Below are 72,089 nucleotides of genomic sequence, written 5' to 3'. Positions count from 1 at the left end.
CTTTTCTTGAGAGCTTTTGAGGCCTTCTTGTATTTTTCCAACTTGCTATGTTCCTTGCAAAACAAATTATCTTTCTTCTTGCAACACAAACATTAGTATTTATACTTCAAGGTTTTGTGATCATCAAAATCAATCTTTAAATCAATCTTTGGGTCATCAGTCTCCCCCTTTTTGATGATGACAAAACTTGGAGTATATGCAATATAAAATATACTGTGTTCTAGAAGTAATGCATAGCTAAGTTGTTTGAAGTAGAAAATATATATCTTTAAAATATACTTCATGATAATGCTTTAGATTTAATCAACTTAACATAATCAACACATAAAGCATTATGAGCACATACTTAGATATTTCTCCCCCTTTTTGATAACATCAAAAAGGTTGTAAGATAATGAAACATTAAGCACAAAGATAATGGTACTCAAATATTTCTTTTCCTTATAGTATTTCAGTTAATGCATGTCAAATTATTGCAAGAATATGAATCATATAACTCAAGGCAATAATGTCAGAATAAGATTAATTAGCATAGATCAGAGCCAATTAAGATAATTTCATAGGAGAATACATCGAATGTGATTCCAAGGATAGTTTTCAAATCAAGTGTAGGTGGAATCTTTCTTAAGTTAATTCAAGAAGTACCACAAATGATATTCAAGGAAAGCACGAATGGAAATCTAACCTCTCTTCAATAATAAGTATGAAAGCTTGTTCATTTAAGATCTTTTGCCCAATATATTAAGTATTTTAGCAACATGAGAGCAATTTAACTAATTTTCAGAGTATAAGAACAAATTTTTTTAAAAAAATATATATATATAACATCATGTTGGATCATTAATTTTTAATGGCTTCAAAGTTCTTTCATGATAAAAAAAATATTGTGGCATACATATCAAAATATGAATTCATGAAATTTATGATATATCTTAGAGCATACATAAAATGCAAAGCTTTGAAAGTTCTTTTAGAGTTCTTTTAAAGGCTTTCTTTTATTCCTTAAAAAAATGAGCACAATTTGATACATAAAAATATGAATTGGCACAAAATTGAAGTTCTAAAGAACAAGCCAATAAGAACTCATTAGTGAATTCCAAAAATAGGTTTTCTAAGAGATACTCAAGAAAATTCAACACATTATTCTCTCCCTTTTTCATTAAATTAGAGGCTCTTAAGATCAACTTTTTTAAATTGCAATTTGGTTCATGACTTATGCATAAGATATATTAACCAAATAACAAGCCTCAAGGTGTATCATAAAGATTTTCAGATTTAAATTTCAGATGATACATATTGGAGAGTATTAGGATCACTTTTCATTTAGTATTCTTTCTCTCTCCTTTAGTTATAGATTTATGCGATTAAGTTCCATAAAATCTCTCCTTCTGAGATTTTCTTTCTCCCCCTCAATTGATCATTCCATTTAAGAGTTTAGAATTTGAAGATAATGTTCAATAAAATTGTCAATCTCGAAAATATATTTTCTATAAGTTTCAGCTTATTTTCATAGGACTCAAGGTTTGAGATAAGACAACCTTTATAGAACTCATCTCAAGGTATAAACTTATTATATAATTAAAGCAAGTCTTGCAATATAACGAGGTTCATCAACATCAATCCATAACGTATAGAAGATATTTATCAAATGGACATGATATTTTGCATTTAGATTGAATATCCAAAGCTTCCTCTCAAAAAAATGCATTCTTCTTTAATCATTCTTTTCTTTGTTGAATTTCAGATTTTGATAATAAGCGTGAATAGAACTGAAATTCTATGATATCAAAAATGTAGAGTGATCTAGAATTATTCAAAATTTGTAGCAATTACTCTTTCTAATCCTTCAAGAATAAGTTATGCTTTCTCTAAATCTTTGAGAAAATGTATAGAAATATTAATCAGAAAATGATTCATTTGAAGCTCAATTTCTTTCAAAAGCATTTATATTTTCTTTCTTTTAAGAATCATTTGAGTGATTCTCCTGAATGACGCGATCATTGAAGTATATAACTAAGGTTACAAAGATGTAACGATATAAGCATTTTTAAGCTAAGTTTAAACTTTTATACAAAATCAGATTCTGAATTTTCATAAGAATTTTCAAGAAGGCTTTCAAAATTATAATTTGAGATATGTATCTTCTACATTGTAGCTTATCTTAAATCACTAAGATTGAAAACACATATTTCAATAACATTTGAGCACTTTCAGAATCTTTGTATTTAATATTGAGTTTCGATACAAAATGGAGGATATTTTAACAAATATTAGGACATTATGTATCAAAGTTAGGCAAGTCGAAAGATAGATCAAGATCAATTCATTTTGCCTAAATAGAAATATCCTTCTCTTCTTCTTTTTGTAAATCTATTTAACTTTCAAAGATAATCGTGAATGATAAAACTGAAATTTCTTTTTAATATTACTTATAAAAAAAAAAACTTTATGTAGTATTTCAAACATTCAAGCATTGGAACACAAGTTAGTTTGAAGCAAGGGTGAAGCAAAGACTTGTGAGCAAAGTTAAGACATATTTCAATCAACTTATCCAAGCATGGAGCATTACAAAATATTGAGAACCCATAATTCAAAACATCATGCCCCATGCAAATATATTATGTGTTTAGTCATGCATTAAAATATTAAGAACAAGCATGTCAAGGATCAAAATCAATTCTTTTCAAATAAACTCCCCTATTTAAATATAATCTTCCACTAATTTCATCCTTAAGGTGTGTTTCCAAGTGATTAAAACTTGACTTGATTCTTCTTATATACTTTCATTTACTTTGTCATTCATTTTCTCATTTTTTTTTGAATTTCTTTTCTTAACCAATTAATGAACATTTTGATATTATTTTTCGTTTTTACTTTCTTATGTTCTATACTCTATTTGCTCCCTATCCGGTGGAGTTGGAAGGGGCACGAGGTACTACCACTAGCCTCCCTCTTGTGCCATCCCTAATATACCCTACACCGAATAGTTGGGTCAAATAGTGCCGGGTACTACCACTAGCCTCCCCATTGGCACCATCCCTATGATAAGCAATATAGAAAGGTTAAAATGTTCACTTCAAACTTTTTCTGTTTAAGTGTAATTAATTACGAATTTTATTCCTTCCAAAAGAATGCTCACACAAGTCTCACAAATGTGCCGAATATATTATGCTTGTTTTGCTTTTCCTTAAGATTGGAGTATTTGCCTTTACTTAGATTTTACTTCTCTTGAATAATATCCATTTTCTTTTCTTTATCTCTCTCTCTTTTTGTTATTCTCAAGTAATTTACATGAAAGAGTAGAATAAAGAAATAATCTTATGTATCATATAGATGTATATCATGCAAACAACATTTTCATTATGCTCAAGAATTCATAACTTTTCACAAGTTATTTTAAATCAAAATTTTAAGCATAAACTTGTGTATTTCATGGTTATGACATAGGCAAAGATATATTTTAGTTTGGGCAAATCATGAAATAATTTCTAAAAGCATAAGTCAATTAATGCATATATAGACATGATATCTAGAAGTTAATATTTAAAGATTTTAATCATGCCATAATAAGATTTAAGTTATTGACTTTGCTTAGCTAATTTATGAGAGAGGTATCTAAAATTACCGATTCATTCTGCATTCTTCAAGTCAGATACCTACTAGATTTCTTATGTATGAACTTTTGGCTGAAGAAGGTCCTCTCTCTTGTTTGCATGTGAATGTTTATTGTATCTTACGTGGAAATATCCTTCAAGTTGAAATCTCTCATTTTCTTGCTCAAGGATCCTGCATTATTAACAAAATTCTTTTCTTTCTTGAAGGAAAGTCATTAGTTTCTTCAAGATACAAAATATTCATATAGCATATTTCTTAACTAGGTGACTCAATCATAAGATATGACAACAATTGAATGTTGAGTCACTTTACTCAAGAGATTGCCTAAATATAAGCAAACACATGTCACTTGAACTAAAGAGATAGTTTCATTAACCAAGATGGTTCAAGGACAAGCATGTGAAGCAATAGGAAGATTCATCAAGGTTAAATCAAATTTTTATTTTCAGAATCAATTTAGCTTAGATTCTATTTGCTTAAGATAATTATCAATAAGATATGCTAGCTAAGTTTTAATCAATTTATCTTAAACAGTTGTTTCTATCAAAATTCAGATTATGATTCATTTGTTATCAATAAAATATGATTCATTAGAGTTAGATTGAAGTCTTGCACAAGTGCACATAATGAGCATACAATCTGGTCTGCTAGCTGTATGATAAAATAATGCTTCAATACAGCTTTAAAACAATAGATCTACTTTGCTCATCCTTTTCAAATTCTACAAGATGGGGTCATAGACATACCTTCTTCATGCCAAACTTCTATAAGAGTTTTCTTGTGGACTAACTTTGGTCAATGAAGATCTCCTTTCTTGTTTGTCTTAATTTGGAGTTCAAGAAAAAAATGTTAATTCATTCATTATACATATTTCAAACTCACTTTGCATGAGCTTAGTAAAATCTCCATATAAATCTTCATTAGTAGAACCAAAAATGATGCCATCAATGTATGCTTTGAGCAAGCAAGATATCATAAATTCTTCTTTTTAATGTATAGATTTATCATTATTACTTTTTATCAAAAAGTTACTCAAGCTTTTATATATCATGCTTTTGATGCTTGTTCCAAATCACATATTGCTTTATCATATTTGTAATGAGTGTTTTTAAATAAGGTGGTTATTTTACATAGATCTTTTCTAATGAAATAACCACATAGGAGTGCATTCTACACATTCATTTGACAAAATATAAAGCTCATAAAGCAAGCAAATGATACTGGTGATCTTTACTTCTAATCATGCAAGAATTTCATCAAGATCTATTTCATCTTTTCTTGATTTAGTCTTTTAGTAGTCATCATTTTTTCTTCATTAAGTGCATTTCTGAAGAATTCAATTTGGTTCTAATTATTAACAAGTTTTCATATTTCATCAGTAAGATTTCAAATTCTATCTCTTTAAAAAAAAATGATTTAGTTTAACTTGACCAATTATAATCTTGTTCATTCTTAAGTGTTTTAGTTTCAGATTGTTATATGTATGCAAAAAGATTAATCATATACATGTCAAATAATCTGATTTTAGTGTCTTCATGAAAGATCATTAGTCTCATAAAGAATAAAATGAATTGATATTTCTACAACTAGAATCTTTTCATTGAATATTCTATATGCATTGCTTGATGAATGATATCCAAGGATAGAAATATCTTTATCAGATTTGGCATTATTTTCATAAAAACATATCAAACATAATATGTACGACTGAAAAATATGAAAGATATGCAATAGTTTATTTTCTATTTTTCAGAAGATCAAAAGTAGTTTTCATCAAAAATAGATTTAATAGAAACCATATGTATGATAAGCAATGATGATAGCTTTTAACAAAAAAATCATTTAAGTAGATGACTATCATACAACATTGCCTTTTTCATTTCTTCAAGGATTCTATTAATCCTATTTTACTTATGGTGTTCTTGGTGCAAAAACAATTGTATTCAATATTATTTTCTGTGCACAACTTAATACAAAATTGGTTTTCAAAACTATGCCATGATACTTCTTTGTTTTCATAGTTTGCAAACCTTTTTCATTTGAACCCTTTTCGTGAGTTTGTGCCAAAATATTTCAATTTGAGTGCCAAGAACAAAACTAATGTTAGCTTTTGAAAACTTTAGTGATGGAAACAACATCTTTAGATTTAGAAATTGATTTTTGTTTATTTCCTTAGTTAACATGCATAGCAAACTTTGACTTTTCAGAAGATAATCTAAGTAAGCCAATGGCAAGATCTTTTGAGATTAAGTACTTACTAGCATGAGTTGATTTTATATGCCAAAGATGGTTTCTTTAATCTTGGTATTCATAGTGCATATATTCAAAGGCATACCAAGTACACATTTTCATATCTATGATCAATAAACAATAATGCCATGGATAAAAACTCTCAATCAAGCATATAGAGAATTCATAGAGTTATTCTTAATAAATTGATTAATCATTTAGCAACTTATCCAATAGTGAGTAAAGCATACTATAAAATGAAGTGATTTGATTATATTTTCAAAAGTATTTTCTATATCACAAAATTGATCAATACTTGCAATTCATATTTTAATCAAATACTAAAGCAAAAATAATGATGAGATGTAAGGGTTACTAATTATTATTATTTTTTAATTACTTTTCATAAGTATATTCTAAGTTTCATTTTTTTTTGACGTGTGTCTTGAACACCCATTTGTATGAAAGTTCTATTTGTTCCATGGGTATCTTGGCACACCTACATCTACATCCTCATATTTTTATTTTGGGTATCCAAGTTTGCTTGGGTCCTTGAGAGTTAGGACATATGGTTCCTTTTGGAACCCAAATCTGTTTAATAGTAATAACTTTACAATTTGATTTAATTGTGTTAGAACGATAGGTAAAGTTGTTATGCCCATTCTTTTCATGTTTGAAATAAGTTATCTTATTTAATGGTTTGCATGATGCATTGATAACCTTTTTCTCTAGAGATTTATTGTTAACCAAAGGAGTTAACCCAAGTTTGGATTTATCAAAAACAACATGTTGATTTTCAAACATCATTTTTAATCTTTCTGAACTTACAGTGAACTTGTTAATAAGAGATTTTAGTTGGTCAACTTCTTCACTCAAGTTTTGGTTTGTTTTTGATTAAGCTATGATTTTTCTGAATCAATTCTTCTGAAATTAACCTTAAGCTTTTATTTTCATAATTTAGTTTGTCTTGTATTTCAGCAATAGAATTTCTTTCTTTTGAAATTTCCAAATTTAGCTTTTTAAGATTTTTATTTTTCATAGCTAATTTTCTACATGCACCATACAAATCATGAAAAGCATTTAAAAGTTCATCATAAGAAAATTCTTCTTGAAAATCATTTGACGTAAAAGTAGATTCAGATTTTACCTTATCTTCTTGTGCCATAAAGCAAAAGTTAGTTACCTCTTGTAGTTCTTTGGAGCTAATATCATCATTGTTGCTCCTAGCTTTCATTTTCTTGCTTGACTCTTCCTTGGTCAAGGCTTTCTTCCTTTTTATCTCTTTCTTTCTTTCTTCTTGCTTCCTCTTTTTCTTTGTCTTTAGGAAGCTTTTGAATTTTTTTGTTGTTCTTTCTTCCTCGAGTCGACTCGGGTTTACTTGGAGTCGACTCGACTGACTTGAGAGTCGACTCGAGATCTTCGGGAGACGTCTCGTTCTCAGAGGCCTAAAGGATGATTCTCTGTCTTTTGAACTGTTCTGCCTCGGAGTCGACTCGGGCCTTATTGGAGTCGACTCGGCTAACTTGAGAGTCGACTCTGAAATACTTGGAGTCGACTCGTTCACAGGATCTCCAAGACTGAGTCTCTGCCTTTTAGACTGTTTTTCTCTAGGAGTCAACTCGAGCAAACTGGGAGTCGACTCGGCTAATGTGGAAGATTCTGCAGTCTCATTGTTAGTATGCAATTGAAGCACATGTGAGCTAATCTGACATTTATCATAAATATTTCTTAAAGTATCCCAGATTTCTTTAGCAGATAAGCATGCAGAAATCTTATGAAATATAGATTCATGGATAGCACAATATAGAATGTTCATAGCATTAGCATTCAATTGTGCTAAATTTTTTTCATTGACATTTTGAGAAAGTGTGTGAGGTCCATTTATAATGATATTCCATATTTTATAGTTTTGTGATTGAACAAAAATTTTCATTCTAGCTTTCCATTGAATATAGTAAGTTCCATCAAACAGTGGAGGTCTGTTTATGGAAAGTCCCTCGGCAAATAATATGTTAAGTGGGGTTGTCATAGTCTTTAGCTCTAGTCGGTTAAGACTATAATTAATAGAAGAGCACCTGCTCTGATACCACTTGTTGCCCAAGGTGACAACCCAAGAGGGGGGGTGAATTGGGTTTTCTAAAAATTATGTTCCCTAATTTTTACTTTGAATAGAATGCAACGGAATGATAAGATGTTATTTACTTAAGCTCTAGGCAATTACAAGTAAAGCAGTGGAAAATTAAGCTAGAGCAATTATACTATGGCTTTAGTGTGCAATTGATCTAAAATTAACTTATAGTTGTATGATCAATTTTAATCTATGTGTATGGTAAGAATGGAGTGGAAGCTAAGCAAATTCTAAATAATCACTTGTAACTCTATAGAAAACAAAGCTAGAGATATTACACAATCAAGCATGAATGTAAGGCATGAAATACAAGAGATAAGACATCACAAACACAAAGATGTATAGTGGTTCGGTGCACCCCAGCACCTACATCCACTTTCCAAGACCTCATGGGAATTTCACTATAATCCCTCAGATTATAGTCGGTTGTTTTACAAGCTCACAACCCAACTTGTTGTTTTGCGAGATCACAACGAACTCGGTCGGTTTTCACAGGCTCACCGACTAGAACCAACTGATTGTTTTCACGGGCTCACAATCCAACCCAGTTGGTTTTCCCAAAGGCTCACCAACCACAACCTTACAACGATTGTTTTCCGGGTTCACAATCAACCCAGTTGGTTTTCCCAAAGGCTCACCAACCACAACCTTACAACGTTGGTTTTTTCCTTTGGCTCACCAACAAACCTTAACCCCTTGATTCAATCCCTTGATTGAATCAAGTTACAAGATATTAGAGCAAGAGTTTAAATCAAATACAAGCTTCTCAAATAAGCAAATATAGCAAATATAACCAAGTAAAGTAAAGAGAAGAAGCCCTCAAACAAATTTGTAGATGAAGGAACTCGGCTTCTTCTTTACTTGACCCTCTTCTGATTTTGCACGAAGTAGAGGATCACCGAGGCAGCACACAGTTGGTGAGGAAGCTTTGGGATTCACTTGGATGCTCTTCTTCTCTCTCTTTTACTTTGAATGGCCCTTTTGTGCTTTTGGGAGATTTCTCTTGTAATCTCTTTGAAATCTCTTCCCTAAATGTTCTCTCCCACTTCCATACCTTCTCCCCTAGCTCTCCTCTTGATTTTATAGCTTTAGATGGCGTGGAAACAAAAATCTAGCCGTTAGAGACAAAAATAGAGCCGTTGGAGTTGAGAAAAACTAGCTGTTATGCATCCCAGTCGTAGTGGAGTCGTCTCGCCCGTCCAGGAGTCGGCTCGGCTGAAGTAAGAGACGTCTTACATGATTCTGGAGTCGGCTCTGGCTCAGAATTCCTCCGACAGATTATCGGTCGATTTCGTTGGAGTCGACTCGCGCGGTTCAGAAGTCGTCTCGCATCTTTGTCCATCGAAAACGAGTTCTCTGTCTTGTCTGAGAGAGTCGACTCGTAATAGTTGGGAATCGACTCGCGCTTCGTCCGAAGGACGGGAGACGCCTCACGCTTGACTCGAGTCGACTCACGCTTTGCGACCTGAAATACCACTTTCTGTCTCTCTGAGAGAGTCATCTCGAAGCGATTGGGAGTCGTCTCATGCTTTGTGGAGATGGCTCGAGGGTGTGCCGAAATGCCATGCTTATGCCGGAGTCGACTCGTACTTCCTAGGAGTCGACTTGAGGACTGTTCTTTTGAATTTTCTTTTGAATTTTCTTTTGAATTTGCTCCTCCAACTTGAATCCTTTGAACTTGAACCTTGGGCCAATGAAGTGTGGCTTTCTTCCAACTTTTCTTGAGCGCTTTTGAGGCCTTCTTGTATTTTTCCAACTTGCTATGTTCCTTACAAAACAAATTATCTTTATTCTCGCAACACAAACATTAGTAATTATACTTCAAGATTTTGTGATCATCAAAATTAATCTTTAGGTCAGCAGAGGGGAAGACAAGACACTTGCAGGCATCAGTGAAAATAGAAATCAATGAATTCACTACAAGTGCTCAGTGGATCAGTGAACAGATTATGGGAATGCTTAAAGAAGTTTGAGATGAATTGAGATGCCTGACAGAATCACTTACTCCTTCGGCCTCTACTCTTTTTGGGACGATCGGTCGCTTCATGCAGGAGTTGAGAGCCAATCTAACTCATCAACCTGGTCCATCTTGTCCACCTCATCCTCCACCAGGGTTTAGATCCAGAAGATCCACTATCTATCGCCTTATCATGGCTCACCCTCATCATCATCTTCATCCACTTCCTCAAATGAGTCTAGGATTTAGGAATCTTCCTTATCCTCTCATTTTGTACAGATTTTTAAGTTAATTTGAACTGAAACTAACTCCCATACTCCATACCTATAGTTTGAATGAATCATACTTGTATTTAAACATTTTTACTTAATGAAAATTTACAATTTAAATTCAAGTGGTATGTGTTTATCTATGGCAAGTTTCTTTACTAGATGGATATCTATAGGTTAAGTTCAAGTGGCATGTGTTTATCTATCCATTTTTATGATATGCTTCAATGTTGCAATTCTATTTAATAAATGGATATTTTAGCTTGAATGTTTAAATGTTTCTCTATTTTTATCTTGTAAATTATTCTTCTCTTAAGTACCCTCATTATTGATAATGAAAAATGGGGGGAGAAATAAGTTCAAATGGAAGAAGAGTAAAAAGGGGGAGAAAAATTAAAACAAAAGAAGAATTGATGAAACATATCAATTAAAAGAGGAATCAATGGAAAACAAAAGTAAAGTCATAAGTATAAAGACATAGCATATGAACTACAATGGAAGCAAAGCAAAATGGCAATTTGAAATCCTCTTTTAAAGACATTCTTGTGGTTAAAGTAATTTTGATTTTGATGATGCAAAACAATTGAGTAAAAAGATGATTAATCTATTGCTTTGAGTTTGATTGATTGATTTCAGAAAACCAAGAAAAAAGTCTTTAGTAACTCTCAAATGAAGATCATCTATCTGAAGTTCTACACCAAGAAATACAACTCCAAAAGGGTCGTGAAACAATCTTTCGAAGCTCACATGCAAATACAAAAAATTTCGTTCTGAGCTATCTCAAAAGTCGACCTTAAGTTTGCAATGAGTCGACCTCGGCACACTCTTACTGGCTGATATGCTTTCACAAACTGATTCTAGCAGATTGCGAGTCGACCCTACAATAGTTACAGAAGATAGACAAAAAGCTATAAAATTCAACGTATTAGCGAGTCAACTCATAAAGTACAAGAGCCGACTCCCATCTAACAAGAGTCGACCTTAGAGACAAGCAAGTCGACCTCTGAATGGCCATAAAAAAAAGATAAAAAGCTAAAAAAATTATTATATTGGTGAGTCGACCCATTAGAAACATGAGCCGACTCTAGTCAAATAAGAGTCGACCTCAGAAATAAGTGAGTCGACCCATGAATAGTTACAATGAAAAAATAGAGAGCAGTAAAACTCAATCTATTGAAGAGTTGACCCCGAACAACAAGTTGACTCCTGTCATCAGACAAGTTAACTCTTAAACTAAGAAAGCCAACTCCGCAATGGTCAAAGAAGAAAGACAGAGTGCAGCAAAAGCAACAGCAAGCTCGAGACGACTCCTGAAGATTATGAGTTGACTCCTGTAGTTCACGAGTCAACGCATGAAAATATCGAGTCGACCCCTCTGTGCCTGACAATAGTAATAGCCAGTTTTTCTATATGTCAAAATAGCTATTTTTATTTCATAACAGCCCTTTTAACCTGTCTAATAGCTAGTAGAGTATTCTAACTACTTCCAAATGGCATAAATACGTGGGAACACCAAGAGAACAAAAGAATGCACAAATAGCACAAATAGAAGAACAAAAAGAGAGCTTCAAAGAGAAAATTATTCAAGCGCATTCATTTAGAGCTGAAAGATCATATCTTCTACAACTGAGAGTTAGTAAAGTGCATTCAAGATCAATCAAAGCCAACCAACAGAGCCAGGCTCCATTTATTCCTTTGTATTTATTATTCAAGAGCTGTACTTTATTGTGCTTATACTTTATTCTTTCTATACTAGTAACAAGCTTTAGAGACTAAAACTTAGGAGAAGTTCTATTCAGACCTTGAATTGAATTATATATGTTTTGATTGATTGCCTTGAAAATCAACAGGGTTGATTATGATCTCAGATAAATGTAGGATTTTGTTGATTGCATGTAAAAATCAACTGGATTTATTGTGAGCCTGGATAAAACAATCGCTTGTTGATTCTGGAGATAGGCTCGATGTAGGTTTTGGTTGATTGCCTGTGAAAATCAACTGGATTGTGAGCCCGTATAAAGCAACTGGACTGTATTCCTAGAAAGATTATTGTAAACATTTTTAAAAATGATGTCTTGGGAAGTGGACATAGGTGCTGGGCTGGCACCAAACTACTATAAATTTTGTGTGTTTGTGTTGTTTGATCTGCTTGCATTAATTTTCTGCATATTTACTTAGTACTCATTTGTTAAAATTAATATTCATCTATCAAGTTTTATTCCACTGCATTACATTTAAGTTTCGAAAAGCCCAATTCATCCTCCACCCCCCATCTTGGGCTGTATAGCTGGGCAATAAGCTAGTGCTGGCTCCAAGGCATATCTGGATCCAAACTCCTTATACAACTTGTGTTATTAAGCATCCAAAACTACAAGCCTCACGCATTGCTCCACCTCTATTTTCAAGGTGTTTCAACACTTCCCCACAACATCATGGGGACTTGAACATGTACTTGAGAGACAAGAAGCCGACTAACCATAATAACAAAATTTTTCCAATTATTTTTGACTTTTCTCTTGACCAAAGGATTGGTAAACTATATTTTTCATTCTATGTCCCAAGAAATTGTTTATTCTTTTATTACATAAATTTATATTTAAATTTTTTTCATCTCTCTGTGCGTCGCATGGATATCATACTTGTTCCCTTTTAAAAGATAATATGGTATGTCTTAACGCAAAACAATTCATAAAGTTGAATATAATAATTTAGGTGGGCTTTCACCCTTCTTTCTCCTCAAAAAAAAAAAAACTATTCAAGCATCATATATTACTAGCTTTACTATGCTATGCCAGATTCCACAATTGCATCTCTTATTTTTGCATGATTATATCATAAAAATGAAAGTTGATACAATCTTTTGACCTTGCTCTTCATAAAGTTCCTCCTCACTCTCACGAAACTAAAATTCAGTTTTACAATTAGCCAGGTCTTTCTCTTTTTACCGATGTGGATGTCATTTAAGGTTGATAAAAACTACAACAACCCAATACATCATCCCAAAAAAAATAACCGAAAGGTATTACTTGGGTTCCTTTGTCACCCAATGCATAGCCGAGTTGAGTGACTAAACATATGCCCATATGGATCTTCAAATCTAAGTAGATCTTGCATACTTATACAGAAGAAAAAAAAACCCAAATAATATCTTTTGACTAGCTTTTTCTAAATAAGATTCTTGGTTATTACAAATATAGATCCAAAGAGAGATCACTAAACTCAAGCAGCACATGAGCATCAGCTTGGCATCTTTACAACTTTATCATCAGGAGACAGCTACAACTTGCCCTATCTTATCATTACTTGCATCAAATGATGTTTCTTTTTTTCTCTCATTTATGTTTTCCCTAGCTTGTGGTTTTGCTTCTAAAACACCATATGATACATGCTGCCATCCAGTGAATTTTATTGCAATGTATATAATAAAGTTTCAGGATTTTCAGATCAACCGACCATCCTTCAAATCAGCTCCTAACTCTGAGCTTAACCTTCTGAAAGAAAAATATTTTGTTCACTTGTCCATCTATAACCTATACTTCTTGCTTCCTTGTAGCATAAGCTCTAAATTTTACAATTCATAAGATACAATTAACTCACCAACATTCTTGTAGTTCACAATCAACAATGAAAATGTATAAAATATTAATATTATAACAAACTTGTCATAAGATTAAGAAACAGAACTCTTTAGCTGCGCAAAGCTGTCTTGACAATCAATGCACATGGTTAATAGAATGTTGATAGCCACCAATAAAAAGCCGATAACAAATTTTGATGGATTATATTTGATAAAAATCATACCATCGACTTCCTCCAGATAAGACATGGAGTGCATGACAAGCAACCCATTTTGCCAAAAAACAATTACACTCCACATGGTTTTGGCGCTGGTATCATCTGCCAGTTTCCTTGGGAATAGCAGCCTGGATTCGTTCTGGTCGAATCCAGTATAGGTCTTCTCTTTCTTTTCATGCAAAAATTCATATATTATTTTGCTTTCGGCATTAAGCTCTCAACTGGTGAAACACAAAAGCTTCCAGTAATATACTCAGCGAGACCACAAACATTGCACACATAACCTTCTGTTTTACGGTACTCTTTATCAGACATCACTGCGATTCATACAGCGATCAGAGTCTGCCTGCTATCAACAACTGCTGGCAGTGCGAATCAAAAAGGAAAACCAAGGGAAGAATTGATATGATAAAATGTACATGATCAACAGTTCTACTACTCTAAATGACAACCAAGACAAATTGCCTTCTAATGTTTCTCATTAGATAAATCTAAATACTGGCCAGGATGCAACAGCGGTGATACAATTACAGAGGAAAAAAAGAAAAAAAGAAAAAACAACCAAACTAAGCCCTATAAATACAATCTACAGCTGAAATTCAATTCTCTTGGTTATGTACCAGGAAGGGAAAAATTTGATGGGGCCCTCCATTGAAGGCTTATGAGATCGAACTGAAACACTCTACAGGATCTGATTCTTCTAGCATGGATGCTGCTTGGAAGCAGTCCGCTGCATCAACCAGCCTCCCCTCGTCTCTATGAACCAATCCCAAGTAATACCAGGCAAGTCGACTCGTGGATTCAAGTCTTAGAGCATCTGAGAGGAAGCTTCTGGCCACAGGCAAAGATTTCAAGCCTTTCTTAGAGAGAAGGGAACCAACCGACACCTTGCAGGGCACATGGTCCAGCTCCATTGAAAGGGCATTGCTGTAAGCAGCCAATGCATCTTTAGTCTCTCCACGGACCTCATACATAGAACCTGGTAAATCACAGGTACAAAGACTGTCAATCTCTTCCCAGTTTTAATGATGTCAGCTGTTTATTTTGATACAAACCCAACAAAAAGAATCTGGTAGGACTATAATCTGAGCCTATAACATCGCACCAGGAATAACTTGTATGTGAATTCAATGCTTGGACACATGCAAGTAACATTGAAAGTTGATCAAACCTTACAAAAACTTAAAATCCCACAAGAAAAATAAGCAAAAAATAAAGAGAGAAGATAACATATGTGGAGGCCAAAAGTCAACCTTCGATCTTGGTGCTTAACTTTTCCTCTTTAAAAGAACTCTTTCTTTTGTTGAAGTCAAACTTAATGAAGCTAGAAGATATCATAAAGGAAGGAAAAGGACTTGACACTGAGAATTCAAGACTTAGTTAGATTGCATTAGCGACAACTGTGTTAGATTCAAATGAATATGTACTTGTTTTTTATTTTTAGGAGTAACATCCCAAATCTGAATTACCATTGTTTTTCTATTTGAATTATACTTCTAAAATAATCCATGAAGCACAGTTGCAGAAGTCAGTTGAAGCCAACAACAAGATACAGCTTAAAATACTGACTTCCTAGCAGGATTAGCTTATCTTCAGGAAACAATAGTTACTGGTTGTAGTACTTCCATACATTGATAGGTTTCTTGCCAACGAATGAACACCTATTGTAATAAAAGAAGGCTAAAAATTTTTCAACATCAAAAAAAAGGGTTGACCATCCTATATTGTTGCAGTGAAGTTGTTAAAAGAAAAATCTACATCAAGAAAAAAGAAATCGGCAATCTAAGAATCTCGTAATGAAGCATTTCTGTAAGTATGCATGCACACATAGACCTCATTACAGGGTTCTTAGATTGCCAGGTACCTTATTGATTTAGGAATTATATGTGGGCATTACGTGCATGCAAGGATGCAGAGCATAGATTGCCAACTCCTCTGTTTAATGTAGAAAAATTATTTAACAATTCACTTCATAACAAGAATTTTAGATTTCCTCCTCCTATTTGATGTAGATAATTTTTTTAACCTTCTTTATGCCAAATTACATCCATTTCAGGAAGGAACGAACCTGCCTTTGCACAAGATGAACATAAATAACCAATATGATAAATTGTTAGCTGTGGATAAATCAAAAGCTTTCTATTAGTTCAGCGGTACCAAAAAACCAGTAAACTATAACAGAGACTATTGCATAGATGAAAAGTCTGGTCTCTACCTTCTGTATGCAGTACAGCAGCAGAGTATGGTTTCAGTGCCCTAGCCTTCTCCAAGCATATCTCAGCATCTTTCCAATGGGAAAGGCTAGAGTATAGATTCGCAAGACCTTGCCACACTTCGAACTCACTGACCTTATCATCCTCAACCTGATGGAACATCAACATAGAGATTAAGAACTAAAGAGAGAACTTTTCCAAGTAACAAGCAAAGCTTCCTTCCATGACTGATGGTCATTTTGGTCCTAAAGCACCCTCTTGAAAGTTGGAAAATAACTAGGGATACTGAAAACAAAACATGCAAATAAAATCTCCAATATGGTGACACCAGTCACCTATAATCAAAAATGATCAATATGTCACATGCATATAGGAGCTTGGCACTATGTGCATGCATGCTCAAACACATGTGAGCACATGTACATACACCGTAACAGGGATTCTCATAGACATAAGTTTACTATCTCTCATCATACATTTCCCTTACAATTGTTAGGTAGAAGCTTCGATTTAACCAAATAGAAGACCACTGGTTTTATTGTAAATTAGCTCATTCAAGCAAAAGGATAATCGTTTGTATCAAAGTTTGTCGTACCATCTTGAATCACCTGGTTCAGAACGTACCAAGCCATACCGAGGGTGAACCAGCATGGTTCATCCCCTGGGTTCGAAAAATAAAGTGAAATACTTTAAATTGAGTGGTTCGAGCAGTACCGGTGTGAACCGAGCATGGGATCTGTTTAGCAGACCCCCCTCCACCCACCCCAAACTAATAATTAAGAGGGAGGGGCAAAGATTTTTTAAATCCTGAAAAATACAAAAAAAGGCAAATTTCACTGATTTCAAGCCAGATCGAAGCTCAAATTACGTAAAATACCTCTCCTCATTTCAAGTTTTTTTTTTTTGTTTAGAGGCTGAAAATCGGGACTACAATGGAAAAATGGAGGGAGATCATGCCAAATTTTTCGATTTTGGCATGATTTCATGATATGCTGTAGATCTATGGATAATCTACATAATACCACTAAAATCATAATTTTTCATTAACCTTATAAATAAAAATATATATTTTTGAATTAGAAATTAAAAAATAATTGTCAAAAAATTCAGTAAAATCAATAGCATGATTAGGGGTATTATGCTACTCGCTATCAAAATTTGGTGTTAATTTATTTAAGTTAGGCATGATCATGTGCACCTAATAGGTCCAAATTTAAATAAATTTGAAAAATAAGTAGTATTGTGTGCATCCCCACGAGCTAAAAAGAATATATGTAACATCCTTGATAGAGTGTTACATAGATCCGAAGTCAAATTAACTTTTTACATATCTTATATTTAAAAATTATTTTTAAATAAAAATAAAAATATTAAATAAAAAATTATGAAAAATTTGTAAAATATATGGATAATGCAGAAATATTTTCTGTAATAGAAAACTAATTTTTTTGCTTGCAGTAAAAATTCACTATTTTTAAATATTAATTAAATAATGATACTCTAAGATAAAAATATATCTAGCATCCTAGTAAGGGTTCTACATTATTTCGAATTAAAATAAATTTTATTGTTATTTTAACATAACATTAATTTATTAATTAAAACTTAATTAAATGTTATTTAATGAAGTGTAGAGATTATTAAAAAATTCATATTACATGTAGATAATGTTGATTATTTTTCTCGCCTAATTTGGAATGTGCTCGATAAATTTGCAGAAATGGATCCACACAGAAAGAATAACCTAAAGCATGATATTGGTTAGGATCATGGGTCATGCCTCAGGCCAGCACCATTGGAGATACAAGCGGTGCGACGCAGAGTTCAAGAGAGGAGGAGTAACTAAGTTGAAGTAACTAGGAATAACCCGTGGTTACCCTAATGTGCCCATTCGTTGGAAAAGCCAGCAAAAGGTTGAAGCAACATCTAACCAATACTTCGCCAATTTCAAGGCGGCGAAGCAAAAGGCAATAGAGCGGAGGTCGAATGCCGAGCAGCACAACCACCATCATATCTCTAGAGATTCAGAGGGTACTGAGTAGTTCGTGCCCAATGATGAGAAGAAAATTTAGGCTACCATCCAGGCAGGCCTAAATGACCGGTAGTAGTAGGACAAGATTGCCAAGCACAGGGCATAATTTCAGGTTGGGCCTTCTCAATACAAGTCATGCTCTGGTTCTAGAGCCACTAGGACAAATCCAGATTTGAAGAGGACCTCCATAAAAAGGTTGTCACTGGAGGTAGCAACTGGTTAATATCCATGTTTGGGACCTTTGGCGGTAGGAAAGGAAAGAGTTCTCTAGGGAGATTCTGCCAAGGGCCACTATTCATGATCGAGATCCTTATACATTCTCAAGTAGTGATTCAAAGTAGCAGAGGATAAACATCATGCTAGTAAAGGACGACTTGTGGAGAGCCACTGCATTGTGGTTCCACTTTAGCCATACCCTAGCTAATGCGGTGACAACACTTATTATCGGTCTGCCATCACCTCCATCTACAGTGTCGGACCGAGTATAGATCCGCCAAGGCCAAAGATTATCTATGTCGATCTACTAGACAACAATAAGGAGTTACAGAAATGGATTGCCTCCTACCAAAGTAAGTGAGACATATGTATTGACTGTAATATGTGATGGTTGGACAAATCCCAGCAGACGAAGTGTCATCAACTTTTTGACCTAATGTGACATAAAAACTTTCTTCCACAAGTCAATTGATTCTTTCAATTAGGTGCACGACACTTAGTACATTCTCAGATTGATGAAGATAATTGATTAGATAGGAGAGCATAATGTCAGGTAGGCGGTCACCGATAATGTCCATAGAAAAAATATATTTCAGACTCCATGTGCTGCATATTGCATTGATCTCATGTTGATGGACATCGAAAAATAATACAGAGTGAAGAAGATTATGGAGTTAGCTCAATCCATCACACGGTTCATCTACAACCACACATAGGTGCTTGCTTTGATGAGGAAGTACATACATCTTGATATCAGCAGTCACATGATTTGATGAACTACATTGCACTTGATTGCCTCCTTGAGAAGAAAGCAGACCTGCATCAAATATTCGTTAGTTGCAAGTGGCAAGAGAGTAGGTATGCCTGAAATCGACACTGAAGGGAGTTATATGGAAAGCTTGGAGACAAGCCAGCAAGTTTGGCAACAGGATGACAGGATTGTGAAGGCTATCAAGCCATTTTATATAGTGCTAAGGACAGTGGACAGTGATAGTTACCCACAGATGGGCTTTCTTTACTATGTGATGATGGCTACCAAGGCACAGATTGGGAAGGCAAATCTCAGGCATGCGCAGGAGTATATTGATATCATCAATCAGAGGTGAGGTTATAAGATAAGTAGAAAGTTGTATCTAGCAGGTAATTTCACTTATATACCTGTTTGTCATATATGGTTGTGTATTTTGAGTAAAATTGTTATATGAAATCAATTGCAAACTATATTGATAGCTTACTATTTGAACCCAAAGTTCCAATACACCATCCCTAGGATAGGTACAAATGAGGAACTTTTAGCTACCCTGCATTATGTATTTTATAAGATGGAGCATGATCCGAAGGTTGCTGCCCTATGTCGAGAAGAGGTGAGTTAACTTTGTCAACACGTGTAAATAATTAATGTCATGTAACTTGCATGATGTATCTTTTCCGCGAATGAAAAGATTTAGGGAGGTCTCAACAAGCTACAACAACCCAACAGCTATAGCAAGCAAATAGAGAATCAGTCCAAGTATTTTAAGATATGGACTACAACTGTTACTTAGATGTTATACAATAAGTATTTAGTATTGTCTGATACAAGGTACGCCGAACCGGTACCGGTCGGCGTACCAGTGGCGAACCGGTCCGCCGTGGGAGCGCGCGCCCGTGCGGTTCCCAACGCACGCGGGCGTACTACCCCGCGCATGGGCACAAGTGCGCTTCCCCGCGCATGGGCACAGGTGCGCTTCCCCGCGCAAGGGACGCGCGCGCGGGACATGTGATGAGACCCTCAGCCCGTCGAGCCACATCCAAGGAGGTTTGGCCGAGACCAAGCTCAACTAAGGCCAAGACTCGGGCCAAATCCACTACATAGAAGTCTGCCCAACACTTGGTCAAACATGGATGCAACCAAAATCCGGGAGCATCACACACCCGGTCAAATGGACCAAAAGCGGTCCTCAATCGAAAGGCACAACACAGCAAATTCAGATGTGCAGCAGCGAACCCAAGTCTAGGAGCAACCCGAACCTAGTCAAGTGGACCAAGGCCGGAGCTCAATCAAGCAAGGGTTCGACCACCCAAAGCTCAGCCAAGAAGTGTGCCCAGCCCCATGAATCAGCACCCAACCGAGCACAAGGGAGCCGTGCAAATCAGCAACATGCGCACGGGCTGAACCCAAGCAAATCAAGCCATATGTGGCCAAGCCCGACCACATTAGCACATGGAAAATCAAGCACAATCCAAGGACCAACACATCAGCAAGATCATTCATCACATGTGCGCCGAACCAGCAAAAAAGGAAACCCACGGCTAGAACAAGCAACAGCAGGCCGAGACACATGGCCAACATCCAAGAGCAAGCCAAGGAGTAGATATGGTAAGGCTCTCAAGATAGCTCTCGGCCAGCACCATGGACAACAGGCCGTGACACATGTCCAGCATCCAAGGGTGTGCAAAGGAGCAAAGAAGGAAAGGCTCTCAAAGGCAGAAAAGGAAGCACTCGGCCAAGACAACAGCAGGCCCGGCCGAGCCATGTGTCAAGCATCCAACGCGCCAAGAGTGCCATGTCAGCAATCCGTGGGAGAACCAACAGCCAAAGACCAAGCCCTGACCAGCCAAGAGAGGATCCTCTACAGATTTCATGGAAGGATTCAAAGGATCTTCCATATGAAGCGAATAGAGGGCAGCTGCAGTCTAGATGCATCAAGCCGGGAGATCAAAGGACCTAAGGAGTGTTAAAAGTATGCCCTAGAAGCCAATTTGGCTGACGCATTATTTTATTCTGGAACATAAATTTGTACTTGACCTAATTAAGTTGGGCATTCTTTTCATTCATGTTCTTATGTGTCCATGAATCGTCCAAGGAATTAATAAGATGATGACGCATATTCTCAAGAGTTGAGAATTTGAGGCATGTGTCATTGGTGATTAATTCCTGAATTGCTCCTGATCAATGGATCATCACGAGGACGGTGATTGATCCGCTGAGATTAGTGCATATATTGCTTTCTTTGATGGACGAGTCTTGAGTCCACAGTATAGGGACACTAGAGCAATTGTGCAAGTGCTTGTTAGAGAACAAGGGTACTGAGCGTGACCAAGACAAGAAGTCACTTAGATGTCTATCCACTCGTCAGTGACTTGCTTGATGTTGCAGTAGTGTGACTGGTCCTTTGACCTGCGATGCTTCGGCTGCTCACAGTGAGGTTATTGTAGTTTGACTGCACCATACATGGTCTCTAGCCATATGGGTCCATACAGTGTAGATTGGCTGCAGTAGGTTCACTGTAGGAGTAGGGTATGCACCTATAAGGAATCTATCGACCTTGATAGATAAGGAGAGATCCTATGTGATTTATAAGACTGAGTTCGTAAGACCTCGGCCGGGGCAGTAAAAACAGTGGAGAAAGAGTTTTTCACTCTCGAACTTAAATCGAATAAATCTTGACATATGACAGACAATGGGGTTTGACGAGTTGTCCATGACTTCCGTCCTATAGGAATCCACGATAGTAGGACTGTATCACACGATAACTGCACCTAGAGGTTCATTATTCCATTCTGCTGGGTAGCCACTATATGCTGCTAGGTGTCACTAGTGGATGGTGAGACTCACAGGGAATATCTCGATGATCGATAAACCCTGATGAGTTGAATTGGAACTGTTCCAACCCATTGAAAGGAGAGCTCCTTCCATCCGAATTGGTTTTTAGGGTCCCTTTTTTTACTCCAAACAAGGTGGATCGAGCGCGGTTCTCTTAACGCCTTCTTTTTTCTTCTCATCGGAGTTCTTTCACAAAGACTTGCCATGGTAAGGAAGACGGGGCCATGCAGTCTTCTGTCATCACTTTCTTTTTTTATTTTATGCAATTTCGCTCTTTCGACTTTTCATAATCTTGTCTAAGAACTTCCTACATAAGAATCTGAAACTCTTCTGGTGCGTGCCGCACTCACGAGGGACTGCCAGTGAGATACTGGAGGAAGGTGGGGATGTTTTCAATGATATTGTGATAGAGATTGCAATATATCTCACTACCAGTCAGAATAGAACCTATAGGGTCACACACACTAGAGGTATTGACCGATCAGATGGTTGAAACGTGATTATGAATCACAAGAAATCAATTCGATTGATAATCAGTTGAAGAAGGAACAATGGGAATTAATTAATTGGACTTAAAACACGAATCCTACTTGGAGTAGGATTCCTGAAATTCTAATTGGATTAGGACTGAAAATCCTACTTGGACTAGGACTGGAAGTCCTACTTGGAGTAGGATTCCTACAATCCTAATTAGATTAGGATTTTGAATTCAATATGGATTCCTACTTAGAATAGGATTCCTAGAAGTCCTAATTAGATTAGGACTTCGGATTCAAATAAGAGTCCTAATTGGATTAGGACTAAAATTAAATAAATCCTAATTGGATTAGAATTTCTTAAGTCCAAATTAATTATTAATCTAATGAATTAACAAGACTCCTAATTAGATTAGGATTGAAGAGTTCAATTGAGTCATAATTGATTTGAGTTCTAATTGGATTAGAACTTACCTAGATTAAACCCAATTGGTTCAACTTTGGACTAAGCCTAATTAGATTAGGACTTAGCCACATTAGGGCCTCCCAATCCTTACTTAATGAGGACTAGGGCAACACAAAAGGGAGGGGCATACCTTTCTCTTGGTTGGTGCGGCAACACAAGAGGGGCCGACGCCCCTCTTGGAAAATTGTAAGGAGCTCCTAATTAGTAGGAGCTCCACACGCCATAAAAGGGATGCAAGGGGGAAGCACCTAGGGCATGAGAATCCTCTTCCCTTTCTAGCCGTGAGCCCCCTTCCTCCTCTTGGTTTTCAGCCGCAAGCAAGGGAAAAGAAAAGAAAGGTGTTGGCGGCCCCCTCCCTCCTCCCTCCTCCCTTCCTTCTTCCAACGCAGGGAAAAGAAAAGGCTGCAAGTAGCCTTAGGTTCTTCTCCTTAGAGCCTCCTTCTTCCTCCTCCCAAGCATAATCAAGAGTTGATTCAAAGGGAGAAAATCAGCCATCTAAAATAGTCTCTGCAAGGGAGCTAGCACCCCGGGGAGACAAGGAAGCTTTGATCGGTCCTCTGCTTCGTGTGGATACCCGTAGAGGTCGGACGCGTGAACAGCTTCAAGCGAACCTTCATCCTAAACCACGAACTTCAGTTTGCGGTTGCGGTGATCATCTACCCGCACAAGATAAAGATCTGATCTTCATAATTAGTTTAAAAGTTTTTAATTCTAATCTATCTACGAACGGTTATTCAACAACGTTCATAGGATGAACGTCGATCCCGCACATGCCTCTTCTACTGCCATCTGAAATTTTTTTTAATTTTCTGCGGCATGGGCGGGTTCCCAACAGTGGTATCAGAGCCTAGGTTTCGTAGATTAAGGTTAGAATTAATTATAAAAAGGCATGTTAGATCTGAAATTTAAAAGGTTATGTGTGCTGAAATTTTCTGCATGCAGAATTTTTCAGGATTGCTGATTTTTATGTGATAAATTGATGATTCTAATTGCATTGTTAATGGAATTACAAAGTTTAGAATCATGTTTATCATGATCAGCAACCCATGCCATAAGATGATCAATTAGATTTCAGATCTGAAAATTATAATTGTTGCATGTGGTGATGATCATTGGATTCAAACCCTTTTGGTATCAATTGTAAAGACCTGCGATGTGATCTGCAATGTCATGTAATTTTTCAGATGCTTGCATGCATCTTATTTGATGTTTTGAGAGGCTTGCGTGCCTACTAAAAGGGGATGTAATTTATTATTATTTTTATTTTTTATCTAGTTGTATTTCTGTGATGTGATGTACGTCAACGATCAAGTCGAAGACAGTGCATGAGATGAACGGCGATCTGAGCGGTTGATGGCGATTGGATTAAGAGTTGATCAGGGATCGAATCAAGGAGGCTCGGGACCAATTCAAGAGTTGAAGACCAGTTGATCGATTGACATGCATGTGCTTATAATATGACCCATTTAGAATCCATGATCATCACCTATTTAAAGTTTAGCTTTATTGCTGCGATTATAACTGCCTGTGATGTGCTATTTGCATTTGATGCAAATGTGAGCGGGGTAGATAGATTTACATGTGATGCAAACTAATAGACCAATCCAAATGAGACCTAAACTAAAACCTCCTCAATCAAGTCGAGAATGAACCAACATGAGCGAGTCATATTAGATTAATTGATCTAATTGGTGTCTAGAAAAGCATGAAAGGTGGTTACTTAATTAGGACCTTACTCTCTGAGTAAGGGGAGCCTCCCACCTGCTTACCTGGCCAATTGTTCGATTACCTCTTATGAAGAGCTCAATTTGCAAACACTAAGACCCGATTAACCGATATTAAGTCCATAGGTCGTCCACCGTAGCAGAGCTGCTAAGGTCTTTCTGATGTTGATTTATCTCGGCTGGACATAGTGGACAAGTTGCATCGGGGGACTGGACCTCTCTATAGACATGAGATGTTGTAGAGTAAAAGTGGGGTTGGGCACCAATAAATGTTAGGTGAGGACCCAATGACAACTTTATTTCTACGGTTATACAGTGGGTCTGACTTAACTAAGGAATGGGACCAATAACTGTTAGGTGAGGTCTTCATGACTTAGAGACCAAGTAGCACTGCAACATGCTTGAGAAGCATTGTACAAGAGTTATACACTCATCTATTTATGTGTCACCAATAACTGTTAGGTGAGGTGGCATGTAAATCGATGGGACTGCAGTACCCACTAGAAATCCTAGTCGTGTAGAATTTTCGATTTTCTACCAGGGGAGTGTGAGGAATTCGAGAAAATAGTGGGAGGTACATTTGTTCTAAAAAGACCCTAGAACAAATTAGGATCAAGTACAAAATTCTAACTAGAATCTTTACTCTCTGAGGATTATAATGTCAGCTTCTAGACTTTTAACTCATCCTATAGAACAACCGTTTGACCAAACCCAATTATAAAGACTGGTTCAGCAAATTTCAAAATAGTTTTGAATTGTGAGAAATTAGGGTATGTGCTAGACCATGGAATCCCAGTATTACCAATCTGTCCGATCATTGATCAGCGTAAGACGCATACTAAGTGGACGAACGATGACAATAAAGTTAGGTGCTACATAATGGCATCCATGTCCAATAAATTATAATGCCAGCATGAGAACATGAAGATTGCCAAGGACACATTAAATCACCTGCAAGAGTTGTATGGTGATTAGAGTCACGCAGCTTGGTTTGAAGTGTCCAAGAGGCTCTTCAAGGCCAAGATGCGCGATGGGCAGTCTGTCCATGATCATGGTTTGACCATGATAAAAGGCTTAGAGAAGCTTGAGAAGCTCAGCATGACCATGCACAAGGAATTGCAAACGGATTTAATCCCACAATCCCTTCTAGCTTCATATGAACAGTTTATAGTAAATTACCATATGAACAAAATTGTATGCACCAAAAACAGAATTGTTAAATAAATTGGTAACTACCTTAGGGACCTTGAACAGTTCAAGGGGCATCGTTCTCGCTGTCGAGTTGGTTTCTCCTTCCAAGAGAGTCTATTTGGAAGAAGAAGAAGCCTGCGAAGAAGCAGAAGACTGAGAAAATGCCATGGAAGTTCCAAGAAAAAGGCCAATTGCAAGGAAAAGTGTTTCCATTGCATCATGGACGGCCATTGGAAGAGGAACTGTCCTACATACATGGGAAGCATAAAGAACATGAAGGGTGACAGACCTTAAGAAGGTATGTCAGATATGCTCAGGATACTTAGGGATTGTTACCTGTTGCTAGCAGAAATTTGATTTTTGTATCTTGTTTAGCACAGAAAGATTTTTGTAATACTACTGTTCCATTTATTTGATAAATAAATTGGTTCAACGTGGTTTTATGATTGACAGTCTCTATCACAATAATATGGATGTATCTGTAAATGTATCTGAGCAAACAGTGAATACCATAGGATCTAATAGATCCAGAAATGAGATAAATCTAAAGTATTTGTGGCACCTCAGGCTTGGCCATATAGGAGAAGACAGAATAAAAAAATTGGAGAAACATGAGCTTTTTGGCTCATTGACTTTCGAGTCATATTCGATTTGTAAATTCTGCCTTCGAGGAAAGATGGCCAAATTATCTTTTGTAGGACATAGGAAGGTCCACTGAAATACTTACCCTAGTACACACTGATGTGTGTGGCCCATTCGATGTGCAGGCTAGAGGTTGTAATTTTTTACTTCATTTACCGATGATTACTCATGGTATGGATATGTGTATGATACACAAATCTGAAACTTTTGAAAGGTTCAAAGAGTTGAGATATGAAGTAGAAAAATAAACAGAAAAACTCATTAAGGATCTTCAATCAGATCGAGGAAGTGAATACCTTAATGGAGAGTTCCGTGATTATCTCAAGAAGAATGGTATAGTTTCATAATGGACTCCTTCTGGTACACCTCAGCTCAACGGAGTGTCAGAGAGGAGGAATCAGACTCTATTGGTCCGGTCCATGATGAGCTTCACTGATTTACCCTTATTTCTTTAGATAGATGCTCTATTTTCAGCTATTTACTTATTGAATAGAATTCCCTTTAAAGTCCATTCCTACCACACCATATGAGATATGACATGGTAAGAAACCGAGTCTTGGTTATCTCAAGATTTGGGGATGTCCAACTCAACTCAAGCGACAATAGGCGAACAAGATAGAGGATAGAATAATTAATGCTCGTTTTATAGGATATCCTAAAGAGTCATTAGGATACGACTTTTCATCCCAAAGGATCACAAAGTGTTTGTGAGCCTACATGCTATCTTCATGGAAAATAGTTTATCCTTGATAGAGACAGTGGGAGGAAAATTGAGCTTGAAGAGAAAGTCTCTAAAGAGCAACGAGCCATTATGCCTATAGAACCTATTTATATTAAGCCAGTACACGTAGTACCTCCTTCACGTCGTAGAGGAAGTGTTCCTCATGGGAGATAGAGATCAAGGTAAGGATCCCAATACCTACAACGAGGCGATGTTAGACATCGATTTCGAGAGATGGCTGGAAGCAATGAAGTCAGAGTTGGACTCAATGCATTCCAACCAAGTCTGAATCTTAGTAGATTCACCAAGAAGGTATAGAACCTATTGGGTGTAAATGGATCTACAAGAGGAAATTAAGTTCGAATGGAAAGGCTAGTGACGAAAGGTTATAGTCAGTGCAAAGGTATTGATTATAAGGATACTTTTCACCTGTAGCATTGCTGAAGTCCATTCGAATATTGCTTGCTGTTGCAGCATATCATGATACTGTGATGGTGGTCACAAGGTCTGTAAGCTGCAAAGGTCCATCTATGGACAAAAGCAAGTATCTCGGAGTTGGAACACTCGTTTCAACGATATAATCAAATCGTTTAATTTCATCAAGAACAAAAAGGAACCATGTGTTTATAAGAAAGTTAGTGGGAGGGCTATTGCATTCTTCGTATTGTACGTGGATGATATCCTTCAAATTGGGAATGATATTCCTATACTAACTTAGGTCAAGGTTTGGTTGTGTAAGGAATTCTCCATGATAGACATTGGGAAAGCATCCTATATTTTGAATTAAGGTCTATAATGATAGATCTAAGAGGATGCTTGTCCTATCACAGAATAAATATATAGAGGGAGTGCTGAAGAGGTTCGGCATGGAAACCTCTAAAAGGGGATCATTACCCCTTAGGCATGGGATAAATCTCTCCAACAAGATGTGCCCCAACACATCTGAAGAGATTCAGCAGATGAGCAAGATCCCTTATGCTTCGGCTATAGGGAGCCTCATGTATACCATGCAATGTATGTGATATGATATAGTATATGCTGTGAGTGTCACGAGCATCTATCAGTCAAATCCAGGCAAGAAGCACTGGATAGCTATGAAGAACAGTCTTAAGTACTTGAGAAGACTAAGAACATGTTCTTGGTCTTTGGGAGAAAATAATAGTTGAAGGTAGAAGGATGCACACATATTGATGATAGAAAGTCTACATCAGACTATGTGCAATGATGGTTCAGTAAATTGGAAGAGTTCCAAACAACCGATCATTGTAGATTCTACCTTAGAAGGTGAATGTTAAGCCGTCTCTAAGGGTGCAGTAGAAACATTTTGGTTTAAAAGTTCATTACAGAATTAGGTGTAATGTCATCAGATGCCATAGCACTCTTCTGCAATAACAAAAGCACCATAGCACTAGCTAAGGAGCTAAAGGTCTCACCAGAAACCGAAGCACATAGAGCGGCAGTTTTACCTAATAAGTGACTACCTCAAAAAGAAATAAGTAGAGGATCAAAGAGTAGACTCCACAGGAAATGTGGTGGACCCATTCACTAAGCAGATAAGTCAGCAGAAAACTGAAACGCATCTTGAGAAGATGAGGCTTAGGTTTATGGCTGATTGGCTTTAGTGCAAGTGGGAGATTGTTAGAAGCATGCCTTATAAGCCAATTTGGGTGACGCATTATTTTATTCTGGAACATAAATTTGTACTTGACCTAATTAAGTTGGGCATTCTTTTCATTCATGTTCTTATGTGTCCATGAATCGTCCAAGGAATTAATAAGATGATGACGCATATTCTCAAGAGTTGAGAATTTGAGGCATGTGTCATTGGTGATTAATTCCTGAATTGCTCCTGATCGATGGATCATCACGAGGACGGTGATTGATCCGCTGAGATTAGTGCACATATTGCTTTCTTTGATGGACGAGTCTTGAGTCCACAGTGTAGGGACACTAGAGCAATTGTGCAAGTGCTTGTTAGAGAACAAAGGTACTGAGCGTGACGAAGACAAGAAGTCACTTAGATGTCTATCCACTCGTCAGTGACTTGCTTGATGTTGCAGTAGTGTAACTGGTCCTTTGACCTACGATGTTTCGGCTGCTCACAGTGAGGTTATTGTAGATTAACTGCACACATACATGGTCTCTAGCCATATGGGTCCATGCAGTGTAGATTGGCTGCAGTAGGTTCACTGTAGGAGTAGGGGATGCAACCTATAAGGAATCTATCGACCTTGATAGATAAGGAGAGATCCTATGTGATTTATAAGACTGAGTTCGTAAGACCTCGGCCGGGGCAGTAAAAACAGTGGAGAAAGAGTTTTTCACTCTCGAACTTAAGTCGAATAAATCTTGACATATGACAGACAATGGGATTTGACGAGTTGTCCATGACCTCCGTCCTGTAGGGATCCACGATAGTAGGACTGTATCACACGATAACTGCACCTAGAGGTTCATTATTCCATTCTGCTGGGTAGCCACTATATGCTGCTAGGTGTCACTGGTGGATGGTGAGACTCATGAAATATCTCGATGATCGATAAACCATGATGAGTTGAATTGGAACTGTTCCAACCCATTGAAAGGAGTTTTCAATGATATTGTGATAGAGATTGCAATATATCTCACTACCAGTCAGAATAGAACCTATGGGGTCACACACACTAGAGGTATTGACCGATCAGATGGTTGAAACGTGATTATGAATCACAAGAAATCAATTCGATTGATAATCAGTTGAAGAAGGAACAATGGGAATTAATTAATTGGACTTAAAACACGAATCCTACTTGGAGTAGGATTTCTGAAATTCTAATTGGATTAGGACTGAAAATCCTACTTGGACTAGGACTGAAAGTCCTACTTGGAGTAGGATTCCTACAATCCTAATTAGATTAGGACTTTGAATTCAATATGGATTCCTACTTAGAATAGGATTCCTAGAAGTCCTAATTAGATTAGGACTTCGGATTCAAATAAGAGTCATAATTGGATTAGGACTAAAATTAAATAAATCCTAATTGGATTAGGATTTCTTAAGTCCTAATTAATTATTAATCTAATAAATTAACAAGACTCCTAATTGGATTAGGATTGAAGAGTTCAATTGAGTCATAATTGATTTGAGTTCTAATTGGATTAGAACTTACCTAGATTAAACCCAATTGGTTCAACTTTGGACTAAGCCTAATTAGATTAGGACTTAGCCACATTAGGGCCTCCCAATCCTTACTTAATGAGGACTAGGGCAACACAAAAGGGAGGGGCGTACCTTTCTCTTGGTTGGTCCGGCAACACAAGAGGGGCCGGCGCCCCTCTTGGAAAATTGTAAGGAGCTCCTAATTAGTAGGAGCTCCACACGCCATAAAAGGGATGCAACGGGGCAGCACCTAGGGCATGAGAATCCTCTTCCCTTTCTAGCCGTGAGCCCCCTTCCTCCTCTTGGTTTTCAGCCGCAAGCAAGGGAAAAGAAAAGAAAGGTGTTGGCGGCCCTCCTCCCTCCCTTCCTTCTTCCAACGCAGGGAAAAGAAAAGGCTGCAAGTAGCCTTTGGTTCTTCTCCTTAAAGCCTCCTTCCTCCTCCCAAGCATAATCAAGAGTTGATTCAAATGGAGAAAATCAGCCATCTAAAGTAGTCTCTGCAAGGGAGCTAGCATCCCGGAGAGACAAGGAAGCTTTGATCGGTCCTCTGCTTCGTGTGGATACCCGTAGAAGCCGGACGCGTGAACGGCTTCAAGCGAACCTTCATCCTAAACCACGAACTTCAGTTTGTGGTGATCATCTATCCGCACAAGGTGAAGATCTGATCTTCATAATTAGTTTAAAAGTTTTTAATTCTAATCTATCTACGAACGGTTATTCAACAACGTTCATATGATGAACGTCGATCCCGCACATGACTCTTCCGCTGCCATCTGAAATTTTTTTAATTTTCTGCGGCATGGATGGGTTCCCAACAAGGAGGCCATGTCAGCAATCCATGGGAGGAACAACAACGATGCCACGCCATGGCCAGCCAAAGCCAACTCCCAACCAGTCAAGAGCTTAACAAAATACCAGATCAGGAGGGACAAGTAGCAGCGGGCGAATGGGACACATGGACAAGCCAAACAAGCAATGAATCCCGGGCGTCCAAAGCAGCTAGAATTTCAGCATGTGACCGCCAAGAATCCTACTTAGTTTGGATCCTTTGGGCGGCACATTAGGAGAGCATTTGAATTTTGAATTGTTTCCACCAATAAGCCAATTGGGCACATGAGCATTAGGCCTATAAAAGGGAGCCATTAGGGCCCTTAGAGTCGTCCAATTTTGTATCCAATTTCTGCATTGTAAGGGGTTATTCCCTAGGTCTCTTAGAAGAGTTTTCGGCCGCAAGGCTTGGGCTAGGGATGGGTACATCAACTCTCTCTAGATTGTAATAGGCTAGCATGATTCCTTTCCGATCTTGCTAGAGCTCCTTCATCCATTGTCTTTTGGAATAAAGTCATTGTTTTCATCCCCAGATACTTGATTCTTTCCCTTGGCCGAGCACCATCATAGGAGAGTATAGGCAAGGTTCCAACGACAACAAGAGATAGCGCGTTACCCACATGAAAGACGGTCCCGCAATCAACCACTCCATCTCCCTTGGCGGACTCTTGGCACGAGGTTTGCGACCGCAGGACCCCGTGGGCCAACAACGTGCTTCCTCGCGCTTCCACGGGCGAGGCCACGCGCACGAGCATGTTTCGCCGTGCGTTTCCCATGCGCGTTGCCTCGCACGCCGGCGCGCTTCCCCATGCGTTTTTCTGCACGCCCATGCGTTAATCCACTCATTTTTCTGCGATTTTCCGCGCGCTGCCGCCTTCCTTTTTCTTTTTCTTTTCTTCTTTTCTTTTTCTTTTTCTTTTCCTTCTCTTCTTCCTTCTTCCCGAAGCTTCTCCTTCCTTCTCCTTTCTTCTCCTCTCTTCTCCTCTTTTTCCCTCCTCCCACAAGAAAGGGCGAACGGAGCTCTTGGGAAGGGTGTGATCCTCGTCGGGGTGCTCAGAAGGGGATCGGCCCGAGGCCCGGCCACCCTTCTTCTTCTTCTCCTCATCTTTCTCTTCTTCTTCCTCTTCCTCTTTCTTCCTCTTCTTCCTCTTCTTCTTCCCTGCACGCGCGGGTGTGTTGCCCCGAGCGTACCGGTGCGAACCGGACGCGCGAGTGTGTTGCCCCGAGCGTACCAGTGCGAACCGGTCCAATTCGCACCAGTACGCTCGTGAACCGGTTGGTTCCGGCCCCTTTGGACTGGTCCGGTACATGCTGAACCGGCCAGTAAGGGCCGGTGCAGCATACCATGGTCTGATATGTAGTTTTTTTGAATGCTTTTGTAACCAAATAGAGGATCCACTTCAATCTGTCATCCAAGAACCTAAGAAGGTTGATGATCCAGATCATCTCATAGAAAGTTTCCTTAAGTGGCTAAGCATAGTTGGTCTACTTCGGCCCTTATCCATAAAAAATAGAGAAACTATGTCATGCAAAAGCAATTAAACGATCTTGTGTACATCCACTATCATCTGCATCCACAACTGAAGTGCATTGAACAGGAAGTTCAGCTGAAGTGGAATGAACCACTTCATAACAACTTCATGCACAATGAAGAGGATCTGATGATTAGGTGACTTAAAGGCCAATAGCAGGAGCTAGAGCTAAATGAGCCAAAATTGTCTCCTCGACCAACCAGTTTCGTAGCCAAGAGAGGCTAGGATGGATGCGGAGCAATAAACAAAATGACATATTCGACGCTCACTTCGAATCGATCAGCCACAAAGGTCGAAGGGGAGCCGACCGTCACACGACTCCATGTCTGAGACATCCTCTCAGCGGTTCAATCAAGAGATGTTAAGGAGAGGCCACCATGGTGCCTAGTCTAGTCGGGGTGGGGGGCCCAGCAAGAGAGTCAAGGCATGAAGGCAGCTTTGTTCAAGCCAACAAGAAAGGTAAAGGAAAGGTAGCTACATCTTTGGAGAGATGCGAGGAGGAATCCATTCACTTTCATTTAGAGATTAACAAGCCATTTGATGACCAGTTGGCTAGATTATCATGCAATATCAGCAACGACAATTCATCCATTGATGAATCTGGTGGCCAGGGAGGTAGCGGGGCATGAGGCATCACAGCTTATGACTCTCAACCCTGGATGGCATTTGATTAACCGATGAGTCCCAGTTTACTCATGCTACAAAGGAGGGGGACAACAATGCACGACCTAGTAAAGTCTGCGAGGACATCACTGTATACAGAAGACAGACTCCTTGTGGTCACTTGGGAGCTGATGTTGCTACAGCAGTTGACAATGCACGTGGAGTAGGGTCTTTGGACGTATCTGGTTTTGAGTTGCATATTGGATCCTATTCCATACTAACAACCCATGACCCATATGCATATGGATTATTTGAAACATTGTACTTGAGTGGTTATTATCCTTCACTACCTCAGCTATCTTTCGGGTGGAATTTTTCTATCGGCATCATTGGATGTCCAGCCCAATCTTAGAGACAGATGAATGGGTCCTCCCAAAGTAGCTATCCCACAGATTATGAAAGGATCATAAAGGCCTATCGCAATATAGACCTCTTAGAGAGTTGGTGTGACACTCCTCTAGAGTACTGTTGGGGGGAAAAGTGTCGCTACGCTTTGGTGAGCAAACCCCTCCGAGCAGGGGCCGACCGAGCAGACCCCTCCGAGCAGGGGCCGACCGAGCGGACCTCCGGCTTGGCGATACTTGAATAGTCTAACCAACCCGAGAACACCTGAGCTACACACTGAGATTACGTCCTCCCGCGGCACGGTCGAAAGATTACGCTTCGTCTTCACCGACAATTAATGTGTATGGGTCGTACAGACACCCGGTTCGCTCAACAATCAAAGCGTATGGCCCCTGTAGGCCCTCGGCTTACTCAACAATCAAAGCGTATGGCTTCCATCGCCTACGGACATCGAGTCTCCCACGGCAAATACGCATGCCTACAAATGATGGCATGTCTCCACGACGACTTGAGCTTCGGCCTAATCTCCTATAGTAACATCATTGATTTACACGATCGGGTATTAATGCACAATTGTACGACAAGCCATTTGCTCTGTCACATCACAGGTAACCAAGCCCCCCTATAAAAGGAGAACTTCTCCATTTTAGGGGGGGACTTTTGGGCCCTCTCTGGCTCCCTCGATCTCTCTCCTCCAAAATTAAGCCCCCCTCTGACTTAAGCATCGGAGGGCCGGCGCCGGAAAAGCCCGGCCACCGGCTTCTTGCAGGTCTCCAGAAGGACGCCGCCCGCCGACAAATCGCCACCCGCCACTCAGGTAGCAGAGCTCCTCCCTTTCGGCCGACGGTCGCCCCCGGGTCCAATTTCCAGCAACAGTTGGCGCTAGAGGAAGGGCCTGAGTCGCGACCATGAAGCTGAGAAGTAAGGGAGCTTCTAATACCTCTCGACGTCCTCCACCCAGTCCTGGACACTCCGTCCAGAACTCGCCACCTCCGGCCGAGTCGACTTCCCAAGTTCGGCCGGAGCAGTTTGATGCCCTGGTACAGCAGGTCCAGGCCTTGGCCGCTGTTGTCCAAAGCTTGCAACCCAGGGGCATCCCAACGGCACCACTCCCTCCAGCCCCAGTTCAGCCGGTGCCTCCTACAAGCGGATTCTCCCTCCGAGGTCAAGATCCCCAAGCTCAGGCCTCCCCCTGGAGGGAACACCCGGTGAGAGGTCCTGGTGACTGGCCACAACTGTCAGAAGCCGAGTTAGTCCCAGGGCAACCTGCGCTGGAGCGGACCGCCATGGCGATCCCCCAGAGTGATGAGCTCGACAAGAAGGTCGAGAAGCTGGAGCGCCAGATTGAGGCACTCCACGGAAGGAGGTCGGGACGCGATGGTGACTTCGAGTTCACCACGAGGTCCCCCTTCTCCCAACAAATTGAAGATGAGCCGGTCCCGCCAAGATTCAAGATGCCCCAGGTGGAGCCTTACAACGGTAGGACCGACCCCCTTGACCACCTGGAAGGCTATCGGGCCTTAATGGCCCTGCAGGGAGCCTCGGAGGCCATGCTTTGCAAAGCCTTCCCAGCAATACTCCGAGGAGCAGCCCGGCTTTGGTTTACCAGGCTGAAACCAAGCACCGTCTCCTCCTTCGAGCAGCTCGGCAGGCAATTCGCCAGCAACTTTGCTGCCAGCCGACCCCAGCGGCAGACCTCGGACTCCCTCCTCGATATAAAACAAAAGGAGGAAGAGTCCCTTAGGGAATATTTGAATCGATTTACCGCCGCAACATGGGAAGTCCGGGAGCTTGACCAGTCGATAGCCATGTCGGCGTTAAAGACTGGAGCTCGCTCCTATAGATTCCTCTTCTCCATCGAGAAGAGCTTCCCAGCTGACTTCACCGAAATGCTGGCCCGGGCCCGAAAATATGCGAAGGCCGAAGAGGCCGTCGCTTCCAGGCGAGGTGCGACCAAGCCCGCCTCCAAAAAGCAGAAAAGGTGCCGCGAGGAGCGCGGCCGACCCAAGAGCCAGTCTCCTCGCCGGAACAAGAGCTTTCCTCGGTTGAGGAGCCTGCCTTAGCCTCAGGAGTAGCCCCGACCGAGGATGCCCGACCTAGCTCGGATGCTCTTTCCACGACGACATCGAGCTCGGCTCGATCTCCACCGATTATCGAGCTCGGCTCGATCTCTATCAACCATCGAGCTCGGCTCGATCTCCATCAAATACCTCGACTACGGTCGGAATGCCCCGATATTTCGGGATGATGGAGTACCCTCTTGGTCTCCCCGGAAATAAATGTTCGTGGTTATCCAAAAGTTCGAGATGCGGCCCTCCATCGAGCTCAGCTCGATTTCCTCCATCGAGCTCGGCTCGATCTCCACCGAATATCGAGCTCGGCTCGATCTCCATCAACCATCGAGCTCGGCTCGATCTCCATCAAATACCTCGACTACGGTCGGGATGCCCCGATCTTCGGGATGATGGAGTACCCTCGTGGTCTCCCCGGAAATAAATGTTCGTGGTTATCCAAAAGTTCGAGATGCGGCCCTCCATCGAGCTCAGCTCGATTTTCTCCATCGAGCTCGGCTCGATCTCCACCGATTATCAAGCTCAGCTCGATCTCCATCAACCATCGAGCTCGGCTCGATCTCCATCAAATACCTCGACTACGGTCGGGATGCCCCGATACTTCGGGATGACGGAGTACCCTCGTGGTCTCCCCGAAAATAAATGTTCGTGGTTATCCAAAAGTTCGAGATGCGGCCCACCATCGAGCTCAGCTCGATTTCCTCCATCGAGCTCGGCTCGATCTTCACCGATTATCGAGCTCGGCTCGATCTCCATCAACCATCGAGCTCGGCTCGATCTCCATCAAATACCTCGACTACGGTCGGGATGCCCCGATACTTCGGGATGGAGTACCCTCGTGGTCTCCCCGGAAATAAATGTTCGTGGTTATCCAAAAGTTCGAGATGCGGCCCTCCATCGAGCTCAGCTCGATTTCCATCTGTCGAGCTCGGCTCGATCTCCATCGATCATCGAGCTCGGCTCGATCTCCATCCATTGAGCTCGGCTCGATCTCCATCCATTGAGCTCGGCTCGATCCTCACCGACCATTGATGCTTGGTTCCGATGTCAGATCTAAATCGAGATCTGGGCGCCTCGAAGCCATCGGCAGCTTCATGTACGAGCCCAAAGGGCTACGACCCCATGCTTCGGATTAAGTTCGGCGCCGTCCTCTACGATGAACAGCTCGCGGCACGGGGCATATAGCCTCGGAAAGGTACGCTCTGATTGGCGTCTGTCTTGTTCGATACGCACGTCCTATTCGTTTCTTACGTTGGATACTTTTAATAAAAAATACCCCGGCCAATACCGGGGTCCTCCGCCGAGCCGATTACGAGCTAAAAATCTGGTCGAACACGCCTACTTGAACCCTAGGTCGGTTTTTTCGGCCGCTCGGTAAAATTCAATCCCGAGCTCGGAGGTTCAACGATTTGAGCTACAAGCTAGCTACCTAATACGATGATTAGAGCACGGCGCCCCGCAGCTGGGATCCCGAACTCTACAGCCGCGAAATTGCGACTCAAATCTAAGAGCTTAACAAGCTCGGGCATCCTTTCGGTCTAAAGTGCCTTAACAGCTCGGGAATCCGAGCAGCAAAGCCTTGGAGAAACATTAGCCAAAAAATGAACTAGAATTAGAAGAACGAAAGTTCAAAAATATTTTCATTCAAAAAGCCCGAGGGCCAAGTACAAGATTAAGTCTCGACCGTGCGGTAGACACGGGCCGACCTCTTGTTACAAAAGGAAAAGAAAAAGTACAAAGTTAAGAGGCGGCTGCCGCGGCATCACCAGCAGAGACCTCCCCGGGCTCGATTTCAACGCCCTCGGCTTCGGCCCCTTCGGCAGTAACCCCGGGCTCGCCGCCTTCAGTACCCCCGGGCGTGATCTCGGGAGTGGCCCCCCGACCAGCCCCTTCCAAGGCCTCTGGAGCTGCCTCTCTGGTCGCCTCGACTAGCTCCGCCGTGAGGCCCTCGTCTCCAGCTCCGGGCTGAAGTAAATTGAGATCAAAATTGGGGCAGAGCCGGCGCAGTTGTTACGGAAGTCGTTGAACCCTTGAATAAGGTCGTTCACGGCTTCCTCCTCGAGCAGCTCCTGAAACTCTTCCGATTCTCGGAAGAGCTGAACGGCATTCTGGGCTCGCTCCTGGGCCTCCTTTTCCCGGGCTCCGAGCTGAGCTTGGAGCTCCTCGGCCTTGAGCTCTGCACCCTTTATTGCCTGCTCGCGGACGACGAGCAGGGACCGCGCCTCGGCTAAGCGAGCCTCGGCGGCCCGCAACTCCGATCTAGTCAGAGCGTGGGCTGCCTTCTCCTCATCAAGCGCCATCGACAGGAGCTTGACTTCGTCTTCAGTGGCGCCCACTCTGAGCAAGAGCTCCTTCTTGTGGAGCTCGAGCTCCGCCGCCTTCTTCTCGGCCTCCTCCTGTGCTCGTAAGCACCGACGAGCCCCTTATAGTCCGCGCCGAGAGATCAAAGTCTCGACCTCGTGGAGATGCTGCAAGCAAGAACAGAAATTAGGCCGAGGATGAACGAAAGTTAAAAGCGAAAAGAATCACTATAAACGAAACCTATCCGAACTGCGGAAAAGCGGGCCGAGTCCAAAAACTGATTCAGGCTCATAGCCTGAATCTTCGCCTTGTCAGCCGGGAGGAGCGCGACGCGGAAAAGTTGCCGCGCCGTTTCAATGTTTTCGAGGGCTGACTCGCCCTCGGCCGTGTCCACTCCACGACATAGGACCGCCTCTCTTGGTCCTCCGACGGGTCAGGAAGGCCGGACCCTGTCGCTTCTGGCCTTGCAGCCCCTTGGCTGCTGACCGGCTCGGATGTCGGGCCCGCAGGTCGGACGGGAGGCCGACCAGGGACCTGAGAGATTGGCGTCGGGCACGCTAGCACCATAGTCACCCCTCCCGAGCCTCGAGGCTCGGAGCTCGGACCTCCCCTCTTAGTAGCTTCAGAGGGGTCGACTTGAGGAGCAGAAACCTTGGCCTTCTTCTTTGGTTCGAGCGGCTCTCCTCCGAGCTCCGCAGCTCTCTTCCGGAACCGGGCGTACAGAACTTCGCTCTTGGTTACCATTTTCGCGATGTCTGCGAGGACGAGCAGGATTAGAACGCAGAATGTTAAAGAAAAAAGAGGAAAAAGAGACTTCCTATTGTTACCCTTACCCTGAGGACGCGTCGAGCTCAGGCCTACATTCACTAGAGCGTCCTCGCTTATGAGGCCACTCAGCAGAATACCGTCCCCAAGGCTGCTAACGGCGTCGAGGATCCCCTGCTCGCGCGTGGAAAGCCTAGGGATTTTGTTGACTGTCCTGAGTCGGCTCGGCCTCCACCTAGGGTCAAACCCCCACGTCCGCTCGGAGCCCAGAAAGAAAATTTTCTTCTTCCAGTCGTGAATGGACGACGGAGCGCCATGGAAGAGTGGCCGACCCGCCCGAAGGGCGACATAGAGCGACTCTCCATCTTCCGGGTTTGACTTTAACATAAAAAGTCGCCGGAAAACATTCACGGAGGTCGGAATTCCGTACGCCAGGCACAGCGACAGGAACCCAACGATCGTCCTCCATGCGTTCGGAGCGAGTTGCGCCGAGACCAGCTGGTACTCCGCAAGCAACTCGTTCACGAACCCATGGAAGGGAAACCGTAGGCTGGCCCAGAGGGCCTCCAGGTACACTCCGATCCGGCCTACTGGGGGGTTCGTTACTCGATCCCCCAATCCGGCGGGCTCCAAACGGAACCCTCGTCGAGGAAAAAACCACTCCTCGACCATCTCAACCTCTAACTCACTCATTGTGGACTTGATGTCGCTCGGACCGGGACCCATTAGAAAAAAAAAAGGAGAGAAGAAAGGGTTCCGGGCGGATAAAAAAGACCTGTGGAGTTTGCCGGAGATCGGTTACTTCGGACTGAGAAGGAAATGGGAAGATGAAGGCAATAGGAGGAGACGACTCGAGAAGAATATGTATATATATACCCCTTAGACGACTCGGATCTGTGAAACGGAGCGCTACTCCCTGCTCAGATCGCGACACGCGTCAACTCTAGAAGTTAAAGGCGCCGCATTTAACCCGAACCGACACTTCGAATACAGAAGCGTCGCATCGGATCGTGTGGTCTCATCATGAGCCCACGATGCGAGGACGCTTCGAAAAACGAAAAGGGAGATGATAAAACGTCTCTGGAGAAAGAAGCGCTGCCTATTAAAAGCGTCTTGAAACGCGCAGTAATTCAAAATCCCCTAAACCACATTAACACCACCGAAACTACTTCCCGCGCTCGAAATCCCGAGCAGCTCGAACTCGGAAGTCGGGGGGTAGTGTTGGGGGGAAAAAGTGTCGCTACGCTTTGGTGAGCAGACCCCTCCGAGCAGGGGCCGACCGAGCAGACCCCTCCGAGCAGGGGCCGACCGAGCAGACCCCTCCGAGCAGGGGCCGACCGAGCGGACCTCCGGCTTGGAGATACTTGAATAGTCTAACCAACCCGAGAACACCTGAGCTACACACTGAGATTACGTCCTCCCGCGGCACGGTCGAAAGATTACGCTTCGTCTTCACCGACAATTAATGTGTATGGGTCGTACAGACACCCGGTTCGCTCAACAATCAAAGCGTATGGCCCCTGCAGGCCCTCGGCTTACTCAACAATCAAAGCGTATAGCTTCCGTCGCCTACGGACATCGAGTCTCCCACGGCAAATCCGCATGCCTACAAATGATGGCATGTCTCCACGACGACTTGAGCTTCGGCCTAATCTCCTATAGTAACATGATTAACATCATTGATTTACACGATCGGGTATTAATGCACAATTGTACGACAAGCCATTTGCTCTATCACATCACAGGTAACCAAGCCCCCTATAAAAGGGGAACTCCTCCATTTTAGGGGGGGACTTTTGGGCCCTCTCTGGCTCCCTCGATCTCTCTCCTCCAAAATTAAGCCCCCCCTCTGACTTAAGCATCGGAGGGCCGGCGCCGGAAAAGCCCGGCCACCGGCTTCTTGCAGGTCTCCAGGAGGACGCCGCCCGTTGACAAATCGCCACCCGCCACTCAGGTAGCAGAGCTCCTCCCTTTCGGCCGACGGTCGCCCCCGGGTCCAATTTCCAGCAACAAGTACTATTATGATCCTAACGTCCACTAGTCACATTGACAATCCACCAGATTTTAGATGTTAGTACATATTTTGTACTTTAAGTACATTAAAATCAATTCAATTTATTGTATTGCATGTATTTTTACTTGTAAAGACATTGGTTGGGCAGGTCGCAGTTCTATTTCATGATAAAAAGACACCAAAACTAAGTGAAAATCATAAATTGGATAACAAACCAATAAAACTTTTAAATACAAATCAAAAAAATGAGAATAAAAAACAAAAAAAAATAGTCAAATTGGAATACCGAGTGTCGGTACGGTATTGAACCGGTACTGTACCATACCATCTACTAATCGTTATGGATCCTGGTACTGGTACAGCGAACATTGGTTTTCATTCTTACTCTTTTTCCTAATCCTAGTGAATTTTCCTAAGGACAAGAAAAGATATCATTTTCTAGTTTTACGAATTTTCTCCTATTGCACGTGCACAAACACATGGCATCAATATACAAGTAATTAATACATTTCTTGTATCCAGCTTCCCTATCCCAACTATCAGCCAATGATTGATTAATTGATTCACACCTAGTAAGTCGTGTATTCCCTCTCTCTCTAACTCTTTTTTTCTTGATTCAAATGAAACAGGATATTCTTCTGATTATGAATCATTCATCCCCTCACCACAAAAAAAGGAAGAAAAGAGCAAATCACATCATATTTTTATGGTTTCTGTAGCCAAGCATCTATCATTGGACTTTTTTTCCTCAGCAAGTAATATTGGAGCAAAATGTACTGTATCAACATGACTCAAAACAGAAAGAAATAGAAAAATATCAATCTGTTCTCTTAACGCTGTCCATGAATTAGATATATATTTAAAAGATTCACCATTATGTGTTCAGACAGTGAAGCAAAACTTAATCATCAAGTAAAAATGTAACAACCAACAAACAATAGGCAAGAAAAAGGTGGAAAAGGCCATTACATGTGAGTTGAACAATGAAGGAATGTTTGGCACTCAAGAGGACTCAAATTTACATAAGATGATCTGAAAAGAGAAGACCCATGCAAATATAAATGAAAGTTCTAAAAATGTTTCCACAAAGCTATAGTAAATCAAGTGTTTGAAAAATATGATGATATTAGTGATTTTTGTCGAGCAAACAACATCCATACAAGATAAATTTTGTGGTTGTAGTTAAATCTAACACCTCTTGTTTCTTCTGTCATATCCAGGACAGAAGCAAACAATGAGGCACCACATGGAAAAGCTATAGTTACAGAAACAGAATTATACATGCAATGAACTTTTAATTAATGAGTGTTCTTGCTAGACCACACATAGTGAGCACAATAAATCAAATGATCCAAGTTGACTGTTCCAAAGTGAAGAGTGTCACTGAATAAAGTATCATTCAACATAGTCATTTTATCTCACAGTTAACAAATTGCAAACTCCCAAGCAAGGTCTGCAGCACTGGAACCAGCACCTATGCCTATAAGCCAGCGATATGGTACAATACACCCGCACGTCGTGCCATTCTAGCATGAACCAACAGGGAAACCGGAAACAGACAGGAAGAGGGAGGAGAGAGAAGAAGAGAGAAAGGGGGAGGAAGGGAGGAAGGGAGAGGGAGAGGGAGAGGGATGAAGGGAGAGTGGGAGAGGGCGACAGTGAGAGAGGCAGAGAGAGGGGGAGAGTAAGAAGAAAAGAGAGGAAAACAGAGAGAGAGAGAGAAAGGGGAAAAGAGAAAGAGAGGGAGGAAAGGAGGGGGAGAGAGAGAGAGAGAGAGAGAGAGAGGGCAACGGTCAGCAAGGGCTGCCGAAACAGAGCTGAGGGAGGAGGGAGAGAGGACCATTGACTTCACTTAAAAAAATTCAAAAAAAATATAAAAGTGGGCCAAAGCCCTATTTCCTTTTGAAATAGGGGCTCCGCCGCTATTCCAACTTCATAGAGAAGAGAGAGCTTCGAAAGCCATCTCTCGCCGCTCCCTTGGCTTTGGTCCGGCAACCCTCTCTCGCCGCTACCCTCTCCCTCTCTCTCCCTCCCTTCCTCCCTCTCCCTCTCCCTCGCTCCCTCTTTTTCTGTCTTTTTCTCTCTTTCCTTCTCCCTCTCCCCCTCCTTTGTTGGTTTATTGATTTTAAGGCCGAAACCGTCCCAGTCTGCCGCCAGTACATACTGAGCAGTTTGGGACAGTTCCACCATCTTGTAAAATCTCACCACAAGCCAAAATTTCCAAACATTGCTTCTTGCTTCAGATAATAATCACAAACTCCAGCCAAATGGAATCCCACCAAAAACAAACAAAAAACTAATCATACAAGTACAGAAACTTGCTACTTCTGTTTTCCTTTTGATCAAACCATGACCATGATCATCAAGTTTTATCCCATCTATTTGGAATGGCAAGTGATAATTTAAAGCCCCTGTGGACAATAAATGACATTTAGAACAGCCTGCACTTATTCACTATAGACAACAGGTTGCAGAATGTAACAGACCCTACTCATAAACTCACTAGCACAGCCAGTTCTTGGCAGTGCTACTCCTGTGAACTCCTAATAACAGCTAATTCTTGCTGGCACAAATTTGAAGAAAAAATTTTCAATCCATAGCCCCTATTCCAGATATTGTTGAATCAACAGAGGAATTCATCAACAAAAAATTCCGACCATGTGTAACAAAACACCAATTAAGAACACATGCAGTTGCTCTGTCTTTTTTTAATTTTGACTAATCCATGACTATAACCATCTAGCCTAATTTCAGCTACTCAGAATGGAAACACTGTCGAAAAGGCTCGGCAACTTGGTACAAAAGTCTACACTTGACTCTATACAATACAGATAACAGCAGCAAAGGAAACAGCATGTTACCCCTACATACTCTTTAGCATAGTCCACTCTCGTTAGTACTTACTCCAAACCCAAATTTCAAATCCAATCACCATTTCAGATAACAATCTAATCTCCACACAGAATTTTCAATGTTGTATGCCAACAAGAACAAGCCAGAAATGGATTGGGAGTTTAGAAAATTGTTGTGTCTTCCTTTCTTTTAAATTGTTCATAATTATTAGCCTTACGCCAACTATTTGAGTTGGTTTTGCAGATTATTTTTTCAGAGTCATATAAGTTCAAGGTTATATTTGCTTATCACTCTAAGCTTTTTCAGCATGCATTATAAACACTTCTGTCCACAATAATGCAGGTTCTTCCCTTCTCTTTCCACCCCTTTGGTCCAAAACTAAGCCCCTTGTTTCCACCAAGCCCTCCAAAAATCTAAGTTGCACCATATACCATCTCAGTTGATTTTCCCAAATGATTCTTTCAACCAATTAAGAGCCAAAAAATGGGGTTAGCAGTTGCACTTGTGCTAAAAAAAAGGCAGGCACATGCATAGAGAGGAGAAGAGAGAAGTGGTGCCCATTTGTATAGGAAGTCCTTCAGATTATGAAGCGAAAAATGAAAAAGTGGACCTCTACCATTTTGGGCTTGAAGCCTTGAATAAATCTTCTGAATCACATGTCAGAAGTCATATCAAAGGGGATGTGAGTAGTAGATTAAATTATCATAAGAACATGTTGCAGAAAGGAGAGCAAAAGAAAGTACAAAAAAAAATCCAGAAAAAATCTACATATCTCAGAAACAAGGCAAACCTGAGTGCTGTTCTTGGAAGATCCGAAGGTCTTTCTTTGGGCTTGAACAAGAGCAAGCAAGAAACGATATGCTTCAACTGCATCTGTTGGTGATGATTGAGCTACTTTCAATTTAGCCTTAATTCTAAGTAATGGTCCCTGTTCCCACTTTGCAGTCTCATCTAATGCAGCATCAGTAACAACTTCAGCCTCTGAATATCGTTGTTGAGCAGACAGAACCAAAGCAAACAATCGCCAACCTTTAGATATTGATCCACCAGTTGCATCAATAAACTCTTTTGCACATCGGAGTGCAACATTCATATTGCGCTGTTCAGCATATTCGAGGCCTAAGTCAAAAATCAAATCTGGGTTATGGCAGTCAAGTGCAATTGCCTCATCTAGCGACCTTAAAGCCTCGGCCTGCAAGCGAATCCTCGCATGGTCTGACAAAGCAATTTTAGCTTGTTTCGCCAAACAAGTACCCAAGAAACGGAGACCTACACACTTTAGATGCTCATCTCCATTGCGAGCATTTGTGATAGCTCTCCTGGCATATTCTACTCCCTCTGAAGCAAGAAGACAATCGTCACTACAGATCTTAGCAGCCAATAACAATGCCATTATATCATTAGGGCTTTCATGCCTGTTTAAAGACTTTCTCAACAAATTCAGAGCAGATCTGTTCTGCCCTGCTCCACTGTAACAAAGAGCCAAACTGTACCACCTTTCACAGCGGGGATATATTCCTGGCATGACCTCTTCAAAGTGCCTTCCCAATACAGAAGTCTCACCACATAGGGATAGTGCAAAAGTAAAGTGCTCCATCACTGAAGGATCCCATTCAGTCTTACCAAGGTACCATTTCCTTAGCAATATCATTAAAAGTAAAATAGCCTCTTCCAAATTGTTCTTAGGAATGAACGAACCTTCAACTTGGGAAGCCAAACTGGGTGGGCTAGCTTCTACACCACCATACAACAAAAATACAGCAAACCTTTTCTGAATCCTTACACAGCATTCTTCATCAAGATTCCATTGGCTGAGAAGAGCACGTCTGTAAGAAGCTAAAGCTTCCTGATGGCGCCCAGCTTGCTTCCATAGTTCTGGAAGGACCTCCACAGCCTTACTAACAGTTTCCTGTAACTTTTGTTCCACCAGCACATCTGGTATGCCATGTTGGAATATTTTTTCCACAGCATCAAGGACACTTTTGCATTCCTGAGCAGCTTCTGCAACAAACAAGAAATCTTTCTTAAAAATCTGTGCTTTCCTTGTTATTGTAACACAAATGCCATAGAAACAGATAGAAATAAAGGAGGAAAAAAAAAAGCTAAGTTAATGTATCTTCATGGGAGTTTTGTAATAAATCAGGTCATAAATAATTTTGAATCCATACCAGTGGCTTTGCCAAGCCTTTGAAGGGACATGGACTTCAAGTATATGGCTTCAAGGACAAGGCTAGCAGCATGCTGAGAGACCTGGTGTATTGACTCAGTACGTGAACGGTTCCGCCTTGAAGCAGGCTTTTCAGAGAAGGTGGGTTGCAAACGCTGTATGGCGGTCTGGAGGTCTATTCCATCAAATACACGAAGAGCAGATTCCACATTGCCTCTCTGATATTCCAGCCTCCCAAGGAGTGCTCTTGCTTCCTTCAATATTTCAGGAAAACATGCATGCAAGACAAGAAGGTCAATCATGTATCACCATATAATGGCAAAAGGCATGCCTTAAAAACAAATCTATATTCTTCAATCAATGTAAGCAAGAAGAGATAAATATGCAGAACATCATTTAGGAAGAAAAATGCTTGACCTTCAGTATCAAACTCTGAATCACCACAGCTAAATTGCAAATAAAACTTTTGCCATGGTAACCAACTTACATAGCAATATTTTATGCCTTTTAAGATCATGCGTCATCAAAATTATCTCACACATTAAGATGTTGAAAATTATCACAGTTCAATAATATCATTGGTTATTATTGAAGCCTAATATCTGGCATAGTGAAGCTTATTCTCATTTGATTCAAGATCTCAAGTCTCAATGCATGCCTAGTAGAAACTACTGCCCAAGAGCAAGAGCAAGTGGGCGAGTAAGAGATGCGTGCACGTGTGAGAAAGAGAGAGAGAGAGAGAGAGAGAAGGCACCAATACAAGCTAAAGATTAGCAAATCTCACAAGTACAAATTAGAAGTTCAAAGTTGCTCAAGTATTATGGCTTAAGCAACAATTAAAGGATTATGGAATTAAGCTTGATAAGATTCTCATAAATGTGATAACACAAGCGCAATCAATTTAACTAAAAATCCAGTTCAACACTCTAAAATAAAACATATTGAAATAAAATATCACTCATAAGAGATCATGTGCAAAATAAAAATATAAATATTGAGCATACATGTACTGAAAAACAACTAGCAGATATATTCACAAAGCCCCTCAATAAGGAAAGATTTGCATGCTAAGGAGAGAATTAGGAATTTGTGATCCCTTTGCATAGTCATGGTCAAATGTCTCATGATACGCACCTCTCTTCTTTAAAATCTTGTGAAACATCATGCAAATAATCAACCTAGGGATTCCTCTAATGAACACTGTTGATCTATGAAAGTTTGGTAAAGATCAGATTAAAAGAAAAAAACATTAAAAAAAATTTGATTTTTGGCCTAACCTCGGGTTGACCCAAGATCCCAGTGGAGTCAACCCAACCCAAGCAATAGCTAGGGTCGACTCGACGGCGGGACCCTTCCTTTTAGGGCCCGGCCGAAAGCTATTCTTACGGCATTTCTTTCCCTCTAAAGTACTAGAAACCCTATTTCCTCCCCTCCATTCAACTCCAATCACCGATAAAACCTTACTCCACCCATTCCCAAGCCGGTAGATCAATTCTAAGGAAAGATTAGGTGAAGATGGGACCCAAAAGAGCCGTGGCCAAGCGTGCTAGGAGGGTTGCAAGGCCATCTACAGTAGAGGAGGATGCTAGGAGGCAAGATACTGTTCCTCCATGAGCCGAAGCACGTGTGAAGCCTCTCCAACCTCCTTCCCCTTCAGTTTTGCTTGCCAAATATGCGGAAAGACCAGTCACAACAGGTAGAAGAATAAACTTTGAATTTTTAGATCAAGAGGGATTTAGATTGAGTAGATGGATCCAACAACAGAGATAGGAGTACCTCTGCTCCCTAGATCTACAGACCCACCCGGAATTAGTTCGTGAGTTTTATGCTTCCCTACGGGTCGGGTGCGGGAGGGCTCGTGTCCGAGGTCTGTGGGATTCAGATCCACGTTACTGAGCAGAGTCTAGGACATCTGCTCCATCTCCCATGTAAGAGTGCCATACCAGACAAATCAAAGGACAAGATTAGAGCTCTACAGATGATCATAGAGAGAGATGAGATAGACTATTCTGATGATCTGGTAGCTAGTTCTTCCTTAATTGAGATGAGATTGCTTCACAACTTTATAGGATGGATATTGTTTCCGAAGAGTGGGAGATTCGATTATGTTGATGAGAGCACAAAAGTGCGATCTACACAATCACTTAAATTAGTTTTATTGCTAACAAATAATGATAAAAGTGTTGCATTAATTTTATATTTTTATTTGGCACAGATTATCGTAAATCAGAGTTTAAATGCGCATTGGTACAAATTGGGATGATGCATGACCCCAAGCCAGATCATGCTGGAGCATAATTAAACCTAGTCAAGCACATTTGCACTCGAGCAACGCATGTCTACACCCGTCCACTTCGTCGCAGCTTCATTCTTTCGTGAAGCATCCTCCGCATCCGTGATTCCTTCCCCATCTGCATCCCATGCTTCCGGATTTGCGATCAAATCCCCCAGGTGTCCGTGATCCACCTCCAGATCTCAGGTTCCCGCATCCAAGGCCCTGCTCCCAGCTCTTCCGCATCCACAGCTTCATCCAGCCATTTGCGAGCATCTTCGCGTTCAAGCGTCTCAGCTTCTTCCGCGAGCCCAAGCGTCCAGCTCTCACGCGTTTCCGGATTTCTCTCCCCACTAGCACATCATCCGAATCCCAACCGCCCGTTTGTGATTCTTCCCGCTCCATCCGTGGCGTTTACAGCATCTCCCAGGGCCTGCATCCTGACTTCATCCCGCGATGCATCACAACATCGCCAGCATCCCACGATCGACATCCTTCCATATTCAGCCATCCGTGATCACATCCCAAATTCCAGCACCCCACAATCTTCTGTTTTCGCATTCACTGCAACGTCCCAGCTTTCGTCCGCGTGCGATCCCACACGTCCGACTGATCCTCCCACGCATCTCACGAGCTCTAGCTCCCGAATTCGCGATCAGATCTCCAAGCATCTCCGCGTTCCAGCCTTCCAGCATCCCAGCTTCCTCTCCACGTGCGATCAGCTCCTTTCCGCGTCCGCGTCCCTGCGTCTCAGCAGATTCTTCCTTGTGGACAGCTTCCAAATCCGCATCATTCCGCGATCCGCTTCCTCCAGCGATGCATCTACTCCGTCCGTTCCCTCCGAATCAGCTTCCGAATAGCAATCCATCAGTCCGCTTCTTCAGCGTCCGCAGCTTTCGGAGTTCGCGATCTTTCCAGCTCATCCACGTCCATCCATCCATCCGTTCACAGGGCATCCTTGCATCACAGCAAGCTCCACGTTCACATCTCCTCATCCCAGCCATCCGCGCCCACTTCCGGGGAGCTTTAGGGCTCTCGCGAACTACAAAGGGGGGAGCTCTCGGCTGGAAGAAGAGGACTGACATCTCTCATTCGAAAAATAGAGGAGGCAGCCATCCAAAAAAAAAAAAAGAGAAGAACAGGGGATGCCTTGTTTCCGAAAAGAAAAAGAGAGAGGGAGGCTAATGTTTGAAATTAGTGGCTGATTTCTTAGGAAGGGTGATGGAGGAACCTTTGATGTATTGCTCTTTGAAGTAAACTTTGAACTTTTGCTTTAAATGATTTATAGCTACTGATATATTCTTGATTCATGCATAGTTATTTCGTAGATAGTTCTTTAATGGCTTATGTCTATTGATATATGGATTGCTTTAATATTTGATTCGTCGTAGACGTAGTAAGCACAATGAATGCTTAGAAATTGAATTTATATATTCATGAAACATATACCATGATTAGATCTATCCTACCATTAATCTTTAATCAAGAACCATAGAGTTTATTTCTTGGGATGCAATATCATCAAGGAGGATTCCAGATCCCTAACCATCTCTCTAATTTATTGAACTTTGTTTATTACATATTATTCTTTGTTTTTAATTCTGAAAATCATCTGAAATTACATCTGAAATTATGCTAATAATACATATACCGTTCCCTGAGGATTCGGACTCCCAAGTTTTACTATTTGTGCGATTCTCCTGCACTTGGAAGAGCAGTTTTGCGAACGCATCAAGTTTTTGGCGTGGTTGCCAGGGAACGGTTGAATTATTAGTATATTTTCAGATTTAATTAGAGATTTAGTTTAGGAAAGTTTCAGTTTTTTTAAAAAAAATAATAAAAAAAATTAAAAAAAATTGCATGCTAAAGTGGAATATGGGACGACACGGGTCGATTGATTCGTGTCATTTTGGTGACAATTCTTTGGAACACAATCTTAAGATTCCTTCCTGTATTTCACACCCTATGAGATGGCTGATTTAAATGAAGATACGGGGAGTCACCATGATCGAGAACGTGAACCCCCTATTATGACTTTGAGACAATACCTACAACCCACTAGAACTAGTCAGCCCTTCATGCATAATTTTTTCTGATAATGTAGGTCATTTTGACATCAAACCAGGAGTAAATTCAATTACTACCAAAATTTCATGGATTAAAGTCTGAGAGTCCTTACCTTCATCTGAAAGACTTTGAGAATTGAGCATTACATTTAGAGTGCCGAACGTCACCTGAGGATGTCCTCAAGCTGACGTTGTTCCTTTCTCTCTAAAGGATTAAGGCCCAAAACCATGGCTAAACTCCTTACGGCGACCTAGATCCAATAAAAACTTGGCAAAGATTGCAGAGAGAATTTTGAAAAAGTCTTTCCCACCACAAAGGACTAACTTTCTAAAAAGGCATATCAGCAATTTTCAAACAAAAAGATAATGAAATTTTTTATAAATGTTGGGAGAGATTTAAAGACCTTCTCTATGCCCTCATCATAGGTTCGAAACTTGGAGAAACTATTAGCTTTTTCTATGAAAGTTTATCTCCACAGTTAAACAGTTTATAGAGACCATGTGCAATGGTAGATTTTTAGAAAACAATCTGATGAGGTATGGGAGTATTTAGATTTCCTTGCTGAGACTGCTCAAACTTTGGGATAATGGGGATAGAAACAATAAGTCTTTGCCTAAGCCTACTAGCTCTGGACAGGGAGGCTTTACAACCTCAGAACTGAGGATGATCTTCATGCTAAAAAGGCAGCCCTCACTAGAAAAGTAGAAGAAATTGAGCTTAGGAAGGTTGAGCCTGTCAAAACTATAGAGCTCAGAAACGAGTGTTGTAGGATCTACGACTTGTCTGGTCATACCACTACAGATTGCCCCACCATACCTGCATTCAAGGAAGTCTTGCACGATCAAGCAAATGCTATGACTCCTACCAGAAGCCTTATAATGATCCATTCTCGAATACTATAACCCTGGTTAGAAGAATCATCCGAATTTTAGATGGAGAAACGATCATCCTCAGCAGTCATACCATCCAGCTCCTACACCTACACATCCTACTTTTACACCACCACCCTCTCAGAAGCCGAATATCGAGGATACCTTGCAATCTATACAATCTTTTCTACAAAGTCAAGCCCAACATCAATGCTCAAAATACTCGAAATTTTGAAGATATAAGAACCAATTGTCGATGTTGACTACCGTCCTAAGTACTCAGGAGAAGGGTAAGCTTCCAGCTCAACCCCAACCTAACCCACAAGTGCATGGTAGTAATAATACGGCTTCTTCTAGTTCACATACAGAGCATGCAAAGAGAATCATGACTTTGCGTAATAGAAAAGTCATTGATCAGACCATCCCATTGAGACTGCAGTCACTTCTGATTTTGATGTGCCCCAAAGCCCAATAAAAAGGACAAAGAAGAAGTTGAGGTTCCAACTTCTATTAAGAAAGTTGAATGCCCTTTTCCTCCATCTTTTCCACAACGGTTAAAGCCGTTGCAAAAGCTCGAACCTAATTCTGAAATTCTGGAGCTCTTTAAGCAGGTAAAGATCAACATACCTCTTCTTGATGCAATCAAACAAGTACCCTCATATGCCAAATTTTTGAAGGACTTGTGTACTGTCAAGCACCAATTAAATGTAAGAAGAAAGCACTTTTAACTGAAAATATGAGTGCTATTTTGCAGCACAACATTCTCCCCTAAATATAAAGATACAGATTGCCCAACCATCTCATGCATCATTGGCGACTTTAGGATAAAGCGAGCATTGTTAGATTTAGGGCGAGTGTGAATTTGTTGCCATATTCTGTCTATGAGCAACTTAGTTTAGGTGAGTTGAAGCCAACCTCCGTCACTTTGCAATTAACTGACAGGTCAATCAAGATCCCGAGGGGGATTATCGAGGATGTATTGGTCCAAGTAGATAAGTTCTACTTTTTTGTCGACTTTATCGTATTGGACACACATCCGGCTTGAGACTCACAATCTCAAATTCCGGTCATTTTAGGACGTCCATTCCTTGCAACTTCTAATGCATTGATTAATTGTAGAAATGGCATCATGAAGCTTTCCTTTGGTAACATGACCCTGGAACTGAACATTTTAATGTGTGCAAGCAACCCAGATGATCACGAAGAGAATAAGGAGGTTGATTGCGTTGAAAACCATCGCAGAAGAATATTTATTAGCTGAAGCATTTAACGACCCATCCGGCGATGGCTTAATTGATTGGTGTTCCAATGGCTCCGATGAAAATGATTTGTTGGTCACACCTAGCGTGGACTATTCGAATGCCATGATGATCAATGGATGGAAACCAAAAGTAGAAGATTTTGAACAGCTGCCACCTCGAGAGGCAAAGATAGTACCATCTTATGAACAAGCACCTAAGCTTGAGTTAAAACCTTTACCGAAGAAACTCAAGTATGCCTTTCTTGGACCCGAGGACACCTTTCCCTATAATCATCTCGTCTGATCTTGATCATGCCCAAGAAAGAAAATTACTTGGTGTTCTAAAGAATCATAAAGGAGCTTTAGGGTGGTCTATTGCAGACTTGAAGGGGATTAGCCCATTAATTTGCACGCCACCGGATATATTTGGAGGACAATGCCAAAACCACAAGGCAAATGCAGTGAAGGTTGAATCCTACGATGAGAGATGTGGTTAAGGCAGAAGTCCTCAAGTTGCTTGACGTGGGTATTATTTACCCAATTTTCGACAGCAAGTGAGTAAGCCCTACTCAAGTCGTTCCTAAGAAGTCGGGTTTGACGGTAGTAGAAAATGAACAAGGTGAACTAGTCCCAACTTGTATCCCGACGAGTTGGTGCATGTGTGTCGACTACCGAAAGTTGAATTTGGTCACAAGGACAGATCACTTCCTCTACCCTTTCTAGACCAACTGTTGGAGAGAGTTGCGGGGTACGATTTTCATTGTTTTCTCGATGGCTATTCTGGATATTACCAAATCGAGATTTCACCAGAAGATCAAGAGAAGACTACCTTCACTTGTCCTTTTGGCACATTCGCTTTCCGTCGGATGCCATTCGGGTTGTATAATACACCTGCAACATTACAAAGATGCATGCTCAGCATTTTTGAAGACATGAACGAGAAGTTTTAGAAGTGTTCATGGGACGACTTCTTCGTTTTTAGCGACTCATTTGATGATTGCCTGTCTCATTTACAAGCAGCCTTAGCTCGATGTATGGAAAAGAATTTGATACTGAATTAGAAGAAATGCCACTTCATGGTGCCAAAAGAATTGTCCTTGGGCACATTGTTTTATCGAAGGGCATGGGAAGTTGATAGAGCCAAGATTGACTTAATCGCCAAGCTACCTACACCCAAGACGGTTAGAGATGTTAGATCATTTTTGGATCACGCCAGATTTTATAGGAGGTTCATCAAGGACTTTAGTGTCATAGCTCGACCATTATGTAACCTCCTATCCTTTGATACACCGTTCAATTGGACTGAAACCTGTCAAGAGGCATTCGAAAAGTTGAAGTCTATGCTTAGCACTGCACCCATCGTGCGACCACCCAATTGGTCACTACCTTTTGAGATCATGTGCGACGCTAGCGACTATGCGATAGGAGTTGTCCTAGGACAACGTAAGGATAATAAGCCATATGTCATTTACTATGCAAGCAAAAACCTTAAACGATGCTCAAATGAATTACACCACCACCAAGAAGGAATTGCTTGCAGTAGTATTTGCATTAGACAAATTTCGCTCTTATATCCTTGGTGCTCCTATTGTTATCTTCACGGACCATGCAGCGTTAAAATATTTGCTGGATAAGAAAGAGGCCAAACCACGCTTAATACGATGGATACTTTCTACTCCAAGAATTTGACATCACTATCAAAGATAAAAAGGAAGTAGAGAATATGGTTGCTGACCATTTATCATGGCTAGTTTTCATGATTCGGTGTCACAGTTTCCCATCAAGGATTCATTCCCTGAAGAGCAGTTGTTTGCACTTTCTACTATGCCATGGTATGCTGATATTGTAAATTTTCTTGTTACAAACCGAATTCCGGAGCATTGGAGGTCGATAAATAAAAAAAAAAATTGGCGCGAGGTGAAGAATTATTACTATGACGAACCATATTTGTTTAAGTATTGCAATGATCAAATCTTCAGACGATGCATACCGGATCATGATATACAAAGCATACTCTCTTTCTGCGCATATTGATGCTTGTGGTGGACACTTTGCTTCTAAGAAAACCGCTGCAAAGATCTTGCTATGTGGTTTCTATTGGCCTACTATGTTCAAAGATGCCCACGAGTTCTGCAAGACATGTGATCCATGTCAACGTATTGGAAGTCTAACCCGTAGGCAAATGATGCCTCTTCAGCCCATTACTGTTATCGAGATTTTCGATTGTTGGGGCATTGATTTTATGGGCCCATTCCCACCATCTTTTGGATATGAGTACATTTTGGTCGGTATTGATTATGTGTCCAAATGGGTAGAGGCTATCACTTGTAGGACCAATGATCACAAACCTATCCTAAAGTTTTTAAAAAAAAATATTTTTTCACGATCTGGGATGCCTAAGGTCATAATTAGTGATGATGGAAAGCACTTTTGTAATAAGCCTTTCGAGATCTTATTAAAAAAGTATGGTGTCACTCACAAAGTTTTGCTACCCCATATCATCCGCAAACTAGTGGCCAGGTAGAGTTAGCCAATAGGGAGATCAAGCGTATTTTAGAGAAAACGGTGAACCCATCACGAAAAGATTGGTCCTCGAAACTATCAGATGCATTATGGGCTTATCATACTGCATACAAAACTATTCTTAGCATGTCTCCTTTTTATACCGGCTAGTCTACGGAAAAGCGTGTCATCTGCCTGTAGAAATAGAGCATAATCGTATTGGGCAATTAGAAAATTGAATTTTGATTTACAAGATGCCGGTCTAGCTAGAAAATTGCAATTGAACGAGCTTACTGAGATTCGCAGAGATGCTTATGATAATGCTAAAATTTGCAAAGAACGAATGAAGATTTACACGACAAATCAATTTTAAAAAAAGTCTTCGAACCTTTGCAAAAAGTTCTTTTATATGATTTCCGCTTACATCTATTTTCTGGTAAGTTGCGATCGAGATAGACAGGTCCTTACATTATAAAAATTGTTTTTCCACATAGGACGGTTGAGATTGAGAATCCACAGGATGGTAATATTTTAAGGTAAATGGACACAGGTTAAAACCTTTTCTTGATAATTTTGCAGATGAAGAGAACTCCTTTTCCTTGGGGGAGCCTTCTTATGACTGAGCATGACGGCAAAGCTATGTGTATATTAGTTAGAATTATTTTTTCTTTTATTTCTAGTTTTCTTCTTATTTTGTAGGTCTTCTTTCTGGATATCAGCAGCTTAAGGTATTCCTCTTCTCTCCAATATTATTTTCTCTATTGTCTCTCATATATAGTTTTCTTGTATCTATTACATTGAGGACAATGCAATGTTTAAGTTAGGGGGAGAAAAATATTTTGTTCTTAAAAAAATAAAAAAAATAAAAAGAGAGCTTTTGTTTTGCATTTGATTTATTTTATTACTTTTCTTTTCTGAGCAAATGCACATGTATTTTCATATTGAGTTGTGCAACTATTAAGGCAAGAAATACATGCATACTATGACTGATCAGAGACCTATTATTAGATCCCCGCACGTGTACTTAATGACAATAGAAAGGCATCAGGGGTTCACATTTGTTAACTGCCATTTTTGTTAGCCTTATCCGTTAAAGAAGTACGAGTATCCTTGTTCGTACCATAAGATTCATGATTTGGTTTTTCACATACAGATAGAGGTTGAATGTCCCGGCTAGATTACTTAGGTGCCTTATGATCCGACTTTGGTTGACCTATAGTCACGATGCAGTCACGTATATAATAAAAATATCTATATGGTTTAGTCTATCTTCTCTTTTCTTGCATAATTATTATTAAAAAATAATAAAATAAAAAATAATAATAATAAAATACTTATGATGATAAGTCTGGCCTCGTGGCGCAGTCTGGTTCGAGTAATTAAGTCTGAGGGGTGTTTCACCTAATGTCTTGAGCCAATTGGATCGGGGATCATTGGCTGAAAGCTCGCTACATAGACCTTACTAGAGCCTAATGGGGTTGGACAGCTGTAGTCATCATATGTGTTGAAAAAAAAAGAAACAAAAATAAGCATGAATAGGTTGGTCAGACTGAACCCAGTGACGTGGTAATGGCTGGTTTGATTCCATTGTGTTGGACCTCTATGTACCTGGGTTGTTTAGTAGGGATTGATAGCTCTTTCTTTATATGCGAACTATTCTTGACAAATTTAGACAACATGTGATATTCTGAAAATTCGATGGATCAGATTCTAACAAACTGTAGAAAACACTTGTGAACTTGAGTAGTGCGCCTAAAACTCGGGCGGTGCCCTGTTGTGGTGGAGGTATTAGTACTCTGAGAAAGTCATACGATTTTATGCACACTACTTGATCATATTTTTCTTGCTTTGATAGTTGTCATGCTTGAAAAATATATATATATATATATATATATTAATTACATGTGTATTGGCTTAGGATTTATTTCATATTTTTATTAGCATCTCATGTCATGTCATATCACTCATGATGTTTGTGGGTAACATCTCTGCAAACCCTCTCGAGACAACACTCGTCCACTAGGATAACCTAGGGGTTTAACGGCTTATTGCACGTGCTAAGTGCAATCGTGATTCCCTACGAAAGTGGGTACATATCTTAGTTTTATGACTTTAGCTTCAATAAAAATTCATAGGTTAAACCACATCTTTTGCACTCTCATTTTATTATTTGCTCGTTAATTGCTAGAGACTAGCAATAAGTTAGTTGGGGGGTGTGATGAGAGCACAAAAGTGCGATATACACATCACTTAAATTAGTTTTATTGCTAATAAATAATGATAAAAGTGTTTGCATTAATTTTATATTTTTATTTGGCACAGATCATCGTAAATCAGAGTTTAAATGCACATTTGGTACAAATTGAGATGATGCATGACCCCAAGCCTGATCACGCTGGAGCATAATTAAACCTAGTCAAGCACATTTGCACTCGAGCAGCGCATGTCTACACCCGTCCACTTCGTCGCAGCTTCATTCTTCCGCGAAGCATCCTCCGTATCCGTGATTCCTTCCCCATCTGCATCCCATGCTTCCGGATTTGCGATCAGATCCCCCAGATGTCCGTGATCCACCTCCCAGATCTCAGGTTCCCGCGTCCAAGGCCCTGCTCCCAGCTTTTCCGCATCCACAGCTTCATCCAGCCGTTCGCGAGCATCTCCGTGTTCAAGCATCTCAGCTTCTTCCGTGAGCCCAAGCATCCAACTCTCACGCGTTTCCAGATTTCTCTCCCCACTAGCGCGTCATCCGAATCCCAACCGCCCGTTTGTGATTCTCCCGCTCCATCGGTGCGTTTACAGCATCTCCCAGGGCCTGCATCCTGACTTCATCCCGCGATGCATCACATCGCCAACATCCCACGATCGACGTCCTTCCATATTCAGCCATCCGTGATCACATCCAAATTCCAGCACCCCACAATCTTTCGTTTCCGCATCCACTGCAACGTCCCAGCTTTCGTCCGCGTGCGATCCCACGCATCCGACTGATCCTCCCACACATCTCACAAGCTCTATCTCCCGAATTCACGATCAGATCTCCCGAGCATCTCCGCGTTCCAGCCTTCCAGCGTCCCAACTTCCTCTCCATGTGCGATCAGCTCCTTTCCGCGTCCGCGTCCCTGCATCTCAGCAGATTCTTCCGTGTGGCCAGCTTCCGAATCCGCATCATTCCGCGATCCGCTTCCTCCAGCGATGCATCCACTCGGTCCGTTCCTCCGAATCAGCTTCCGGATTAGCAATCCATCAGTCCGCTTCTTCAGCGTCCGCAGCTTTCGGAGTTCGCGATCTTTCCAGCTCATCCGCGTCCATCCATCGATCCGTTCACGGCGCATCCGAGCGTCACAGCAGGCTCCGCGTTCACATCTCCTCATCCCAGCCATTCGCGCCCATTCTCGGGGAGCTTTAGGGCTCTCGCGAACTACAAAGGGGGAAGCTCTCGGCTGGAAGAAGAGGGCTGATATGTCTCATTCGGAAAAACAGAGGAGGCAGCCATTCAAAAAAAAAAAAAGAGAAGAAACAGGGGATGCCCTGTTTCCGAAAAGAAAAAGAGAGAGGGAGGCTAATGTTTGAAATGAGTGGCTGATTTCTTAAGAAGGGTGATGGAGAAACCTTTGATGTATTGCTCTTTGAAGTAACTCTGAACTTTTGCTTTAAATGATTTATAGCTACTGATATGTTCTTGATTCATGCACAATTATTATGTCAATAGTTCTTTAATGGCTTATGTCTATTGATATATAAATTGCTTTAGTATTTAATTCGTCGTAGACGTAGTAAGCACGATGAATGCTTAGAAATTGAATTTATATGTTCATGAAACATATACCATGATTAGATCTATCCTACCATTAATCTTTAATCAAGAACCATAGAGTTTATTTCTTGGATGCAATATCATCAAGGAGGATTCCAGATCCCTAACCATCTCTCTATTTTATTGAACTTTGTTTATTTACATATTATTCATTGTTTTTAATTCTGAAAATCATCTGAAATTACGCTAATAATACATATACCGTTCCCTGAGGATTCGACCTTGGACTCCCAAGTTTTACTATTTGTGCGATTCTCCTGCACTTGGGAGAGCAGTTTTGCGAACACATTATATGTGTCTGAGCAAGACCTAACGATCATGGAGCATGTCATTCAGGGCATTTCCCTGAATCTCCCGACGATGATGATCAGACAGATGCATGAGACCGTGACTAGGGCGAAGGCTTCTTTACCCTATGGCATGGTACTCACACTGATTTTTAAACAGTATGACATATGTCTAGTGGGAGAGATCTCCAGAGATTTATTGCATACTGACACCTACACTGCACGATCACTTCAGCGCATGGGGTACGAGAAGCTGGATGGTCACTGGCTGCGCGAAGGTGCAGGGCCACAAGCACCAGAGCCTGAAGACTCCATTCCAGAGCCTGAGATACCTGTCGACCATCCTTCATCACATGCAGAGGCAGGATCTTCATCATCTGCACCTACTGGCTACACAGAAGAGTACTAGAGTAGGATGACAGAGATAGTATCGGCTCAGGTGATGAGTCTCTCAGATAGGATGATGAGTCAGCTGGACAGCATTACGACTCAGATCAGGAGAGTATCCACACAAGTGACGAGCCTCTCAGATCGGATGACTACTATAGAGAGAGCTCTATGGTCCCCTTAGGTCTCGAGCAGCTGAGTCAGAGATCTCAGCATAGAGCCAGCCAGTTCATAGGGCTCACAGACCAGACCTCCTCTCGCCACCTACACTAGGAGATCTAGAGCCAAGTCACAGCCATTGGATGCTTCTAGGCCTACTGATAGCACTACAAAAGCACATCTAGACTAGTGCCTAGAGCTGTTCTAGTTCTTTATGTATTTTGCCTTTTGTTGATTGTAAACAATGGTATCTTTTATGGCATTTTGGAACATTGTAATTTTGCATTTATGAAATACAATGTTTTTTTTTTATGATCTTTGTCATTGCAATATGATTTACTTCAGTACTATATATTCTTTTTGATGATGACAAAAAGAGGGAGAAAAATATAAGGAAGAAAATATATGGAGAAAAATATAAGTGGAAAATTCTATAAGGGAGAAAATATATGAAGAAAAATATAAGGGAGAAAATTTATACTTAAGGGGGAGAATTTTGACAAGATGCAAATCTGAATTTTCATTAAATAAAAAAGCTGAATTTTAAAATCTTGATACATGGGAATTCATGACACTTAACTTATGATACATGAGAATTCACAATGCATAAGCCAAGATATATAAGAAAGTATGATACATAAGCATTTGGCACACAATCATAGAAATTTTTCTTACCTCGATACATAACTTGAAACTCTTAATTTGGCACAAACTTTTGAAAATGTTGACTTAATGAAACATAAGAGATAGGGGGAGCAAAGCTAAAATACATTTGGCATCAATTTGAATAAGATAGAAGGAGCTCTTGGTTCATTGATATAAATTCTGAATTGGACTATTTTGAAACTCTTAAACCAAAAGCACCTTATGAATGTTAAACTCAATTTTTCGTACGAATGGCAAATTGACAATATGAAATGTTTTGTAATCATCAAAAAGGGGGAGATTGAGAATCTTAATGTTATTTTGATGTTTACTAAGCCATTAAGGGCATATGGAAGTGCTAAAGCGATTAATTCAAATAACTAAGTATATAAACACTCAAGGAAGAAAGAAGCTATACATATTCGATATATTCATAATACACTCTTAAAAAGGACTCTCAAGAACTCATCTTAGGATAAATCTTTTAGAAGAACTTGGAAAAATCTAATTTTCAGTTTGACATAATTAAGAGTGAAGTTTTCTTCATAAGGGGCAATTTTATCCTTTTACTAGTCAAAGTGATGAAGCTTGTGTGTGCCATTTATCCTAGGTTCATTGGAATCTTCTTTTATTGATTTAATGAGCTAAACTAACCTTAAGATGCAAAAAAACAGGATTAGAGTCGACCCCAGGAAGTTTGGAGTCGACTCTGATACAATTGGCACGTTTTGGCATGCTATGGTACATTGTTGAACACTTGGCACAAAGTTGGAGTCGACCCCAAAAGAATTGGTGTCGACCCTGGCACTTCTGGCACATTTGGCATGCCTGGCACAAGCTCGAGTCGACCCCAAAAATCAGCATTAAAGCTTGAGTCGACCCCAATAAGTTTCACAAGAAAGCAGTCGACCCCAAAAATCAGCATTGAAGCTTGAGTCGACCCCAATAAGTTTCACAAGAAAGCAGCTCTCTGGAATCAATGTCAGAGCCGACCCCAAGATAGTTGGAGTCGACCCCAGTTAAGCTTGAGTCGACCCCAGCTTGAAACATCAGAAAAATAAGTCTCTGGATTTCTAAGAGGGCCGACCCCAGCTAAGCTCGAGTCGACCCCACTGTAGCTCAAGTCGACCCCAAGAAAAATTGAGTCGACCCCAGCCTAAAGTGTAAGAAAAACAACTCTCTGGATTTCCTGAGAGGGTCGATCCCAGCCAAGTTCGGGTCGACCCCAGCCAAGGTGGAGTCGATCCTAGGAAAACATGAGTCGACCTTAGCCTATGGAACAGTAACTCGAGCCGACTGCAGATTTACTCAGGTCGACCCCGGCACGACTAACAACATAACGGCTAATTCTGCAGATGTACTTTTTGGTGCTCCAACGACTAGAAACGGCTAATTTTTCCATTCCAGCAGCTAGAAAGTGACCAATAGGGATTAAAGAAGTATTTAAGGGACACTATTCATCAAGAGAAAGAAATCTTTTGAAAAAAATCAAGAGTGTATTCAAGAGAAAAGAAAGTTCAAGTGTTCTACATTTAATTGCTTCATTCAAATTCTGAAAGAAGGTGGTTGAGCAATCTTCAAATGTCTTCAAGAGCTCTACCAACCTCTTGAGGAGTGAAGCAACCTTGGCAAAGAAGAGAAAAGCAATCTACAAAGCAATAACTATATTCTTACCTCTTCTCTTAGTGTATAATTGTATTACTTGCTCATTTAGGAGCTTCAAATTTTTTCTCTATCTTTCTTTGTAAGGTTTGTTAGTGACCCCGTAAAACCAACGGTATAGGTTGTTGGTGAATCCGTAAAATCAACGGTTAGGTTTAACTGGTGATCCCGTAAAACCAATTGTAGGATTTTTGGATTGTGAGCCCGATAAAACAATCCAACTGCAATCCGAGGGATCATAGTGAATTCCCAAAGGGACGCTTGGGAAGTGAATGTAGGTGCCTTGGGGTGCACCGAACTACTATAGCTCTTTTGTGTTTGCATTGTGTTATTTTTGCTTCCACTGCACTTATATGCTCTAACACAAACCAAAATAATTTACCCATCTATCAACTTAATTAAGATCCTAAAAATTTAGAAAACCTAATTCACCCCCCCCCTGGGTTGTTATCTTGGGCAACACGATAGCTGAAAACTTAAAATATATGAATTCATATAAGTGGGAGCTCCTCTAACCCACTGAATTTATACCTGCCTTGTATGGGCATTAACATTAGTGTGCCTACCCTCAACCTAGACTATTGTCTATTTTGAGAACTCATTCAGGCTCCCACTTATACAGCTATTACTATCAAATAAAAACTACATCAATCATCCAAACAGTAAATTATATACTATAATGCTCATTTTATTTACTTCCCAATTTCAAATAGACTATAGTGAACTTGTCAATAAAAAAATGATTTATTAGTATGTAATTATTGACCAAGTATCCATATTAGTAGCATCAATGACAGCTTCCTCCCCACTCCCACACCTAGATCATATCTTTCTGCAACTCCAATACATGCAAATATAGTTTGAACCGGGAAGTAAGAACTTAACTACAGGATAAGACAATCTTTACTACTGTATAGTACAAATCCGTCTCCAACCTGCCACAATGACCCCTCTCTCGCCCAAACTTGCCCTAGATAGAAAAGTGGCAAAAGTCTGAGAGTTGGTGTCAATTGACAATTAACATTGTATCCATGAAATCAGTCAGATTCCATAAACATCTCAAAATAAGTTGCATATTCTCACGACATTTTGAGCTAAACAGCTTTCAATTCAATGATAATTTCCCCTTCGCCGTCCATCTCTGCAATATAAGGTTCCACTCCAGCTTCAGAATCTTCCACATGCTAGAGTCTAGCTTCAGAATCTTCCACGTGCTAGAGCTCCCACAATCAACTATTTATTTTATTAAAAAGGAAGAAAATTATTCCATTATATCCTGATGTTGGTTCGTTTCAGTCTTCATTTATCCACAATCACTGACAATATATTGGGAATAAATTTCCCGCGTAAATGTCCAAACTTTGTGCCTCGGTACTGCAAGAAGAATGCGTCATTATGCCAATGGTACCAAACCACTTAGGAAAAACACCATTATTGTTCTCAACTCAAACAACCAGACGCTCAAGAATCAAACTTGAGAGAGATCGTGCCAACCAACCCTAAATAAATTGGACTTTATTGGAAAAGAAAAGGAGAAAAGGAACCTCGTAATTGAGGGAGAGCCCTTCCCTCAGCGACGACTCTGCATCCTGGATATTGCCCTCATCAAGCTTTGCCTCCACCTCGGCGGTCTTCATCGTCAGGCCGTTGATCGACACGTCCCTCACCGACGACATTCCATCCCCCTCCCCGCCGTCACCGTCGCCGTCGAAACCCATCGCGCCGCCCGAACCAGCCGCCCGCCCCCTCCTCCGCCTCCGCCCACGCGCATCCGATCCGGTCCTCGAGCCGATCGACGATCGAAACGCCCCCGAGAACGGTGAAAAAATGGAGGGGAAAAAAGAGCGAAAAAAAGCCGATCAAAGCGGGGTGGAAGGGATCGAGATGGTGGTCAGAGATCGGATCGCGGAGAGAATGGCGACGAATTCCACGGCGAGTCCTCGGGGTCGCCTCATGGTTGGGAGCGGTCTCACGATGGTGTTTTAAGGAGGGGAAGAAGCGTAACTGGCGGTGACGGGAACGAGGGGAGGGCGAGGAGCGCGAGGTCCATGGTCTCTCTGACCCGGGAAGAAAAATAAAAAAAATTAAATACGAGACATGTCCCAATGTAAGTTTTTAACGTTAGTTAGGGTTTTTAATGTAAAATGCCAAAACTTGAACTTAATTCGGCAATCATGTGCCGTAAAGATATCTTTTATGATATTTTTTATGTAATTAATGAGAAAATTGTTATGGTTAGACGGGGATCACAGCTGTCCATGCTGTTTGTCACGTGCATTGCACGTGCCTAAAACTGGTTTGTGGGAAATTTAGGGGACCGGACCCTTGAGCGGTCTGACAGTGGGAAGACCGGACCAAGAACGGTCCAAGAACGGTCTGAACCAATCTGAAAAATTTGGCCTGAAGGGGTTAATGCAAAGTGGATCCCACCAAATCTAAATTTGGCTTACAAGTTGGTCCAAGTTGTAAATTGTAAGTTGTGTGTGAAATTTGTCTTGGCTCTCAGAGGCTATGCCAGCTGGTGAGCAAAAAAACCACCAATAGAGATGACAGAAATTTTCCTTTTCATCCAAAAGAAACACAAGGTAACAGGGGTCAAAAAAACGGACTAGAATAAAAACAAGCAAATCTCACAAATGACCTTGAAGTAATAGGTTAGCACATAAATAATTGTGTTTATAGATGTAGAGCCAAGATATGGGTCATTTATTCTGGAGTTATGTATATCTCAGGTAAGCTAAGCTTGCTTCTTCAATATATTTTTTGAATGATCCATTAGTTTAGACCTGCGTGTAATAATTAATTATGTATTACATAAAAATTGATTATGACAAGGGCATGCATTAGCAAGCAGGACATGGAAAGACATGAAAGGTTTGTTCCTACAAATATGTCATAGAATTATTTTTATGCTGATGTTAGTTTGGCATGTTTGTTTCAATAAGAAGAGCATAAATAAAGTACTAGGTGATATGGCTTAGATTTGCCATCCCTAAAATCTAGCCCAATAGCTCAGCCCAACAACAAAACAACGATACATGTCCCGCAAAATCAGTGGCTAATCAAATCTCCAAACTATCAGCGTGATCAGTTACAACTCGACAATCTCAACATATCCGAAAAAAATATCGTAACCAAACATATCAGTAGATAAGAAAAGCGTTCGACCATAGTGCACCTAAAAAGAAATATCTTAACTGCTTTGATCAGTGAATATGGATAGAGCCCAACTGCTTGTCTACAAATCACGCGATCCTAACTGCACATATTCATACTTTTTTCTCTATAAATACCAGGCACGAGGACCCCAAGTATGGAGAGAAATCTAAATATCATACTCTTATACTTCTATCTCTCTTTCATTTCATCTGTTTTCTCTTGAAACTCTGCCTAACTTAAGCATCAGAGGGTCTCCTGTCAAACACGTTCCAACAAGAAGAGCAGGTCAACTCCAACACGATGCTGTGCTCCTATAGCCCAACCAAGAAGAGCAGTGATGAGAGCACAAAAGTGCAATCATCGTACCACCATAATTAGTATTATAGTTAATTTTTAATAATAAAATTAATTAATTAACATTGTATTTGTGTTTGAGTGCAAGGAGTCTAAAAGACCCAATAATATTGGGTTTGAGTCCAATGCGCGGCAGCCCCAGCTCATTCCATGATCCAGCCTCCCACACCCGGACTGCAAGTATGATGCAAGCCGCAATCCAGCCGCATCCGTCTCCTCCTAGCATCCCACGAAGCTCGCGCCCGTCCGAGTCCGCCTCTCCCCGCATCCAGCACATCCAGATCAGCTCCCTCCCGGCTTCTTCCGCTCCTCCCAACGGTTCACAACAGCATTTCTTCCTCCGTTTCTGCAGCTCCTCCCTCCTTCCGTGTCCAAGATCCCGTGATGCATGCAGAGATCCAGCCCGTCCCAGCCGTTCCGTGCATTCATTCCTCACAAAAATCATGCGTCTGCAGCTCCTCCCTCTTCCGTGTGGACCCGGACGACCGTCCCCTCCAGTGATCCCGCGATGCATCATCAAGGAACCGCAGCCAATCTTCCATTCTCGATTTTAATCCATGATCCCAGCACCAAGCCGTCCATATCTCCAGCCTCCGACGCCGCGTCCGTGATCCACGCCTCCTCCCAGGCGCCCGTTCGAATGCAGTCCAGCCGTTCGTCCGCCTCCCAGCTTCTCCAAGAGATCCCGCGGCCAGTCAACCTCCCAGCGGTCCCACGGCGCCATCCACGGATCCAAGCCGTAACCGCCTCCTCCAAGTGATCCAGCCTCCTCCGCCTATGCTTCCGCCGTGATGCAGCCGAGATCCCGCCCACGGTCGCAGACCGCGCCCTCCTCCTCTTCCGGAATCCCAGCGGCCATGATCCCTCGCCCGTTTCTCTTCCTCCAGGCTCGGGCGATCTATAAATAGGGGAGTTCTCGGCAGGAGGAAGGGGGTCAGAGTGGTGGTGCTCGGTGGAGGCCAAGAGAGGAGAGGGCTCGGCTGGTCTAAGGGAGAAGAAGAAACAGAGTATTACTCTGTTCTTGGGAAGAAGAAGAAGATAAAAAAATATATTTTATAAGTCCACCGTGGGAGAGAGAGGGAGGAAAGAGAAGTGATTTTTTTTCTTTGTTTCCTTTTCTTTATTTTATTTGCAAAATAGGAGGAGTATTAGGCCTCTAATCTCCACTTTTATTTGTAATCAATTTTCTTTTTATGAAATCAAGCAAAATTTCTTTCATGCAATCCCTGTTCTAGGTTCAAGTTTATTTTTGTTTTTTTTAATGCAATCTTTTAATTCTTCTTTGATGCGATACATTAAATTTTCTTTGATGCAATTTATGTTCTAGGCTTTTGATCTTCTTAGCACTTGTCTTCATCCATTTTAATTTATGCAAAAAATTTTCCTTTGAATAGTTAAACATTTCATGAATTCATAAATACTCTTTGATTTCAAGTACTTGTCTTTTTATTATTTTAAATAAAAAATTATTCTCCGGTAGACTAGAGAATCCATCAACATCCTCAAAAAAATGTTTTTTCTTTAATCAGTCAAAAATCGATTTCAAATCCGAGTGAACGTTCTAATTTTTATGCAACTCCAATCGCCTCCCTGTGGATCGACCTCTTACAACCGCTATTCTTCGAGTAGGAAAGGTAAGAGTAGAATTAAATTTAACTTTTGTTCGTCGGTTCTAACAACGATCTGTCTAGCATATTTTTAGTTAGACAGGAAAGGACGAACAAAATTTTGGCGCCGTTGCCGGGGAGGCAAATCGAGAAGCAAGAACGATCACGAAGATCAAATCAAATTTTGGATGCCCGGAGTGAACGTACTCCGGTAGTAAGTTTTTATTTTTATTTTTATTAATTTTTTTATTTTGATAATTTCTAGTTAATAATTTCGTAGTTATTAAATTCTGAAATTTGAAATTCGAAATTTAAAATTCAAAAAAAAATGAAAATTAAAAAAAAAATTCAAAAATTCAAAAAAAAATTTAATTCAAAATTTGAATTCTGAGATTCAAAATTTGAAGTTTAAAAAGAAAAAATTTTTAATTAAATCAAAAAAATATATAAAAAAAATTATTATTTTTGCTAGTAATTGATAGGGTGCAATCCTCCGAGGTTATCATACCTCTATTGGGACTCCTCACGGAGTAATCTCCAAAGCTTATTCAACGGGCATTCGGAGATTGACTGACGCATAAGAATTGTGTTTAGTTTACATTCAAGTTATTGCTATATAAAAAAATAAAAAAAATTACAAAAAAAATAAAAATAAAAATAAAAAATTTTGCTTGCTCATTTAATCAATACAACCTAATGACATTGCATAAACTTTAAAAAAAAATATTGATTATTTGCTGCATTTAGTATTAAGCATTTGCATAAAGTAATTAAGGGCAAAACCCATTGAAAAGATAAGGTCGGAAAGTCATTACCTGTCCTTAGCCCAAAAATCACCACCTTGCATACTTATCCTAAGCCAAATTAAATTAAAATCAAATTAGACATTGGCCTTAGGGTTTTCGATCTCAATTAGGCTCTTGGAAAGAAGTAGCTGAAAGCCACTCCAGTGAGAATTTAGTAATTGGTGATGTCTAGAAAAGTTTTACAACAGTGAGAACTGTTACGGGTATTGTGGTATCGGTGTATCCCTTTTGGCACCACCACACATCCTGGGACTTTCCTGGTCACTGATTACTGGATTGCTTTACTGGTAAGCTCAAGCTTAATCTGAAAGAGAGATTAGGAGCTGTCTAATCTAGGAGAGAATTTCAGGAACTTTTTAACCTGATACATCTCTGTACAACTAGATTTAAGAAGCTACTAAACCTCACTTAGCTCTAAGACTAATAGGGTCAAATTGTTGTGAGGTGTTGATTGTGGTCTTCTTGGTCTAGCCCTTCTTCTTATCTTTTAGGATTTCGTTTAAAAAATTGAGTCTAATTAAGTTGTGGAAAATGTATGCATGGTAGAAAGTCATTAAGAGATAAGTTAACCCCATTTGATCCTGAGATTGACAGAACTTTTCATCATAACCTGCGAACTGTAAACCAACCGTCGATCTCTACAATGGGTGAACATATTAGAACCCTAAATGAATTATTCGCTCCTGCATCCGCTAGTCCACCTACATGTATAGTATTGCCAATAAATAATGCAGCCCAATTTGAAATTCGGGCTGCAACAATAAACATGTTACCCAAGTTTCATGGGTTCGAGAGTGAACAACCCTATATTCATCTAAACAAATTTTTGACAACCTGTCAAACGTTTAGAAATCAAAACTTAGATGAAGAGGGTATTAAATTAAGGTTGTTTCCCATGACTTTAGAGGATTGTGCTGCTGCATGGCTGTATTCCTTTGCTTCAAATTCCATCACATCATGGGAACAACTATCTAAGAAGTTCATGGCTAAGTTCTATCCTATGGTAAAGACTGAAAAAATTAAGGATGCCATAAGAACTTTTAGAGAAAAATCTGAGGAGGAATTTTCCCAACTTTGGAAAAGATTCCATGACTTGTTGGTCAAATGCCCACACCATGGGCTTGATAAGGCTGATCTGGTCCACTTCTTTTATAAAGGAATACCTCCAGCACATAGAAACATGATTGAGTCCATGCACAAGGGTAGGTTCATGAACCAAACCCCGGATTAAGCCTATGAATTTCTTGTTGACTTAGCTGAAAATGCCCAAAATTGGAGTAGCTATGGTGAGGAAGTAATTAGAGATGAGTTTGGGTCTAAAAAACCAGGTAATTATGAAATGAAAGCAGACCCAGAACTCAAAAATGTCAGTCCAATCTGGTGGCTGGAATGAACAACTTGAGTAAAAAGTTTGATGCTTTCACTGTTTTCACTAGTTCGAGTTCATACAAAGAGTCAAATCCCGTCATGAAAGTGGATCACGAGTCATATAGTTTGTGTGTTTTGTGTAACAGTCCTGAGCATCTAGTGGAGTGCTGCCCTCGTCTGCCTAACATAAAGGCCGAGCAAGCAAATGCTCTAAATTCATATAGTGCCTTTAAGAAGACCACTCCCAACTCGTTCAGCCCAGTTTACCACCCTGATAATAGGTTCCACCCAAATTTCTCATACAAGCACAATGAACCTATTCAGCATCAAGGTGGTCCACCAGGTTCTCAGAACAACTTCCCCAGGATAGGTCCACCACAAATGAACCAACCTTTGGTTCCATCTGTACCGCCTTATAATGCCCCTATCCCACAGCAACCTTCACAATTAGAAACCATGATGGCTAATATGATGAAACAACAACAAGATTTTATCAAGCAACAACAACAGACCAATATAATCCAAGCCCAGACTAACCAATTCCATGCGCAAGCAATTGCAAAACTTGAGGTTAGTCTGAGCCAAATAGCTAACTCTCTAGAGGATAGGAAGAGAGGTGAATTGCCAAGTCAGCCAGTACCTAACCCTAGTAGACAACGGAATCAAGGGCCGAGAGGCCAGTTTCAGATTGATTCTAATGGAAACCCTACCCATGAAGTCCAGGCAATTACCACTTTACGGTCTGGCAAGCAAGTGGACAACAAAGTCCAACTTCCTGTGCAAGAAAAAGAAGAAAAGCATGAACCAAACCCCACCCAGAAAAAGGCACAAGAACAGGGAACACAAGGAATAGAGGAGAAACCAATAGAAACTTACACACCTAAGGCTCCCTTTCCTAGTAGACTACAAGACTCAAAGAAAAAATCTCAGTACGATGAAATCATGGAAGTCTTTAAAAATATTCAAATAAATTTACCCTTCCTAGATGCCATCAGACAGATCCCCTCCTATACAAAATTCTTAAAAGACCTAACCACGGTAAAAAGGAAAACCAGTATTCCTAGGCAAGCTGTGATGGCGGCACAAGCCTCATCTTTTATTCAACAACAGATTGCCCCAAAATACAAGAACCCTGGTTGCCCTACTTGTTGACCCCATAATGGATTTTGATGAATACAAAACACTAGAGTATAATTCTATTTATCTTAACAATTTAATTGAGGAATTCATGTGATTAACTAAGAATATTGTTAAGAAATGTCTAGGCAAGTTTCCATAATTTTTATGAATTTATTGAAGAATATTTTGAGTTAAAGAAAACAGATCAGGGACAGCCGAGACGTCTCCGGATAGTCTTAGAGACGTCTCTGGCACAAACAGGAAGAACTGGCACACTTGGAGACGTCCCCGGCACCTGCCGAGTCGTCCCCGCGTTAGCGGAGTCGACTCTCTCAGTAGCGGAGTCGACTCTCTCAGTGGCGGTAGAAAGGCAGTTTTCAAGAGATATGCGCGAGACGTCCCCACTGTACGCGGAGTCGTCCCCGCAAGTAAAAAGGAGACTTCCCGAGTCGTCCCCAAGATAGCGGAGACGGCTCTCTCAGGGTTTTCCAGAGAATGGTTTTTCCGGTGATAAGGAAGCGGAGTCGACCCTGAGACAGCGGAGTCGTCCCCATGCATAAAGTGCAGACAAGCCGAGACGTCCCCTGAAGGAGCGGAGTCGACTCTCTCAGGGAATTCTAGAGGACATGTTTTTCGGAGATAAAGAAGCGGAGTCGTCCCCAAAGCAGCGGAGTCGTCCCCATTCAAAAAGTGCAAACAAGCCGAGACGTCCCCTTAAAGTGCCGAGTCGACCCCAGACAACGTAAAAAGCAAAATCTTGTAGCCGAGACGTCTCTCGTTGAAGCGGAGACGTCCCCGGAGCGCCTGGGACGCGACTGACAGCTTTTCAGGTTTGGTTTGAATTTCAAATCCTTTTTACTTTGTCTCTAACGGCTATATTTGCTTTTTGGGCTATAAAAGGGACCTCTTAAGTGCTTCTCAACAACTCTTTACCAACCAAAAGCTAGATCATTCAAGAGAGAAGTAAGAAAGAAAAGTTCAAGGGAGTGAGTGCATTCAAGTGAAAAAATCAAGTGTTTTCAAGCTTTCCAAGTGATTTCAAGCTCAACCACTCTCGTGCGCTCGGGATTCAAAGCTCACACTCAACCCTACGCGGTCCACATCGGAAGAATCAACATTTCTCACGCTTCCAACGGCAAAAGGATTCTTCCGGGTTCTATTGTTCATCATTGTTATATTTGCTTTTTGAGAGCTTTTCTTTTCTTTTGTAAACTCTTTCATTGTGGTGCTTGTTCCGGTCAAGGGACTTGGAACAAGGGAAAGGCGTCCCAAGCCTAAGTGAAATTGGGGGTTTTAGGATTTGTTGTGAGCCCGGTGTAAAACAACGAGTTGGGTAGTGACTCGCAAAACTACCGTACTGTAATCTTGGATTATAGTGGAAATTCCCAAAGGTGATTTGGGGAGTGGATGTAGGAGCAGTGGAAGCTCCGAACCACTATAAAACCTTGTGTTTGCGATTAACCTTTCTCATTCCTCCTTCTTTACTTTAGTGCATATATTTGTGTGTTTTATTTTTAATTAGGCGAAAAGTTTTTAAAACACCCAATTCACCCCCCTCTTGGGTGACCATCTCTGGGCAACAAGTGGTATCAGAGCGGGTGCTCTGTGTATTTCTTGAAAGACCTAACCGTCTTAGCCAAAGATCTAGATGGCAACACCCTTTAACAATGTTCCTGCCGAGGGGCAAGCAACCAATAGACCTCTACTCTTCAATGGGACAAATTATACCTATTGGAAGACTAGAATGAGAATCTTCATTCAAGCACAAGACTATGCCTTGTGGAGGGTTATAGTCAAGGGACCACAAGAACCATCACACGTGGTCAATGGCAT

General features: G+C 40.8%; 1 protein-coding gene and 1 pseudogene across 1 annotated transcript; both read right to left on the bottom strand.

The window, feature by feature from the left end:
* Window positions 1-14,376: 14,376 nt before the first annotated feature.
* On the bottom strand, window positions 14,377-63,900 carry LOC103697114 (protein NPG1-like). Its single transcript, XM_039118345.1, has 5 exons — window positions 63,388-63,900; window positions 45,941-46,193; window positions 44,563-45,773; window positions 16,209-16,356; window positions 14,377-14,972 (listed from the first exon to the last, which is right to left on the bottom strand). Exons 1-5 carry the CDS (start codon window positions 63,559-63,561, stop codon window positions 14,653-14,655), a joined length of 2,106 nt encoding a protein of 701 aa, XP_038974273.1. The 5' UTR covers window positions 63,562-63,900; the 3' UTR covers window positions 14,377-14,652.
* LOC120105669 lies at window positions 50,612-50,706 on the bottom strand (annotated as a pseudogene).
* Window positions 63,901-72,089: the final 8,189 nt, after the last annotated feature.

This window comes from Phoenix dactylifera, unplaced genomic scaffold (genome assembly GCF_009389715.1).
Source record: "Phoenix dactylifera cultivar Barhee BC4 unplaced genomic scaffold, palm_55x_up_171113_PBpolish2nd_filt_p 000340F, whole genome shotgun sequence".
In the NCBI taxonomy this organism is placed as follows: domain Eukaryota; kingdom Viridiplantae; phylum Streptophyta; class Magnoliopsida; order Arecales; family Arecaceae; genus Phoenix; species Phoenix dactylifera.
This window is presented reverse-complemented; position numbering and strand designations above follow the sequence as displayed.

Bases quoted from the DNA above. Each gene is read 5' to 3' on its own strand.
- LOC103697114 (XM_039118345.1), bottom strand. From the start codon at position 63,561: ATGGGTTTCGACGGCGACGGTGACGGCGGGGAGGGGGATGGAATGTCG. The intron at 16,357-44,562 runs GTTTGCCTTGTT...ATGTTCCATCAG, and splicing joins CTTCCAAGAACAGCACTCAG to GTTGAGGATGATAAGGTCAG. The intron at 14,973-16,208 runs GTAGAGACCAGA...GTGATTTACCAG, and splicing joins TGCTGTACTGCATACAGAAG to GTTCTATGTATGAGGTCCGT.